Genomic DNA, 72,089 nt, shown 5'->3' with positions numbered 1-72,089 from the left:
GCTAGGTTTTAGGAAGATAATATTGCCAATCTACAAAGGATGGCTCAGAGGAGAAAAGAGAACTCAGCTGAGTTTAATAGTACAAGCAAGGAAAGATGATGTGAACTAGGGCAGCAGCAGTGGGAATTTAAAGAAGGAAATTAAAGGACCACAGCAGAGGTAAAAATTGCAGGGCCTAATGATAACTGCATGGGAAGCATAATGGACTTGGAATAGTCAAAGATAATACCAAAGCTCCAACCCTGGTAACATGTAGCAATAACATTGAGAATATAACTTTTCTATTCAAATGTTCACACCAATGAATAAATGTTTTGTGGGAACATTATAGCAATATATTCTGTACTTGTGAGTTCTATTGAAATAACTGTCTTGTCTTGTAAATATATATTTCTTAAGTGGCTTAAAAATTGTATGTTCAAACTCTTTTACCAGTTTATTTAAATCATCTAAGTTAGTTTGGAAGAGTGACACATGAACATGTATTTTCACAAGACTATTAAAAAGAATACTTCCCTCAAAAAAAAAAATAATTTCATTGGCTCCTAAAAAACATGTATCTACATGAAGAAGAGGTCATTGTCAGATGAAAATTCACTCATGTGAAATACAACAGCAGATAATTATCAATGCACAAAGTGTTAATAATCTGCTGACTTTCCCATTCTGTTATACATCTGAACCATCTCTTATGATTACAAATTGTTATCCAGGTAATGAAATAATCTCTACAAGGAACCCCCATGATACAAGTTTAACTATGTCAAAAAACTGCACTTGTACCCCTGAACTTAAACATTTAAAACATTATCATGTAAAACCATCACTAATCACTAATAATTTTGAAAGCAAATTTGCCATAAAACACTCATATGTTACAGCAGAAAATAAAAGAGATACTCAATAGTTACACTTGCCTACTTCCTATTGAGCTAAAACTGTTGAAACAAGACAAGGAAAAGACATCTAGAAAGGATTTAGGGACTTTCTGCTTTCCACTCTAGATTTATCGCTGATCTCTTAAAAGCTGATTGGTGAACATAAAATGTTAGTACATGATCAATTTTACACACAATATGTCTATTTCTAAATGAATTATCCAATTTACATTTTCCTATTCTAAATAATTCCCACAGAACCGTTAATGAATCCTAAAAATACAAATACATTTACCACTTACGGTAAATCTGGAACAATAAATTCAAAATGGAAATGATAATTAAACCAAAACATTTTTTCCATAAACTGGGAAGCAAGCAACCTGTCTTCTATTTTTATGTATGCATTGTATTTTATAAGAGTGTATTATGTTACTAAATTTAACAGACTTTTTCAAATTGCTCATGTAACAGTTTAATTTTTTTCAGTTTCTCTCTCTGGACAAGCCTAGCATGTAGATAAGCTTTTAGTTGCTCTTGAAGTATCTTCTAGAAATGTAAAACAAAAAAGTGACAAAAATTGGATAAATTTTAATATTTACAAAACATAATTCTACACTTTTAAAGGAATCCTCTTCAAATCAATACTTCTTAACCTTTTCTGTTTAACAACATCTATGACCAATGTTAAATAATTATTTTCACTATTCATATGCCAAAACAGTACAGTAATCCTTTTCTTCAGTCACTAAGTAAAGAATTTTCTTTCTCATAAATATTCAGCACGTATGTCCTAATTCTTGATTTCAAATTTCCAGATGACCCTTCCTAAAATTTGTTTACCACAGATAGGTAGTATCTATACAACAAGCCTACCTAACAGAAATTAAGTAAGAAATATTATTTCTTACTAATATTTTAAACTTGTATTACATCTCAATCATTTCACTATGCACAGAAATTAACCTTCCAATAATGCTGGCCTTTCTGCTCTTCTGCTCCTTGACCTAATACCCAACAACAGCATTCTCCCCTCTCTTACTTGCCACTCACATAGTCATCCCCTAGATTTTCTCATTCCTTCCCAGTAACTGCAACATCTACATAATGTTATTGATAGCAATGATAAATGGGAACCATAGGTCAGACAGGATCATGAAAATTTTTAATAAACTCATTTAAGAACTCTTTAATCCTCAAAACAACTCTGAGGTAGGTACTCTTACTCTTACTATGTCCCTTTCAAAGATAAGAAAACTGGGGCACAGAGATAATTTCCCCATGGTTTCAGAGCTAGCCAGGGTCAAACTGGAGTTGTATCCCAAGCAGTGTGGTTCCAGAGTCCAGGTCCTTGACCACTGCACTTGGCTGTTTCTGCATCTTTCCAACATACAACCACTATCTCCCTACCCTTGTAGGAAACTCACTTTAGTATACAGCTCAGTGGTCTATAAAGACCTAACACCCATGAAATGGAACACTTTTCGCGGCTCAGCACCACACCCCTATGTGCTCACTTTCCTCAGTGCCAGCCTAAATTCCATAGCCAGTCATCATAACTCCATCCTTGGGTATATTTCCTCCCCACTGCTCCCTCCTCACAGTGCTCTGATACACCCCAGCGGAGGAAATTCCAACTCTACTCTGCTCTTGCACAAATATGCCAACTGGGCTCACTTTAACTTCAAAATCACCATGACACCAACCTCAGTGGGACCTCTAATACTGCTTGGCAATGATATTCTTCTAGTCCATTAACAGGAACCCTCTCTGGGCTCACGTTCTCTACCTTCTTTGCTTTGAACTTCAGCATGAACTCTTACTACTTGAGGCATTGATACAATGGATTAATTATCAAGTTAATCCTGATACCAACAGGTAGTTTTTCTTCTAGTTTCTGAGTCTTCTTCATGTCTGTGTTCCAGCCTTGAAACAACTTCCAGAACTGCTTAAAATATTCATAATGAAGTTTCTGCCTGCAACACATAATAAGGAACATGGTCATACTTCATAAGGAGATGAAAAGTTAATCAAAAGCAAGACAAAACTGATTTCATAGAATTCATAGTACAAAATAAGAAGGACATAATAGCAGCTGAAAACTTCTCACTGGGAAAGGATGAAGTGAGTTTCTCTCATTCTAAAAGTATTTCTTCTGACTACTAGAGAAGCTATCTCACATTCTTTATCTCCTAAAACCAATGGAAGATGGACTATGCTATAAATTTCCCAGAAACATCCATTTTCACTAAAGGAGTTTACTTTTTATTTCCTCTTGTGGAATAACATAGGGGTTCTGCTAAGTAGATTCAATGATGATATCATAGCCATTCATCCCATAAGATTTCCCAAAAGGAATATTTCACTTAACTACTTCTACACTTTGGCACAACAATAATTTTGTAAAAGAAATAGTGAAAAAATATTAAACTAAACTATATATCTTATTTAAAACATAAGATTATCCCTTTCTATGTCATTGAATACTGTTAAGGATTAGAAGACAAAACATCAAAGACATTTACCATGTATTCAGCTAGCATATGTCTAGAAATGAATATAAATTAATTTTACAAGAAGACTCTACTCTTATATGAATGGCAAAAAGACATCATCTTCTTTGGCTTCTAGGTAATAGATTTCAATTCTGTCACACTGAGGTTATAAAATTAAAGAAACTTACCTGCTTGGAGAAAAATCAAGTAAAATATATTGTCCACTGGAAACTCCAATAATTATAAGATAGTGGTTGTCTGAAATTATTTGCAGCAACGAATACAAAGCAATGATACAAATATCATGGTTCAAAAAAGCCAACAGCCATACCTTTGCTCTCCGTGTGTTTTCCAAACATGTTCGATTTTTTTGATAGAGGCATTTGTATTCATTTCAAACTTTTTTTCTCTTTGCAAGAAGAGTCTGTTTAATGTCAGTGAGATAGTAAATGAAAATTAATTAAAAGGTAATGTTGAAAAGTAGTTTCTTCACATATATTCAAAACAATATGGGATATGATGTTTCAGCAACATTAAAGAACATTAAAAATTTATAATGCAAGCATCATTTCAAAAAGCAAGATTTGCTCACTTAATTTCTGTGGAAACATTCAGATATTGGTACTACAATTCTACATGGTATAACTGAAGATCACTTTTAATTAATGGATGGGGAAAAAAGGCTAATAATGAAAATAGTTTCTATTTTTTAAATGTGCATAAACGGTTACAAGCACAATCTTTTATTTTTAAATTTATAAATTGTCCTATAATTCATATGACATGTTTATATGAAATATTGTCACAGCCCATTACATAAAACACACAAAAGTAATTTATTTAGGCCAGGCGTGGTGGCTCACACCTGTAATACCAGCACTTTGGGAGGCCGAGGCAGGCGGATCACGAGGTCAGGAGTTCAACACCATCCTGGATAACACGGTGAAAACCCATCTCTACTAAAAATACAAAAAAATTCAGCTGGGCTTGGTGACAGGTGCCTGTAGTCCCAGCTACTCAGGAGGTTGAGGCAGGAGAATAGTGTGAACCCAGGAGGCGGAGGTTGCAGTGAGCTGAGATGGTGCCACTGCACTCCAGCTTGGGCGACCCAGCGAGACTCCGTCTCAAAAAAAAAAAAAAAAAAAAAAAAAAAGGAATTTATTTAATAAGACCATCAAAAGTGTAGAAATAATATAAAATAAGAAAATTATCTTTAAGCAACCTAATGACTGGTGCTTTTAACTGTATTTTACTAAAAGTAGCAATGTCCGTGGGTTTAAAAATTTAAGTAGATAAATAAATACATTCAAGGACACTTTTGAAATATTTTCTTGGAGATTTTTATATGATATTTTAATCTATAGTGTTGTGTTTCAGAAAATTGTAATACTACAAATCCTTTCCTACACATGGTTTCACATCAGACATCTACCATTAATTGCTAGTTTTCAGCAACCATAAAAGAACTGCATCATAATATGAATATTTTTACATATAGTATCCATCTACAATACTCAATTTATTAGGCCGCTCACAAAACCAACATTTGGTCACCAACATGCACAGCAAAGCTTGTCACATATACTGCCTGTGTGAATTATCTCTATAGAAGAGTCAAAAATTAAATCAGACTTTTTAAAAATAAGAGCATTGTCTCTACAGTCTTGACAGAAATTTACTGAGACTTTTTAAAGAATATGGTCCTATAACGTAGTCAGTGCAAGGATTATTTCACATGGCAATATAAAATTCATGAGTTTCTAGATCCAATTACATGTTTCTCACTTTGTAGAAAAGTTGTCTTTAGTTTTCCACTACCCAGTTTATTAATGGAATAATAGTGAAAAAGAACCATTTTAGAGAGTTCCATTTTGACTGGTGCTCCAAAGAAAACAAAATCAGAAAGCAATGAAAACAGAATTGCTAAATTAAGAACATGAAGAACTCTGATATTAAAAACTGAGGTATCACTTCATCTGTGTACACAAAGAAGAATCGAGCTAATTCTCATCTGATGTCCTCTAATGTCCCACAATCGGTTATATTTCCATGTGTACAAAACAAAAATGATCCCTCCTGCCTCACCATTACTACGAGCATTCTTACATCCTTATCAACAATGAAAAGGTAGGTAAGGACGTTTCTCAAGCAAATTACATTAAATACCTCTGTTAAATCCTATGATGAGGACAAAGCATTGAACACAGTCTTGTAGTCCACTAATTCACATAACCTGCTCTAACAGTTGTGTGGTCAAAGCCAATTTTCTTAAACTACAAATAGCTCCTAAAACATACCTCCAATTACTTGTAACATCTTCTATACACCATTCCTGTAAAATAAGTACATCAAAATTTTAACATAATGCTGCACAAAATACCAGGTTTGTTTAAGAAGAAATATCTCAGGCCAAATATTCAGCATAAAACGGTCAGTACATGAGCCAAAGCTGACTTTTTGTAAAATAGCTTATCTGACAGGCAAAAATGCTTTAAACATATTACCCCACATCTTCTTCATCTGTTTCTGTGAAAGGCTTTCTTTGCCCATGCTCATCAGTTACTGGATCTTTTTCTGCATTAAAATAAAAAAAGCCAACCTGCACATCCTGCATATGTACACAGAAATTAAAATAAAAGTTAAAACAAAAAAAATAGAATGGCAAAGCAGAGAGCCAAAACAAAGTAAAATCAAACAAATAAATAAAAAAGACAAATCTTTTTAGAGGAACGATGCTATTGTGGAAATTTTGCAGGGAGAAATGTACTATTTGTGGATTTTTAAGGCCCTCTGCCAATTAACGGTTTAAAGCAGAGCTACACACAGAGTCACTTGGACTCTGTCCATTTTACGGGGGCATTTTTGCAAGCCCCTTGGGGTTCAAGTCCTCATAAATGATGCATTGGACATCAAAACCTTTGGACCTCAGGACTGCACCTTTTGAGAAGAGCTGCTCTAAGAGTGTGTGTAACTGTGCTAAGAGGGGAGCCTCCCATGGGAAACTTAAAGCCCTTGAACCTGCTTTAGAAACCTAGAGCATCTTAAGGCATTCAAGGTGGACTCCAAATAAACAACTTGAGCTGTGGGCTGGGGGCAACTCATTTGCCCTCCATTTAATAGGACCCAACAGACCGTCCCCTTGAGTGGGCACCTGGTTCCCGGACCCTTGGGTCTGTTTTTACATCCATGCTCTATTTCCTGGGCTGCCATAAGCTGAACCTCCACCCGGGCCATGTTGGCCTTCGTGATGCACTTCCTGCTCGCAGACTCCATAGCTGGCCTTCCTGAGATGGTAGAGACGATTTCTGAACCTTGTGAGCGCAAAAGCACACTAAGTAAACTGAGCGTGTTAAATGAGAGTCATGGTGGGGAATTTCTCCGGTACAAGAAGAGTGGGGCTGGCGTGGCTGAGTCTCCTGTTGAAGCAGGAGGGGACGAGAAAGAAGTTGCCAGTTTTCCCCTCCATGTCATTGTGTCCTGCCCACCCCGTTCCCGGGGCTGCCTGTAGAACTCACACTTGCTCCACACACCTGAACTTCTGGCCCTCTGCTGAATTCTTGCCGTGCCCTTGGGACAAAGCTTGAAACTGGGCCCCTCTCCTGAGTCCCCAAGCGACCTTGTCTTGGTCAAGAGAGCCTTGGGAGTGACACAGGACATCCCCAGCCATCTCTATGAAAATAAACCTGTCTGCACCTGTGTTGAACAGTCAGGTGCCGACTCTGTCCACTCGCCAGTGTGGACGCCCAGGGGACCCGTGGTGATGAAGTGTCCAGTCCTAACAGGCAGCCTGGTAGGAGGGACACAAGCAGACTATCCCCTGAGCCTCCACACATCAACAAAGGCCCCTTTGATGTTCTCCATTCTTGGGGACCACTCGACCCTCTCAAGCTCCTGGCCCTGGCCCACCCCAGCCTGCCCTCAGGGGCCTCACCCTGACCCAGACCCTTTGCAATGCCACGGTTCTTTCTTCACAAGTCAGCCTGGGCCACCCAACTCCACACCCTCGTCCCCTGAGGACCTCTGACCCCTCTGTCCCTGTCTTCCCTCCAGCTGGTGCCTCACCTGAGGGATCCCAGAGCTCAACCTCTCACAGGACCTCCACGACCCATCACCGCAAGGCTTCTCTGAGGGCCTGGATCCTTGGTCCTCGCGAGAGCAGCTGGCCTGGCTGTGCATGCACGTAGCTGATTGGCCGGCTCAGTGCACATGCAGGAGGTGGGGCCATGTGGAGCCACGCCCCCTCCAGGCACACCTACCCCTGAGGGACGGCCCCTGGCTGCTGTGGACTGGAGGGTGGCTCTCCTGGACCTTCACCCCTACAGTCCTCCAACTCCTCATCCCGGGGAAGGACAGAAGGACCTGGGAGTGTAATGGGGAGCAGCCAGTGACCCTGCACTGAAGGGTGGAGGCCATGTGGCTGTGGCTTAGGACCTTGCATCTAGGCTCGTTCCAGCCATCTCTGCCCCTTTGGGAACAATGACCATAACCTGGGCTACCGAAACCTGACCCTCCACGGGTGTAGACAGACGGCAAGCACATCTACAATTTTTAATTTTCTATCCAAAACATTGTCTACTGTCTTATCCAAGAATGCATTTTTCCTCCAGGAACAGATTTTGACAATGCTCCCTTAAAAAACTGCAGTCTACGGACCACTGAGCTTTTTTTTTTTTTTAAACTCTTGAGCCTTTACGGTACAAGAACCAGTCATTGCATTCTCTGAAGTTGGCTATGACCAAGCCAGTTGGGGTGAAAGAATCAATCAAAGATAATGTGGTGTTGCTGCTGTTGCTGTTTTCATCCTGAATCATCTCATCATATATGTGAGGTGCCTGAAATATAGGAAACTCTCACTGAATATTGGATTGCCTTCTTGTGTACCTATTAAATGACAGCTGCTTTCTCCATTTATTCTTGATGGCATGTCACCCAATATGGGCTCCTATGCTACTAAATACAGGTCAAGCTACATGACAGCAGCATTTCATTTTCTTAAAACACAAAATCTTATTTATATAATTTAGTGAATGTCAACTCAGCTGATGTCAAACTATAAACTTAGCTAGAGGGTATTCACTGGAGCAAATAGTCTTTAGTTTCCTTTTCCAAACATAAAGTATGTTTCACTTTGATTACTGATGTTGGAGGATATATGTATAATTATCAGTTTGAAAATTCACCATTCTAAGGATTCAGAGTAAGACAGGTTATAAGATCACCTTGCATCTGTGAGACTGGATAGATTCACCAATTTCCTGGCAGCAGAGAAGTGGACTGCCTGGTGAACATTATGATCATAATGAAAAGAATACATAAAACTGAGCTTCCAATGTCTCTTTGTAACTCTTACATGAATTTAAGTATTACTTGAATTTAAGTATTACTTGTTTTCTTTTCTTGATCTCAAATCACATAATCTAAAATATGTTTATTAGACTTTTTTTTCCTCCAAACTACAAAAGTGAAGTGTGCGCTTAAAAAATAGATAATTGCCACCAGGCACTGTAGCTCAAGCCTGTAAACCCAGCACTTGGGGAGGCTGTAGCAGGAGGATCGCTTGAGCCCAGGAAATCAAGACCAGCCTGGGCAACGTAGCAAAACCCCAACTCTACAAACTTTTAAAAAAATTAGCCAGGTGCGGTGGCCCCTGCCTGTAGTCCCAGCTACTCAGGAGGCTGAGGCAGGAGGATCCCTTGAGCCCAGGAGGTCAAGACTGCAATGAGCTATGATCATGACACTGAACTCCAGCCTGAGTGACAGAGCGAGATCCTGTTTGAAAAAAAAATTTAAAAACACAACTGTTTATAACTGCAGAAGTTAATATCTTTAATGGTTCCCCTCATATCATGTCATTAATTCCCAATTAACCAGCAATGGGATATAGACTGCTATGTATATATGTATTTCTATACCGATGTAAAGAGGAGTTAACGATGGCACATTAAACTTTCCCATCATTAAATGCTATCAATACCACCTACCTCATAGAATTAGCTTGATAATTAGATGTGTTAATATCTGCCAATTTTACCAAATAGTGTCAAGAACATAATAAATAATCTGTAGTATTTGGTATAATAAATAATGATCACCAGATGAGCTTTTATTTTCAATGGAAGTGACTTTTATTTTAAATTTCAGAAATCAGAAAAATAATTCCCCTTTGCTTTTCTTTAAGATATAACAGCAAAAGTTGATGTCTGTAGGACATAATATACATATACACACACTCACACAGATACACACCGGTATGCACACATACACGCACACAAACACGACACACACACACAGATACACACACAGAGAGAGATACAAGCGCGCACACACACACACACACACACACACACACACACGCAGTATGAGCTATCCCAACCAAAACTTTCGGAGTAAAGGCAGTACAGCCTGCTTCTGGAGTCACTTTTTTTTTTTTTTTTTTTTTTTTGAGATTGGGTCTCACTCTGCTTCCCAGGCTGGGTGCAGTGGTGCCATCATACCTCACTGTGCCCTTGAAATCCTGGGCTCAAGCAATCCTCCCTCTTCAGGCTCCCATGTAGTGGGATTACAGGTGTGTGCCACCGCTCCTGGCTAGTTTTTAAAACTTGTAGGGCTGGGCGCCATGGCTCACGCCTGTAATCCCAACACTTTGGGAGGCTAAGGAGGGCAGATTACGAGGTCAGGAGATCAAGACCATCCTGGTTAACATGGTGAAACCCCGTCTCTACTAAAAATACAAAAAAAATTAGCCAGGCATGGTGGCGGGCACCTGTAGTCCCAGCTACTCGGGAGGTTGAGGCAGGAGAATGGCATGAACCCGGGAGGCAGAGCTTGCAGTAAGCCGAGAAGGTGCCACTGCACTCCAGCCTGGGCGACAGAGCGAGACTCCGTCTCAAAATAAATAAATAAAAAATAAATAAATAAATAAATAAATAAATAAATAAATAAATAAAACATGTTGTAGAGACAGATCTCACTATATTGCCCAGGCTTGTCTTGAACTCCCAGCCTCCAGCAATCCTACTGCCTCATCCTACTAAAGTGCTGGCATTACAAGCATAAGCCACCACCATGCATGGCAAAGAGTCACATAATTTAATAAACACACAAACAGTGATTGTACCAGGGTGGAAGTTGCAAAGGCTCTGGAGATGCTGATTAGAAAGTTTGCAAAGACCCATTCTACGTGTCAAAGCAAACGATCCCAGAAGTGAAGGGGTGGAGAAATAGACTCTACCTGTGCGTGAAAGACCTGCAAAGAATCTGAGGACATTTTTAATCCACTTCAGGGAATTAAAAATCGCTTACACCCCTGCCCAGCCCAATCCTCTCAGAACCCTGGACAAAACTGATGACTTTTGACAAGAGGACCTTGTCATCTTCCAGGACCTCAACGTCACCACCTTTAGATGGGATTTCCCAAATGCACTTTCCAAAGTGAAAGAGCAGAAGGAAATACAACAGACCCTTGCAGTTGCGACAAATGAAAGAACAGCTTAAAAGGCATATTTAGTTTGAGTAGGAGCCGCAGTCAGGCAAGCTATTTCTGTAGATCTTTAGATTTACAAAATGATCATTTCCAAAGTGTGTTGATTCCATACCGATATCTACTCAATTTAAAGACAACTATTTATTGCAGCCAACCTGAGAAACAGAGTAAAATGCCATCACTAAACAAAACAAACACACATACACACACACGCACGCACAGATACACACAGAAACACACACATGCACAGATACACACAGAAACACACACATGCACAGATATACACACGGCAAGTATGAGCTTCCCCACCAAAACTTTCAGAATAAAGGAGTTACAGACTGCTTTTGGAGTCACTGAATTTTTATTTACTTTTTTGAGATGAGGTCTCACTCTGTCTCCCAGGCTGGGTGCAGTGGGGCAATCATAGCTCACCGCAGCCTTGAACTCCTGAGCCCAAACAATCCTCCCTGCTCAGCCTCCTGTGTAGCTGGGATTACACCACCACACCTGGCTAATTAATTTTTTTTTTTTTTTTTTTTTTTTTTTGTAGAGAGGAGTCTCACTATGTTGCCCACGTTGGTCTTGAAATCCTGGCCTCAAGCCATCCTCCTGCATCAGACTCCTAAATTGCAGAGATTACAGGCATGAGTCATTGTGCCAGGCCAAGAGTCACTGAATTTTATAAGCACACACACAATGATTTTATCAAGTTCTGTTCTAAAGGGTTGATAGATATTAACCCATTTGATCCCCATGAAAAACTTACAAAGTGGGTACTTTCATTACCTACAAGGGAAAGTCTCCAGTAGTAAACAGAAGAGGTGTGACTCAAACCCAGTTAGTCTTGCCTTTACAATTCATGCTTTGGCCTCTCCTCTATGCTACCTGTCCACATTCTGGTTGGGAAATTCCTCCTTCAAACCACTACCTGGCTCTGTAGCTAGCCAGGTATGCCCTCTGTTAAACAAAAATCTCTTGAAAACTAATATACTAGAGAATGCTGTGTGTGGCTAGATCAACACTGATCTAAATACCAAAAACTTGGGGGTGGAAAATGATTACAAACAAGTATGAGACAATGCTGGGTGTTCAATTGTTCTACTGCAAAATGTGGTGTATCAGAAAGCCTCAGGGATAGGGTTGCAGTTGGAGGAGTTCAGTTGGGGTTCAGGATTATTAACTTCAAATTCATCTATCCTCAGACCCTAATTTGTCAAAGAAGGATAATGGATCATGTACTCATGTAATTGGCCAATTTTTGCTTCTGAACCCCAAATAGCTGGTGACATGAGGTGGTTCTCCGGGGATAGGTTTTCTCCCTTGTAAAATAAGAACAAAGAGAGAATAGATGAGTACAATTCCTCAGTTATTCTGAAAACAAAACATGCTTTGAAATGCTTATTAATGTTCCTCTGCAAAACATTGAGAAAAACGTAATGATCTAAACCCTGCTTTGGCCTAATTTGAAATTGAGCCGAATTACAGATGCTATGGCTTGCCAGGTCTCCTTTTCTGCGTCCTTCCATTTATTCTTCAATATGGCAAAATTACAAGTAAAGAAAAAAAACTCTTACAGCAAATGGAATTTATTCTCCATGAAGTTGAAAAGCACTGGACAACTCGGTGACAAATAATTGACCTTCACAGGAAAGAACCTCCTCAAAAGAGTTGTCATTTTGTGTTCAGAGTTCAGTCCACAATGATCAATTCAGACAATATCCAGTGAACTGAAGAGGGGTCCGTTTTCTTTCATTTTGTTATGAAATTCAGAAGTGAGTTTAATGTGGGAATCTGGCTGAATCGCCAGTGACCTCTAATCATGCCTCAATAGATTGATACAGGGTACATGATAGCTAAAAAATGAGCTTATGCCTTCATTGTAGTCCCAGTGGTACCTTCCAAAGAGTGGATGATTCTTTAAAAGCTTTATATTGTGATTAGATGATTAAGGCTTTAGGATTGAAGTGTTATGTTCCCTTCAACTGAAACCTGCAACATGGAGTGACTTTCCAACAACTACTGCCTAAAAGAAAAAAGCTTTAATTTCCCTAAGCATGATCCCAACCAAGGAATTCACTGATCCTTGACCAAATCAGCATTATATTCGGCTGCTTTCAGGTAGGTTGTCTCACTCGGGCAAGCAAATGAATTGGAAACACTTTTATCCAAACAAAAACAAAAACAAAAACAAAAATTTTCTTTCTACGGAAGCAAGCTTTGAGCACAAACAAATTGCTCAAAGTTCATTTAGAAATAATCAACCTTATGAGACTGTTAAAAGAGCCTCAAATTATGGAGGTATAATTTCAGGACATTCAATATCCCTGGAAAACAGCCCGGGCTCTTTGCTCACAATTTCTCATCAGGCCAGAGATCAGGTCCTGGAGTGAAGCCCATTATTTTCTCGTCCCAGTCCAAACTCTAAGCCATTTTGTTGCATGATTTCTTTGCCATTTCCTCATAAAGGAATTACTTGTATATGAAAAGATAATTAAGACATTTCCCCCATTTCATCTGAAGTTCTTTCATCAGTTTTAACAACCTTACCATTTAAACGTAATCACACATAAAATCTAGAGCTAACTACTGGCCCATTTGGAACAAATGAGCATCTTTTCTATATTTGTATTTATGACATCCCCTTATTTGAAAAATAAAAAAAAGGCAAACAGTTTTAGAGAAAGGACCCTACTGTTGTGGATGTTTTTCATAGAGACGTGTTCTATTGTGGAATTTTTTAGGCTCTTGGCCAATTAAAGTTTTAAAGCAGACATGTACATGAAAACCCCTGCCCCCTGACCATTTTACAGAGAAATTTTTGCATGTCTTTCTGTGTTCAAGTCCCAGAAAACCATGCACTGCGGATCAGACCCTTTGAAATTTAGGAATGCACCCATCTAGAAAAGCTGCTTTAAGAGCATATGTAACTCTGCTATGGGGCGGGAGCCTCCCATGGGAAACCTAAATCCCTTGAACTTGCTTCAAAAACCTAGGGCACCGTAGTACATGCAAGGTGGACTCCAAAGAAACAACAGGTGGCAGGAGCCACCGGCTGCCCATGTAACCCCCGTGCAAAGAGATGAGACTGACCACCCTTTGGGCATGCACCCGCTTCTGGGTCCCATTCGACTGTTTTTACCTTCATGCTCCTTTTCCTGCGCTGCCATTAGCTGAGTTTCCACCAGGGCCTTCCCAGCCCTCCCAATGGACTTCCTGCTCATGGACACCATGGCTGGCTATCCTGGAACAGTAGAGAAAAATCCTGGGACACATTAAGGAAATGGGACACGTGAAATGTGAACCACTGGGGAAGGTTTTGAGGTTCAAGAAGAGTGGGGCTGGCATCCCCTGAGCCTCCTGTTGAAGCAGGAGGAGGGGACAAGACAGAAGACATCAGCGTCCCCACCTGTCCCGTCATGTCCTGTACACCTTGTCCCTGAGTCTGACTGCAGAGCTTGCACACCTAAACTCCTGGCCCACTGCTGAATTCTCACTGCCACCTTGGTACAAAGTTTGGCCCTGGCCTTGGGTCCCCAAGCAACTCCCTGCTGGTCTGGAGGGGTTGGAGTGACACAGGACCTCCTCAGCCATGTCCATGGGAATGAACCAGTGTGAACCTGTCCTGGACAGTCAGTTGTGGGCACCACCCACTTGCCAGCGTGGATGCCCGGGGGACTCCCTGTGAACAAGTGTCCCATCCTTCCCCGAGCTCCACACCCTTGTCCCCAGAGGACCTCAGACCTCACGCTCCCCTCCTTCCCACCTGCTGGTACCTCACCTGAGGGATCCCTGACCTTGTTCCATCACAGGACCTCCAGGACCCCTGCATGGCCACGCTCCTCTGAGGACCTGTGTCTTCATCCTTGCTAGAGTAGCTGGCTTGGCTGCATAGGCACCTCCTTGATTGGCCGGCTCAGCAGGCATGAGGGAGGTGGGGCAGTATGGCGCCAGGCCTCTTGCAGCCACGCCCTCCAACTAAGGTACAGCCCATGGCTGCTGTGGGCTGGAGGGTGGCTCTCCCAGACCCTTTTCCCTACAGTCTTCCAGCTCCTTATTCTGGGGTAGTACACAAGGACCTGGGAGTGATGTGGGAAGCAGCCAGGGACCCTACCCTGAGGGATGGAGGCCAAGTAAGTGCCATGGCCTAAAACCTCGCCCCAGGGATCCTTGCAGCCACCCCTGCCCCTTTGGGAGGTATGGCTATCCCCCTGGAGGCGGGACCCAGGCTCCCTCCCATGCCCTGTGTGCTTCCAACACGCCCAGCTGCATCCTTTTTATCAACAGATTGTGCTTTTATGTTCTATTTAACAACACTGTTGACTATCTACTATAGACTAAATGCTTACATCTCAAAATCCATTTATTGACATCATAACCAATGTGAGAGTATTTTGGAGGGAGTTGTTTTAGGTTGTCTTAGATCATGAAGGGAGAGCCCTCATTAATGCACTTACTGCCCTTATGAGAGACATAGTAGAGTGCTGCCTTGGGACTTCCAACAAGTTTGGCCACATGACAAACACAGCTGTCTGTCAACCAGGGAGTGGTACGTGACAAGACACCAAATCTGCCAGGTTCTTGTTCTTGGACTCCTGACTTCCAGAACTATGGGAAATATAAATACGATATACAGTCTATGGTATTGCGTTAGGGGAGCATAAACACAATAAGACAAGAAATTGGTACCATGAAGTGGAGGTACTGTGCTGTTGTACCTCCATATTTAAGAAGTGTATAAAATGTGTAGGCTGCTTTGGAATTGATTCACTGGTTCAGGCTGCAAGAGTTCTGAGGTGCATACTAGGAAAAGACTACTAGGGAAGTTGTCATGAAGGAAATGCTAAAGGCGATTTTGGTCAGGGGTCAGAAATAAAATGTGAAAGATGTAGAGAAATCCTTAATCCACTTAGAGAATAACTCATCCTTTTGTTAAAAATGTGCATGATTAAGGCCATCTGATGAGGTCTCCTATGGAAAATGGGAGCATGTTATTAGAAACTGTAGAAATGGGGAACATCACACATCGGGGCTTATTGTGGGGAGGGGAAGGGATAGCATTGGGAGTTATACCTAATGTAAATGACGAGTTAATGGGTGCAGCACACCAACATGGCACATGTATACATATGTAACAAACCTGCATGTTGTGCACATGTACCCTAGAACTTGAAGTATAATAATAAAAAAGAAAGAAACTGTAGAAAAGTCCATTCTTGTTATAAAGTGGCTGAAGACATGGCTAAATGTGTTCGTGCCCCAGTATTGTGTGGAAGGTAGAATTTCTGAGTGATGATATTGAATATTTGGCTGACTAAATTTCTAAGCAAAGTGCGGAAGATGTGGCCCAGTTTTTCTGACTACTAGTAGCAAAATGCAATAAGAGAGAAATGATTTAAAGATAGAATTGTTAACCAAGATGGAATCAGCACTTAAAGGCTTGGAAAATTCTCAACCATTTCACATAAAAAAGAATGAGAAGGCCTGTTTTGAAGAGAGCACTAAGGGTGTGGCCATGGACTACTTGATAAGGAGATGAATATCCACCAGTGATCTCATCAGAAGCTAAGTGCCATAGGCCAGGACCATGGAAGAATTCAAAGGTGATGCCATTTTTGCCTGTGGGATCTCAGAAACCCCACTCGTCTCTGTCTCACATCACAGGATGTGAATCCCCTACATTGGAGTCTAGCTCCTTATAAGGCCCAGGTGCACCTCCATTGGGCCCTGTGAGGCTTGGACTGCACCCTTCAGAGCCTTGGGAACATGACCAAGATTTTAAAAAGTGGGGAGTCCCAGAAGAGCCACATATTTGGTATCGCAGCCCTGGAGATCCATGGAGCTCACACTTAGAGCCACTACATGGGTAAGAGCATGTGAAATTGGGACACTGGGGCTGCCAGGAGTCATGATGGCTCAACCCCTGTCCTGGAATGCTGTGAAGGCTGGGCTGCCTCCCCAGTGTGTACATCAAGGTGGACCTCTGCCTCAGTGGGCCTAGAAGGTAAAGCATGGATCCAAAAAGGATTATTCCTGAGCCTTCATGTCTAATGTGATTTACTCCATTGGATTTCAACTTGCTCCAAACCTGTGACCCCTTTCTTCTTTCCTATATCTTTCTTTTACATGGGCAATGTCTGTCCTATGTCTATTATGCCATTGTAATTTTGAAGCAAATAACATGTTTTCACAAATTCACAAAAGACAGCAAATTCCCTCAGGATGAATCACACCTTGAGGCACTTCAATAGCTGATTTAGAGGGTATTTAGATGAAATATCAGATTTTTTACTCTAGAAACAATTCTGGAATGAGTAAAGACATTGGGGGTAGAAGAGATGTAATGAATACATGATGAATGTGAGAAAGACATGAATTTGTGGGGCCAGATGTTGCAAAAAAGAAAAAAAGGAATTAAATGAAGACCCCCCTGTCTACTCCAATCCAGAGACACTGTCAAAGTCACTCTACCTGGGCTGCTCCTCTTCTTCCCCATTGACTTCCTTTTCACAAGACTTCTATGTCCTAACTTGGAACCCCACCACTCACTCCACACCCCTTCTTATAAAGCCCCTTTTTCCAGCCATTCTTCCATCCCTCTCCTCTGAACCAATGTTCTTCATCAGGTGATCAAGACAACCGTGAGGGTTAAAAGAACATTTCATGGGAGTTCACGAAAAAAACAGTCTGGAAAATCTTCTGCCCCTATGAGAAATGTTAAGAAAGCTAGAGGGTCAGCACTCTGCAGCCTTCCTCACAGGTTGAATGAAGAACTGAACCAAACGGGGAATGACAAGATGGACACATGAGAAATAACAAAGATGGCATTATAGCCAATCACACAGAAATACAAAAGATTCTCAGAGACTATTATGAACACTTCTGTGCACAAACAGTAGAAAATCTAAAGGAAATAATAAAATTCCTGAACAAACACAACCTCCCTAGATTGAACAAGGAAGAAATTGAAACACCAAACAGACTTACAATGAGTTCCAAAACTGAAGTAGTAATAAAAAAAAATCTACGCACCAGAAAAAAGCCCTGGACCAGATAGACTTCCACTTGAATTCAACCAGATGTACAAAGAAGAAATGATGCGAATTCTACCAAAATTATCCCAAAAAGTCAAGAAGGGGGTTCTCTGCCCTAATATTCTGTGAAGCAAGCATCATCATGATACCAAAATACAGCAAAGACAAAGAAAAAAGAAACCTACTGACCAATATCCTGGATGAACATACACACAAAAAACCTCAACAAAATATGGCAAACTGAATCCAGCAGCACATTGTTGTGGGAAGTCAGGGACTCCAAATGGAGGGCCCATCTGAAACTTTAATTTGGGAAGATTGTGTTAATTCACATGTAGTAGTATTAAAAAATGACCCATATGGTTTAGTAATAGACTGGACATTAAAGGGTTATTTAAAAAAACAATTGCTCCTCTGGGGGAAGGGAATGCCTGGAGGCTACTTATTTTATTTCTTAATAAATAAAAGACGAGAATCATCGTTCTACTTTGTGTAGGAGGTTCAGCTCATTCTTTCCCTTAAAATGGGAAGATAAGGGCATTACCCTCCTCCCGAGGCCTCGTATGATACTCCCCATTCTGAGCCCAGAACACCCAGAACTTTGGAAATTGGTTATTGCCATGCGAGTATGGGAAGGGGAAACTTTTCTGTCTGTTGTCCCCGCTACCGCCCATCGTGTCCGTGATTCTGAACCCCATGATAAATCCCCTTTCGACCCTTTTCCTCTTTCTGATGACAATCCTCCTTTATGGGACTCCAATTGGCATTATAATAATTCTTCTCAACCCTGGTATGCCCCTTTACCTCTTTGACATCCCTGGGCACCCCAGATTGCTTCTTTATGGCAGAGAACATCAGGCATGGCCACCGCCGCTCCCCTCCCTCAGTATCAACGTAGATTCAGACATTCTGCTTTGTTTACCTCCAACCTGACCATTCACATACAGAGTTGTGTTAAGCCTCTTTACATGCTGTTAGTGGGAAATATCAAAATTTGGACAAATAATCAAACTGTTCAATGCATTAATTGTCATTTATACGTTTGTATTAACTCCCATTTTGACTCCAGAAAGTGTAATGTTGGTCTGAGTTAAAGAAGGAATCTGGATACTGGTAACATTGCCCAGACCTTGGGAATCCTCCCCCTCAGTACATTTAATTGATGAAGTGTTCAAGCGAATTCTCAAAAGATCTAAGAGATTTGTTTTCACTTTAATTGCTATGATCATGGGCCTAATTACAGTCACTGCACTGGCCACCACTGCTGGAATGGCATTACATCAATCTATTCAAATGGCTCATTTTGCTAATGATTGGCAAGCCAATTCCACCCAAATGTGGAATTCTCAACAAGGCATTGATCAAAAATTGGCTAATCAAATTAATGATTTAAGACAGTCTGTTATTTGGTTTGGAGATCAGGTAGTAAGTCTCAAACATTGCATGCAAATGCAGTGCAACTGGAATACTTCTGATTTCTATATCACACTATATTCCTATAACGAGACTGATCATTCATGGGAAATGGTCAAAGGACAACTTCTGGGTAGGGAAGATAATTTATCCTGGTACATAACTAAATTAAAGAAACACATTTTTGAAGTCTCTCAAGCTCATTTATCCATTGTGCCTGGAGCTGAGGCATTAGATCAGGTGGCAGAAAGTCTTTCTGGACTAAACCCTATGACTTAGATTAAGGGGCTCCTTTCTGGACTAAACCCCATGACTTTCTATTAGGGGCTCCACTGTAGTAAATTTTGGAATTATGCTTCTCTGTTTAATTGGCCTGTTTTTAACTTTGGTGTAAAACTTTGGTTCTTAACTTTGATGCCAGACCAGTCAAAGAATCGAGAGAATGAACAAGACTTCATCTCCATGGCACATTTATATAAAAAGAAAGGGAGAGATGTTGCGGGAAGTCAGGGACCCCAAACGGAGGGACCAGCTGGAACCATGGCAGAAGAATATAAATTGTGAAGATTTCATAGACATTTATCAGTTCCCAAAATTAGTAGTTTTACAGTTCCCAAAATTAGTACTTTTACACTTTCTTATGCCTGTCTTTGCTGCAATCTCTGAACATAAATTGTGAAGATTTCACGGACATTTGTCACTTCCCTAATAATACTCTTACGATTTCTTATACCTGTCTTTAATCTCTTAATCCCAGTATCTTCGTAAGCTGAGAATGTATGTCACCTCAGGACCACTGTTGTACAAACTGATTTTAAAACGTATGTTTGAACAAAAAGAAATCAGTGCAACTTGAAAAAGAACAGAATAACAGCGATTTTCAGGGAACAAGGGAAGATAATCATAAGGTCTGACTGCCTGCAGGGTCGGGTGGAATAGAGCCATATTTTTCTTCTTGCAGAGAGCCTATAAATGGACGTGCAAGCAAGAGAGATATTGCTGAATTCTTTTTCCAGCAAGGAATACCCTGTGGAAGGAATGCATTCCTGGGGGGAGGTCTATAAATGGCCGCTCTGGGAGTGTCTGTCTTATGCCGTTGAGATAAGGACTGAAGTACGTCTGGTCTCCTGCAGTACCCTCAGGCTCACCTGGTGAAACTGAGGTCAGATTGGTTCTCTGCTCTCGAACCCTGCTTTCTGTTGTTTAAGATGTTTATCAAGACAATACATGCACAGCCGAACATAGACCCTCATCAGTAATTCTAATTTTGCCCTTGCCTTGTGATCTTGCTTTGCCCTTTGCCTTGTGATCTTTATTGCCCTCAGAAGCATGTGAACTTTGTGACCTACTCTCTGTTCATACACCCCCTCCCATTTAGAAATTCCTAATAAAAACTTGCTGGGTTTGTGGTCCAGGGGACATCACAGACCTACCAATATGTGATGTTACCCCCAGAGGCCCAGATGTAAAATTCCTCTCTTTGTACTCTTTCTCTTTATTTCTCAGACTGGCTGACACTTAGGGAAAATAGAAAGAACTTACTTTGAAATATTGGGGGCTAGCTCCCCCGATAGTACATGAAAAAGTTAATTCACCATCAAGTTAGGTTCTATTCTTGGGATGCAAGATTGGTTTAACACATGCAAATCATTAAGTGTGATTTACTACCATAAAAGCAAACACTATATGATAATCCCAATGGACACAGAAAAAGCTTTTGATAAAATACAGCACCCCTTCATGATAACAAACCCTCAACAAACAAGGTTTCAAGGAAACACACCTTAAACTAGTAAGATATGTATATGACAAACTCACAGCCAGCATCAATACCGAATGGGAAAAAGCTGGAAGCATTCTACTTAAGAACAAGAACAAGACAAGGATGGTCACTCTAACCTCTCCTAGTCAACATAGTACTGGAAGTCCTGGTTAGAGCCATCAAGCAAGAGAAAGAAAGAAACGGCATCCAGATAGGAAAAGAAGAAGTCAAACAATCTCTTATTGCTGTCAATATGATTCTATATGTAGAAAACCCTAATGACTCTATCAAAATGCTCCTAGAACTGATAAATGATGTCAGTAAAATTACAGGACACAAAATCAAGGTGTAAACATCAGTAACGTTTTGAGACACCAATGACACTTAAGATGAAAACCAAATGAAGAATGCAATCCCATTTACAATAGTCACAAAAAGATACTTAACAATATATCTAACCAAGGAAGTGCAAGATCTCTACAGGAAGAATTACAAAACACTGCTGAAAGAAATCATAGATCACACAAACAAATGGAAAAATATTTCATGCTCATAGAGTAGAAGAATCAATGCCATCAAAACGACCACACTGCCCAAAGCAATACACAGATTCAATGCCTTCCCAACAAACAATCATCATTTTATATAGAATTCAAAAAAAAATTTGTGAAATTCATATGGACCTCAAAAAGAGCCCAAATATTCCAAGCAATCTGAAACAAAAAGAATAAAACTGGAGACATCACACTGCCTGACTTCAAATTCTACTACAAGGCTACATTAACCAAAACACTATGGTACAGACACACAGACCAGTAGAACAGGACAGAGAACCCAGAAATAAAGCCACACATCTACAACCATCTGATCTTCAGCAAAGTCAACAAAAACAAGCAATGAGGAAAGGCCTTTCTATTCAATAAATCATGCTGGCATAACTGGCTAGCCATATGCAGAAGACTGAAACTGGGCCCCTTTCTTTCACTATATAAAAAAATCAACTCAAGATGAGTTAAAGACTTAAATGTAAAACTTAAAACTATAAAATCCCTAGGATTTTATAGGGAAATCTGGGAAACTTAGGGAAAATCTAGGAAATACCACTATGGACATGAGCATTGCCAAAGATTTCGGGATGAAGTCAGAAAAATCAATTACAACAAAAACAAGAATAATCAAGTGGAATCTAATTAAACTAAAGAGCCTCTGCACAGCAAAGGAACTACCAAGAGAGTAAATAGACAACCTACAGAAGAGGTGAAAATATTTGCAAACTTTGCATTCAACAAAGATCTAATATCCAGGATCTAGAAGGAGAACAAACAAATCAACGAGCATGAAACAAGTAACACCATAAAAAACGGAGCCAAAGACATGAATGGACACTTCTCAAAAGAAAACATACTTGCAGACAACAAACATGAAAAAATGCTCAGCATCACTAAGCATCAGAGAAATGCAAGTCAAAACCACAATGAGATAAAATTTCACACAAGTCAGAATGATTATTATTAAAGAGTCAAAAAATAACGGATATTGGCAGGGCATCAGAGAAAAGGGAATGCTTATACACTGATGGTGGGAATGGCAATGAGGGCAGCCACAGTGAAAAGCAGGTTGGAGATGTCTCAAAGAACTAAAAATAGAACTACTATTGGACCCAACAATCCCATTAATGGGTATATACCCAAAGGAAAATAAATCGTTCTACCCTAAAGACACCAGTACTAATATGTGCATCACGGCACTGTTCAAAGACATGGAATCAACTTAGGTGCCCATCAACAGTGAATTGGATAAATAAAATGTGGTGTATATATACACCATGGATTACTTCCCAGTCATAAAGAAATAAAATCATGTCCTTTGCAACAACATGGATATAGTTGGCAGACATTATCATAAGTGCAATTGCAAAAGAGAATACCACATACTGCATGTTCTCACTTAAAAGTGGAAGCTAAACATTATGTACACATGGACACAAAAATGGGACCAATAGGCACTGGGGCTACAAGATAGGAGAGGGAAGTTGGGGAAAGGGTTGAAAATCTACTTTTGGGTGCTAGTCTCACTATCTGGGTGATGATTTCAATTGTACCCCAAACCTCAGCATCACACAATATACCTTTGTAACAAACCTGTACATGTACTGGCTGACTCCAAAATAAGAGCTAAAGAAAAAATTAAAATGAGAATAACATAAATAGTATTACACAGTTCGTTAAAGCTTAATTATATACAACAAAGCTATAATTGATGTAAAGTGAGGTTTTTGTTATCCTTATAATTTCTCCTCACTAGAGACCCAGTAAAATCTCTTAACACAAAATGTTTAATAAAATGGCCTGGGTGTGGTGGCTGACACTTGTAATCCCTGCAATTTGGGATGTGGAAGCAGGAGATTAGCTTGAGCCCAAGAGTTTGAGACCAGCCTGGGCAACATAGTGAGACTTCCTCTCTGCAAATTAAAAGGAACAAAATTAGCTGGCCATGGTGGTGCATGGCTATGGTCCCAGTTACTAGGCTAGTTGAGTTGGGAGAATTACTTGAGCCCAGGTGGTCTAGGCTATAATGAGCCCTGATCACGCCACTGCACTACAGCCTGTGTAACAGAGCAAGACTCTGTCTCAAAATAAACAAAAACGATTCATTACTTTTGGAAAAAAAGAACAATTAAAATGAAGATGGCCTTCCCTACTTACAAATATAATTAATGCAAGAGGAAAATGTTACAGTAAAACCTATGTATTAGGGATTTTTTTCATATAACAACTTAGAAGAGAGATAGCACAATTCATATTCTCAAATGTTAAAAAGCATACAGCTCTTTATTGAATTATACAGAATCCTTTCTGTTTATGAAGTTAGGTGTTTATTATTGTTGAAGCATGTTTACAGGATAAATGAGGCCAGACATTGTTACCTTAGGGGAAATAAAATAGAATATCATCAGGATTCAGTTTATACTTAAAAACTAAATTGATACACTAATTTAGTGTAGAAGTTGTCACATTTTAATTTACTTGATTGCTCATTTTATAACGAATAATGGCAATCTATCATTTCAAGTAAGTAAAAATGTCCTGGAGTAAAATGTGGGAGATATTTGCTAGTATATATCTCTTCCTCATTGAAGTGAGGGAAAAGCATTTGTAAGCTTACTGTTTCCAGTTCCACACGTAAGGAGCTTGGAAATCCCCACTCTGTCCTAACAACAAGGAAAAGATGAAGAGACAGAAAAATCAACAACTTGTCTTTGATCCCAAAAAGAGGGAAGGACATAGTGCAATCTACCGCCCTCTAGAAGACATAGACAGGCAAATACAGGGAATCCTGTCTTACCTGAGCAGGGATCAGGAGTGGACACCACCACTGAAAGCTTTGCAGGGCCGGGAAAACCTGGCCTGTAATTGACAGCTGAGGCCTCAGTGTGGACAACTCAGTATTACAAAGTCCAGGGGAACAACTCATACGGGACCAAACAATATGTTGAGATTTACCTTTATCTGCTCAATCAGGTACCTACAGCAAACATCAGAGAAAAGTCTCATACTTCCATCATGGGGAGGAGGAAAGGAACCATTTTGAAATATATCAGAGCGCTCGGTTCTCTTAAAAAGTCTCCCTCGGGAGAAACTAAGTTATCCCCAACCTGCTGTAGTATAAACAGAGCCGACACAACCTGGGGGAAGGGAAGCACCCAACTCCAGTCTACTCTAGCCTTGCAGGTAAGAAGGGAAATAAACACCTCCACTCACTCTAGCAATCCTTTTCCACCTGCACTGGATGAAAAAAAATTGGCACACATTTGTGAAGTTCATAGTGAAAGGGCATAGACTCAATAAAAGCCTGAGACGTACTCATGTCCCTATACAACACGTACCTTCCCTCCACACTTCACCATCACATCACTGAAGGCCTGTGTGCATTAATCACTTTTACCTGGTACACCATGTCAGGCTATCAGGAAAACATTACAAGGCATACTGAAAGGCAGAGGCAGTATGAAGAGACGGAGCAAGCAGCAGAACCAGACATGGCAGGGATGAGGGAATCAGATTGGAAATTGAAAACAAGTATGATTAAAATGCTAAGGGCTCTAGTAGAAATGCTAGGGGCTTTAAAATAGAAAGCATCCAACAGCAGATGGACCATGTACATCCAGAGCTGGGAAAGTTACCCCCAAAATACTGGGGTACTTTTACCTGACATTTAACAAACAACTCTCCACAGAATGCAGGTTTTGATCAATAGGAGTTTTATCATTTGGTTCAAGTAAGGAGAACACTGGGAGCATTCTTCAAAGCAGTATCTCCCCGAGGGAAAGTGACAGGAGAGTTTTATTGGGCAATGGAGAGTTAAGAGAGTGTGTCATCACATGCAGAGGTAGGGTCCCCATTCCACAGACACAGTGATTCATCCTCCCTGCACATAGGTGGCATGTCACGGTATTGAAATGATAGCTCCTCTCAGGGAAGCGACTTTAGCATGGTAATGAGGAAAGTTTACTCAGGATCATCTATAGATTCCTAGGATCTATCAGGAGTTGGTTTTAACCATGTAGGTGACTGCATTCCTCACTGGGATTGGGAAGAAGCAAGCTGCAGGGCAGGACTCTAAAGCAGGCTAATTGCTCAAGTTGGTCAAATTCACGCAATCCCTGGAGACCCTCGATGTCTGCTTACACAAATTCTAAGAAACAATAAAAAAGAATTGCTATAAATTATAAGCACTGTAGCAGAAATTGAAGTGCCTTTCATGGGTTTATTAGTTGAATAGGTGTAGCTGAGGAAAGAATCTCTGAGCTTGAAGATATATCAATATAAACTTCAAAAACTGAAAAACAAATGGAACACAAAGACCGAAAAAAATGAAAACACTCTAGCTACAGAGTATAGGACAACTACAAAGGTGTAACTATGCGTAATGGAAATTCAAGGAGGTGAAGAATCGGAGAAATAATTAGAAGAAATTTTCGAAATATAGTAATCTAGAATGTCCCAAATTAATCTCAGTCACCAAACTACAAATCCAGGATGCTTAGAAAACACCAAGCAGGATAAATGCTAAAAATTGAAAAAAGACAAAAGCTACACCTAGGCCCATGATAGTCAAACTACAGAGAATTAAACATAAAGAAAGGATCCTAAAATAAGATCATGGAAAACACCTTACATATGGTGGAAGAAAGACAAGAATTACCTGCAACTACTTCTCAGAAGCCATATAAGTGAGAAGAGAATGGGGTGAAATATTTCAAGTGTTGAGAGAAAAAATCCCTAACTGATATGGTTTGGATCTATGTCCCCTCCCAAACCTTATGTCAAATTGTAATGTCCAGCGTTGGAGGGGGTGCCTAGTAGGAGGTGATTGAATCATAGGAGTGGTTCTCATAAATGGTTTGGCATCATCTCCTGGGTGCTGTCCTCATGATAGTGAGTGAGTCCTTGCGAGATCTCCTTGTTTAATAATGTATAGCACCGACCCCTCCCCGCCTTACTCTCTCTCTTCCTCCTGCTTTGGCCATGTGAAGTAGTGGGTCTCTCTTCATCTTCTGTCATGATTGTAAGTTTCCTAAGGCCTCCCCAGAAGCCAAGCAGATGCCACCATGCTTCCAGTATGGCCTGCAGAACCAAGATCCAATTAAACTTCTTTTCTTTATAAATTACTCAGTCTCGGGTGTTTCTTTATAGCAGTGCAAGAACAGACTAATACTCCAATATAGATTTCTATACCCTGTGCAATTATCCTTCAAATGGGAAGGAGAACCAAAGACTTTCTCAGACAAACAAAAATTAAGGGAATTTGCTGATGGTCCCCAGCTTTGAAACATGTTAGAAGAAGTTCCTTTTTCTATTTTTTAGAGATGGAGTTTCACTACATTGCCCAGGCTGGCCTCGAACTCTAGGGCTTAAGCGATTCTTCCCACCTCACCCTCCCAAGAAGCTAGGGCTACACGCATGTAACACTGAACTTGGCTAAGAAGTTCTTTAGAGAGGAGAAATACATAGGTCTGAAGCTCAGACCTACATAAAGATAGGAATACCATCAAAGAACGAATAGGGTATGGTAAAGCAGAAATATTTATGTTTCTTTTTCTTAACTGAACTAAGAGAAAACAATTTGTTCAAAATAATAATGTATCAATTATACATGCATTTATGTTTGTATATATACGCTTGTATATAAGTGAAGTGAATGACAGCAATGATGCAAAAGACAGGAAGGAGGAAATTGGATTTGTTTATTATAAGGTACTCACACAACCCAGGAAGTGATATACAGTTATATGAAAGTGAACTTGAATTCATTGTAAGTGTGGAGTGTAATCTCTTGGGAAATCACTAAAAAATCTAACAAATAAATATAACCGATATGCTAAGAAAGGAGAGAAAATAGAATCACACAAAATGCTCACTTAAAATCACAAAAGACACATTAATAGTGGGACACAAAACTAGGAACAAAGATCAAGGGCAACAAATAGAAAACAGTCACAAATATGGTTTAGGTTTATCCAGCTATATCAATAATCACTTTGAATATCAATGGACTAAATATACCAATTAAATACAGATTGTCAGACATGATCAAAAAACAAAATCCAACTATATTTTGTCTACAAGAAATAACGTTAAAGACACATACAGATTACAAGTAAATGAATGGAGAAATATATTCCGTGCAGACAGTAATAGAAAGTTAATTTCAGACAGAGCAGACTTCAAAGCAAGGAAAGTTATTATAGATAAATAAGGCATTATGTAATGATTAAGGGGTCAAATCTCCAAGAAGACTTGCAGGCCTTAACATGTAAGCGCCTCACAAGAGAACATAAAACTACAGGAGGCAAAGACCTTACTGATGTATGTGTATTGACAGAGAATAATCATATTTATTTCAGTTGTACAATTTGATGTTTTGATGGACATATGCGTTGTGAAATGATCACCACGATCAAGCTGATTAACATATTCATCATCTCACATAGTTACCATTTTCTTTTCTCCTGCTTTATTTTGTGGTGAGAACACTTAAGGTCTACCATCCTAGCAAATTTAATGTACGCACACAATAGAGTACTGTGAACTACACACAAGGGAAACAAAGTTTCAGTTACTTAAGATGAGTAAGTTCCGGAGATCTAACATACAGCATGTGATTATAGTTAACAATAACCATTCTTCCTCACTCAAAATTCCTACGTCCTGTTAAAAACATGACTTCTTACTCTGTATACATCCACTTTGCCCTAGTGAATAGTTAACTAGAGATAGCTAGGTGAAGCCAGTGAGTGGAAAATCGCATTCTTTTCAAAACTACTTTTTACTTCCTGCTGAAATAGTAGTCTAATATGCTGGATATTTAGTGGTTCCTAGGTAACTATTTGAATAGACACCACTGTGATTACTTGGAAAATGGGTGGAACAAAGGAAGTAAAAAATAAAACATATCCTGGTCCACTCTATATTCTTACATCTTCTAGAAATATTAAGTTAGTACTATTGATAACTAGCATTACCTAGGTAAGACTTAAATTAAAATACCTAGATAAAATTAGAATAACTAGTCAGAGTCAGGAAGCTGAAAATCAATTTCTTCACAACTCAAATTTCTCATTTCTTGTATGAAGAATGAGGTAGTTTTATAGATGGGTAATGGTACATAGCTAATTATATAACTAGAAATAAGAGATACCCATAATAAGTATTTGAGGCTAGAATGATGAAAAGTCATCCTTCTTAATTCAAAATTCTTATCTCTTGTAGGATTAATGAATTAGTAAGAGAGATAAGTATACGTAAGTATAGGTGCCTAGGTAACAATTTTACTTCAGATAACTAGAAACATAAAGAGAAATAATTGATACTGGGAAGTGAAAAATGAGTAATTCTAAGTCAGCATATGTTTACTTTTTGTATGTGAAGCATGAGTTAGATAGAGAGTGGTAGTGGCTAGTTATGTGGAAAAAGTAGCAGTAACCAGAATGAATATTTTATGTCAGGAGTCTGAAAAACATAATCTTCTAAAATCTAACATTTTATGTATTTTAGAAAATAAGTACTACAAATATTAGCTGCTGCTAAGGTAACACGTTTGCTAGACATAACTAGAGATGATGAGGACAACATGATGAATAAGAGTTTCAAACTATTTTTCCTAACTCTAAATTTTTATCTCTTGGAGAAATGTTGTGTTATTACAATATGTAATTAAAGGTACCTCAGTACCTAGTGAGTCAGAGTTAACTACTGCAAAGGAGGTAGTGAAAATCATATTGGTTTCAACACTAGCATGAAGTAATGTGATAGTGACAAACATAATCTGTGGTACCTAGATACCTATTTATTAGACATAATTTAAAAACATGTTATATTTAGTCTGTGGAAAGAAACAGATTTTCTTCTCTAATCTTAATTCTTGTATCTTTTTTCAATGTTGACTTAGTGCAATTGAGATCTATTTTTACTAAATTAAGATTTAATATAGATAAATGAATATAACTAAATGACTAGTTGGAGCCACAAAGCTGAAAATTACGTTCTTTTCAACATTAATTCTGATTTTTTGTTGAAGTAGTACTACGGATAAGTGTTACTGCTTCGAAACCTAGTTAACCAGAGACAAGTAGACACGAACGGGAAAAATAGGAGCAAAACGAAAATAGAAAACACATATTGGCTGTGTGCGATGGTGCACGCCTATAATCCCAGAATTTGGGGAGGTCCAGATCGGGGGATCAGAGCCCAGGAGTTTGAGGCTGCAGCGAGCTATGATCACCCCACTGAACTCCAGTCTGGACAACAAAGTGAGACCTTGTAGAACAGAAAGGAAAGAAAGGGAGGGAGATAGAGAGGGAGTCATAGAAAACACAAGTAATTACCTAGACATAACTGGAGACAATTAGAATAACTAGGTGAAGTTAAAAAACAGAAACGCTAGTATTTTCTCAAGTTGGAATCAGTAATTCTTATTTGATACTGTTAACCCTATCTATCTGTCTATCTGTCTACATATCTACCTACTAGATACCTTGGAGATGTTATGGATTTGGTTCCAGACCAACTTAATAAATATCTCATAAATAAATATCTCAGCAAAGGAAACCATAATAATTTTTTTTATTTCCTGTGCATATAAAAGTTATGTTCACATTATAATATAGTCTATTAAGTGTGCAATAGCATTTTTTAAAATGTACGGATGTTAAAAATACATTATTGCTAAAAAATGCTGATAACCATCTGAGCCTACAGTGTATAATAATCTTTTTGCTGGTGGAGGGTTTTGCCTTTGTGTTGTTGGCTGCTGACTTATCAGGTGGTGGTCCTGAAGGCTAGGTTGGCTATGGCAATTTCTTATAATAAAACAACAAGGGAGATGGCCACATCAATTGACTCATCCTTTCATGAAAGATGTCTCTGTAGCATGCGATGCTTCTTGATAGTGTTTTATGCAGAGTAGCACTTCTTTCAAAATCAGCATCAACCCACTCAAACCCTGCTGCTGTTTTATCATCTAAGTTTATGAAATATTCTAGGTCCTTCGCCTATTTGTTAATCCGACGTTTTGGGTTTTTGCTCTTGCGTTGTGTGAGTTTCTCGTGTATTTTGGATATTCACTTGTTATTAGATATATGTTTTGCAAATGGTTTCCCACAATCTATAGCCTGCCTTTTCATTTTGTTGATTGTTTCTTTGACTGTGCAGAAGCTTTTATTCAACATACTCTCATTTGTTTATTTTGCTTTTGTTGCCTGAGCTTTTGTTGTGATATCCAAGAACATCATTGCCAAGGCCAAAATCAAGAAGATTTTCCCTGTTTCCTTCACGGGGTTTTATGGTTTCAGGGCTCACATTTAGATCCTTTATTCATTTTGAAGGGGTTTTTGTACATGGTGTAAGACAGGGTCCAGTTTCATTCTGTTGTATGTGGATATCCAGTTTTGCCAACACCATTTATTGAAGACACAACCCTTTCATGTTGTGTCTTCTTTGGGAGCTTGTTGGAAATTAGTCAATGGTATATGACTGTGTTTATTTCTAGGGTATCCATTCTGTTCTATATGGTCTATATATCTTCTTGTATGCCAAACTAATCTGTACATTTCTATCTCAAGAATCAATGTTCAACAGCCATTTCCATTTCTGTCCTACTGGCCTGCTATATATATATTTGAAATTCAAGACTGCAACATCAACTCCTTCCTTAGTTTCCAGCCTGCCCGCCTGACTTACATATTTTAGCTTTCTGCCACCACCCACAATGTTTGAGCCAATTCCTTAGAGAAAACCATACCATACACATTGTTATTCATAAGTAAATACTATATGATGATAAACAGACCTTTATGATATATAATTTCACACACACACAAACTATACTTTTGATTTCTCTGAACTCAATCTGATACAGATAACCAGCTAAGCAAGTAAATTTGCTGATCTGAAACCAGTGCTTTAAAGCATGAGAATTAAAAATTGAGGGACAATATGTGGACACTGAGAAAAGGAAGTGACATGGAAAGGTTGTCTGGTAGCAACCCAGAAGTGAATGCTCTTCAAGGTGCATCAGAGGAATTTGTAGGAAAGACGGATTATTGACATCTTCATATAGTCTTAAATACTTCCAGGTTAGCATGAAGGGATTTTAGGTGGAACATACAAAAGCTGGGTAATGGTGGAAGGTGGGAGAGAATAGTACCACTGAATGGGGTGTCCCTGGGAAAAGTGCAGGTAACATCTTCCCCTGCGTTGTGATCTGCCAGAAGAGAAGATGGGGAAATTAAGAGGGGTGACATGTCATTTTCAGAACTGTCTTTTGAAGTGCTAAGATCTTCCTTTCTCAAACAGAGCATCCTGGCTTCCTCATCAGATGCCCCACCCCCATTGACAATGTCCTCATGGTGATATATGATGTATAAGCCTCTTCCCCCAGGGAAACCGTTGGCTGGGCAGTGGCTTGCTGACCAATCAAAGCTCAGGAGTCATGCCAACCGTTGTCCTGGGAGGGACATATATAGGGAGGCCAGGTGGCCTGGAGTAGACCCTTGAGAGATGCTGGTATGGTGAAGATGGCCAGGAAGTCCAGGCATGGTGGCTCATGCCTGTAATCCCAGCACTTTGAGAGGCCGAGGCTGGTGGATCATGAGGTCAGGAGTTTGAAACCAGCCTGGCCAACACAGTAAAACCCTGTCTCTACTAAAAATGCAAAAATTAACCAGACATGATGGAATGCACCTGTAATCCCAGCTACTCTGGAGGCTGAGGCAGGAGAATTGCTTGAAGCCGGGAGGTGGAGGTTGCAGTGAGTGATCACGCCTCTGCACCAGCCTGAACGACAGAGCAAGACTTCATCTCAAAAAAAAAAAAAAAAAAGGAGGGGGGGAGATGGCCAGGAAACCATGAGCCTCCTGCTCAATTGTTGAAGAACAACCACCCACCAACACCAAAGAGGAGAGGAAGAGGAAAGCCCCCTCTCATCCGAGGTCCAGAAGCCCTATCAAAGTGAGCGGCCCACCCAAGCTCCTCTTATTTTCGATTCTTCCCCTTGACCTTTCCCCTTGACTCTTCCCTCCTGAGAAACCTACCCTGTCTTCTCCTGGCATAACCCCCACCCCAGCCTGCACCCTTCTCATGAAACCCCTGTTCCCAGCCCTCCCCCACCCTCTTCCCCAAAACCAATGCCCTTCTGTGATCTCCTTGTTGTACTTGCAGATTCCCAAGACAACCCGGAAGGGAAAAGGGACCCTTTGAAGGAGTTCCAGGAAAAAAGTCACCCCCAAAAGACCATCGCTTCAAGAAAACCTGAGGAAGGGAGAGGGCCAACACTCTCCAGCCATTCTGACCAGCTGAATGAGGAACTCAATCAAAATAGGCCACAGCAGGACCAGGAAAGCAAGGAGACCTCTACCATTTCCAGAGCCTCCCTGGACAGCCAGTAATTTCAGGGGAAGTTCAGAGACCTAGATCTATCTGAGAGGTCTCCAGAAGTCTAACACCAAATATATATATAGCTGACAGGGTTTAGAGTACATTCTACGCTGCACAGGGCACACCTTATGGTGATGAAAATAAAATGAACCTGTTGTAAAATGATGTGTGTGTCTGTGCCTTCTCAGATGGTGGGGAAGGAGGAAGAAGGGAAAGCCTGGGAAGGGATGGAGGTGGGTGTTGCCAGGACTGGTAAATGAGCATTGGCTTCAACTTACTGTCACCAGCTGCATTAGCGGCCTAACAAAAGAGTCAGCCTGTCCTTTGAAAGTTTGAAGCCAGGCATTGACTTCTCTCTATCTATGAAGTCCTAGATGGTATCTTCTTCCAATAGAAGGCTGTTTCATCCTAGAAGGAAATTCTGTTGTGAGCATAGTCATCTTCACCCATGATCTCAGCTAGATCTTCTGGAGAACTTTCTGCAGTGCCTCCATCAGTATTTTATTCTCCACCTTGCACTTTTATGTGATGGAGATGGCCTCTTTCCTTACACCCCACGAACCAACATCTGCCAGCTACTCACGTTTTTTTTGTTTGTTTGTTTGTTTGTTTGTTTGTTTGTTTTTCATCTTCCTCATCTCTCTCAGCCTCAGAGAACTGAGGAAAGTTAGGGCTGTGCTCTGGATTAGGCCTTGGCTTAAGGGCATGTGGTGGTTGGTTTGACGGTCTAGCCACTAAAACTCTCTGCATATCAGCAGAAAAGCTGTTTTGCTTCCTTATCATTCATGTGTTTGCTGGAGTAGCACTTTTCATTTCTTTCACCACCTGGCTAAGTGTTTGATGCAGGAGGCCTAGTTTGGGGCCTATCTCAGCTCGCGACATGCCTTCCTCACTGAGCTTAATAATTTTTCACTTTTGATTTAAAGTGAGAGATCTGCAACTCCTCCTTTCACTCAGACCATTAGAGGCCATCGCAGGATTATTATTTGGCCTAATTTCAATACTGTCGTGTCACAGCGAGTAGGGAGACCAGAGCAGACTGAGAGAGATGGGGAAAGGCCAGTCAGTGGAGCAGTCAAAACACACACAATGTTGGTTGGTTAAGTTTGCTTCTTCTAGGGTGCTTCGCAATGTGATTACAATACCAACATCAAAGATCACTGATCACAGATCAACATAACAGATATAATCCTAGTGAAAATCTGAGATACTGTAAGAATTACCAAAATGTGACACAGACACACGAGGTGAGCACATGCTGTGAAAAATCGTGCCCACAGATTGTTCAAAGCAGGGTATTAGGAACCTTCCAAAACAAGCTGTATCCGCAAAGTGCAATAAAGCACAGTCAAACAAAGTATGCCAGTAGTTCTGTTTCTCCTGTGCAATATGTCTGAGTATCTATCTATGTATCTATCTATCCATCCATCTATCTTTCTGTCTATCCGTCTATCTATCTCTATGCCTATCTATCCAGTTATCTATTTTCCTGCCTACCTATCTAGCTGTCTGCGTACCTATTATGTATATAGACACACTATCTCTGCGTTTTTTATTCAATTAGCTACTGCTTTATCTGCCTCATTGATTTAAAAAGAGACACATAATTCCATCACTCAGATATAATATTCCATCCAAAATCCGGGGTATTATTTCCTTTCAGCCTTTTCTCTCTCTAGGTAGATAAAGGTGTAGGTATAGAGAAAGACATAACTATAGACTCAGATAGATATAGCTATAGATTGTCTTTACATCTTCTAAAGTTGTATTTAACTTTGGTACCTGTCTTTGTTTGCTACCAGCTCTGCAAGTTTCTTTCTGTTTTTAATCACGCATTTTCTTTCTTTCATCTACATTTAGCAAACAAAGTCTTCAAGATTGTATTCACTCTGATCGTGCTTTCCCACTGCCTGTACAAGTAACAGGTTAAAGGTAAGGCTACCGTGTGCCATTCCCTTTGAATTCACTTGCTTGTGACCATCAGCATTTCACTGCCTCATAGAAAGCCACCAATGCGTTCGGTGAGGAACAATGGGCAATGGCCACCAGAGCCCTTGCTGTACTACTGACCCTTCGTGAGATCATATAATAAAATGTGGTTTCCTATGGTAACTTTACTAAAAAATATCTCTCATTTCACTTATTCATGCTAAACATTGACTCAGTTTGATCTCTGTCACAATGGCATGTTACTACTGGAAAAGGCATAAACTAGTCTGAAAATATTTGGAGATTTCACTACGTGCTCCACGAAGTAATCCATAGATGTCTATATACCATAGATACATCAATGTTTCCTAACTCATCTGGGTGCTAATTCTAAGAACAGCACATTGCTAATACTTCTCCACCTTGATCACTGCCAATTTACTCCTTCTAATTACCTAGACTCGCGACAAAACATTTTCTCACTGTTTTAGGAGCCCGTGGTGCAGAACTTTGTCAAGACAATTTGACAGCCTAAATATCACGCTTTGTTATTTCATTCATAGTCTCAAAGAAATCAAGGTGAGAGTCTGGTTTTAGAGAAGTGCTCAGCAGATTAGATATTGCTGATGGATACTGAGATGAGATATGGGTAGGAGTATAACAGATGAATGAGGATGGAAAAGATGGCCCATGCAATACCCAAAATAGGATCCAGGCATGTGCAAGGGTATAGGGACAGAGAACATAGGCTCAACATCATTACTCTTAGGGAAATGCAAATCAAACCACCATCCTACCAGCTAACCACCCCCCAGGATGTTTAGTTTTAAAAGGAAGACAAAAATTGTTGTTGTTAAGATGTGGAGAAACTGCAAGCCTTATACACTGCTGGTGGGAATGTAAAATGGTGTGGCTACTATGAAAAACAGTTTGGTGGTTCCTCAAAAGGTTAAAAGTAATTAACATATGAAACCATCATTCCACTCCTAGATACATGCCGAAAAATTTAAAACGGACATTCAAGCAAATACACGTGTCTGAATGTTCATAACAGCACCATTGACGACAGCCCAACAGGAGCATCCCACATTACCACCGACAGATAAATGGATGAACACAACATGATGGATCCACCTAATGGGATATTCCATAGCTAGAAGAAAGAATGACGCTCTGATACATGGTACAACATGGATGAACTTGGAAACCGTGTTACGTGAAATAAGCCAGACACAAAAGTTCACGTACCCTATGATTCCATTTATACGGAATGTCCAGAAGAGGCAAATGTTAAGGATTAGCAATACTTAGAAATCAGGCAGTTATCATGTCATCTGATAACAAAGTGGATGAGTGGCTGCCAGGAATGGAGGGAGGTGGGAATCAGTAGTGACTGCCTAATGGGTACAGGGTTTCCCCTGGGACTGATGCAAATGTTGTGTAAATAGACAGAGGTGATGATTTTACAAAACTGTGAATATACTTTATGCCACCAAATGGTATGCTTAAAAAGCTAATTTTATGTTTTCTGAGTTTCACTTCAAGAAATATTTCTTTTAAAAATAACAATTCATGCCGGGCACGGTGGCTCACGCCTGTAATCCCAGCACTTTGGGAGGCCGAGACGGGTGGATCACGAGGTCAGGAGATCGAGACCATCCTGGCTAACACGGTGAAACCCCGTCTCTACTAAAAAATACAAAAAACTAGCCGGGCAAGGTGGCGGGCGCCTGTAGTCCCAGCTACTCGGGAGGCTGAGGCAGGAGAATGGCGTAAACCCGGGAGGCGGAGCTTGCAGTGAGCTGAGATCAGGCCACTGCACTCCAGCCTGGGCGACAGAGCGAGACTCCGTCTCAAAAAAAAAAAATAAATAAAAATAAAAATAAAAATAACAATTCTTAGACCCAGGCAATACATGTTCAAGTATTCCGGGAAAATCTAAGCGACCATTAAAAAGAAATTTTCGTTTAAAAATAATCTTCAGTTCATTCATGTTTACATACAAATGTGGTCCATGAAAAGAAGTCGGTTTTTGAAAACAAAACAAGTATCGAAAGAAATATGCAAAGAAATGATCAATAGAGTAACAAGGCAACCTGAAGAATGGAAGAAAATATTTGCAAAATGTGCTTGCTACAAAGAACTAATATGCAGAATCTACAAGGAACTCTACAAAATCAGCAAGGAGAAAGAACAAACAATCCCATTAAAACGTGGGCAAATGACGTGAACAGACATTTCTCAAAAGAAGGTATACAAATGGCCAAGACATTTTTGAAAAAATGTTCAACATTGCTCATCATCAAGGAAACACCAATGAACACCAGGGCGAGACAGCACCTTACCCCAGCCAGAATGGCCGTGATTAAAAAGTCAATAAACAATAGATGTTGGTGCAAGTGTTGGTGAAAAAGAATGCTTTTATGCTGCTGGTGGGAATGTAAATAAGTCCAACCCCTATGGACAGCAGAACTAATAGTCGATACACCATACGATCCAGCAATCCCCACGACTGGGTATCTGCTCAACGGAAATGAAGTCATTATGTGAAAAAGGCAGCTGCACATGTATGTTTATCGCAGCACAATTCACAATCGCCAACATGTGGCATCCACCTAAGTGCCCATCGACCGATGAGTGGAGGAAGAAAATGTGTTTATACACCGTGAAATACTAGTCAGGCATTAAAAAAAAAGAGAACAAAATCGTGTCTTTTGCGGCAACTTGGATGCAACTGCAGGCCATTACCCTAAGTGAGCTAAGTCAGGAATGGAAAACCGAATACCGCATGTTCTGGGTGTGAGCTAAGCTACAGGCACACAAAAGTACCTGGCCTCCTGTGTTCTGGCGGTGGGAAAGGTGGCCCCTCGCCGGACCTGGATCCTGTGTCCCTGTGCCTCAAGAGAGAACAAAACCTGTGACGCCTTCACTTGCCTCCCTCCACGACCCGTTCTGTGACACCTCCCCTGCCCCCAGCGCCTAGGCCAAGGAGAATTCCCAGCCATGTTGCGAATCCTTTCTTGGTTCCCGCGTGAGATGAGGCGGGATGTGACTGAGTGAGCTCCAGATCGACCCTGAGCCTCGGGGGTGTATTGGCGTTTCCTGCTCGCCGTAGCAAGTCGTCATCCAGGAGAACATCCGGACGACACTCTGGTTTCTATGACAACCAAGGTAAACGTTTCTTTCCCGGCGGCAGACACATATCACAAGGATATTTACAGAGCGGACAGCTGGAATAGCTGTAGGAACGTCAAGACTAGTAGGTGTCTGCTATCGATGTGACAGTGGGGAGGGAGGGGGGGGAGGGGAGGGTGTGTGTGTGAGGATGTCTGTGTGTGTGTGACAGCGTGTGAGGGTGTGTGGATGTGTGTTTGTGAGGATGTGTGTGGATACGTGTGTATGTGTGTGCGTGTGTGTGTGAGGACATGTGTGTGTTTGGGTGTGTGTGTGTGGATGTGTGTGTGTGTGGATGTGTGTGTGTGAGGATGTGTGTGGGTATGTGTGCAAGTGTGTGCGCGTGTTTGTGTGTGAGGATGTGTGTGTGTGAGGATGTGTGTGTGTGGGTGAGGGTGTGTGTGTGTGAGGATGTGTGTGTGAGGATGTGTGTGTGTGTGTGAGGGTGTGTGTGGGTGTGGCATTGAGTTGACTACTCAGGGCTCTCATCCCTCCTGTTCATAATGGAGGTTGGCAACTCCTGAGGAACCGGGGCTGAGGGGATTGAGTAGCGCGTCATCCTTAGACCTGACTCACTGTCCTGAGGTGACACGTGTTGAGCCAGAGCATTGTCACCAGAGTCAGTCCTTTAAAGCAGAGATCCCCAAGGATTTCTGACCTTAAAGGAATGTCGCAGGTCCCCGTCAGGATGGAAATTTACTCGCCTCCTCGTTGTAAGAACTTAGGACGCATACATTAGGAGAGGGAAATTTGATGCCGGCAAATGACGAGCTAGGATGGCTAGTACTGGAAGGCCTCCCGTCACTTTGAGCAAGCCGGGACTCATGCTATGCTCATTCTGGGTGGCTGACCCTTGAGACCCATGTTCTGTAAAAGGCAAAGTTCCTGGTCTCGCTCTGCTAACTACAAGGAGGTGAATTGAGTGAAAATCAGTGAGGGCCCCTTCTCCATGACAGAAGCGGAAAACACAGGCTCCTTCACCAGGGCGGACCATTGTGTTCCTATTGTCTACCAAAAGGCTCTGCTCTCCAGGTCGGAGAGCGGTGCAATTGTTCACTAACTGCATTCTCTATTCATGCTTGCAATTAGTGAACAGAATAACAGGAAAACTGGACTGATACCAATTCTCACCCAATGGTGCTACAAGTGCACTGCAAACCCTAGGGAAGCGTGAGACCTGTCTCTAAAGATAGGTTGAAAGTTGATGTGCAATTCACCTGCGCAAAGGGAAGGTGTAGGAATACACAAGAATGCACTTCCTTTAGAGAAACCATTTAATACACGGTGCCTTTATTGTAATAAAGGATGCCGCCAGCTCATCGTTTGAAGGAAATACCTGTTTTGGGGAGGGTCTAAAGTCACACACCTAGCAGCCGACAGGAGCTCCACAAAGCTCTGGTAATGCTAGGGAGGGGTGCTGGAGGGAGGATGCCTGCTTCTCAGTGGGAGGGGGACCACGTCAGGAAAGGGACCCCACTTTGAGAAGAGCTGCTGGGAACTGTGTTCTTTTACTTGTTCCTAAAAAGTAAATGAAGCCCTCACTTGAGAAAGGAATTAACAGAGGGCTTCCAAAACGATTGTCCCCCAAATCATGGCTGTCGATGGCAGAAATAAAAGCTCATGGTCTTCCAATTCTTTCACCCCTCAACTAAAGAGCAAATGGAATAGAACAAAAGTTATACACCAAAACTAGAAAATACTCTACTGATAATTTATTTAGGGACCTAAAATGGACTATGATGCTATAGATTGTAGACTTACTATTTATCCCATTTTCCTTTTATTTTCATCTGCTTAGTCGTATTGTGCAGGCAGAGTTTGATTTCATTTTGAAATAAAATATTAAACACATTGTCCTACTCATTCAATACTCTGAGAACTTGGGTTCATTCACAAAAATGAGTTGGGCTTAGTGAATGTTCCATTTGTATCTCGTGGATCCTGGTATGCGGAAGTAGATCAATATTTGCATATCATGATCCAGCTGGATCTGCAATATAGACAGATAAAGGTAAACCTAGACAGAGATAGATGTAGACCTATCTAGCTATCTTGCTCTATTTCTAACTAACATGTTGAAATCCCCCCTCTACTAAAAATACAAAAAATTAGCCAGGCATGGTGGTGGGCGCCTGTAGTCCCAGGTACTCGGGAGGCTGAGGCAGGAGAATGGCTTGAACCTGGGAGGTGGAGCTTGCAGTGAGCCAAGCTCGCGCTACTGCACTCCAGCCTGGGAGACAGAATGAGACTGCATCTCAAAAAATAATAATAATAATAATAAATAAAAATAAATAAAAAGAAAAGAAAAGAAATATACGTATATCAACAGGACAAAAATTCTGGAGTGTGTGGACTCATATAAGCATTTCTGGGTGATTGGATGGGTGATGCTTACAATATTTTCTATTTAGAAATTTTAGACATCCCTTTAGATGTTTTCCTGTCTATGTTTAAAATAAGGAACTAAACGAGGAAGAAAACAGCATTTGTACTGGAAGCAGAAACATTTACAGGAATGTGTAGAGGCAGTGAGCATGGATTCTATGCATCAATGCCAGGCTCCTTGAGTTTCCAACGTGTGTGTGTGTGTGTGTGCTTGTGTGTGTGTGTGTGTGCTTATGTGTGTGTGTGGAGACAGAGAGAGAGAGGAAGAGAGGAGAGACTGCATTTGGGGATGTGGTAGGCATTGACTTGGGCTTGAGGGTGCCCAATCACACCTGTTTTGTGACATGGGCTGGCAGTTTCAGTTAAGGGGAGATTGAAGTGCCAGGGTCATTGGTGATTTCCTTCTCACTTTTGTTCTGGGTCCACAGGTGACACCTGTGCTTGACAGCTCAGTACTCTGAGTTATCTAAAGAAGAGGGCATTAAACCCGTACGTTCACATACCCTCATCTAAGAAAGGTTTTGTGCAACTTTTCCCTAAAACATGTATATCTCATCATCATTACACATGTCATATTACATCTACCAGTGCCCGTGAACAAAGACACACACACATGCATTTGTTAGGGAAATAATTTTTGGCCCATGAAACCTGTAATTTGAAGTCCACAATGCATGAGCTAAAATATGTAAATGAGCTATGATACCCAATATTGCACGGTACCAAATATTGTACAGTGGCTATAGAAAACAACAACAGGCTAGCAGAGTATTTCTATGTGGAAGGTGGGAAGTGAAGGACTGACAAAAGAGTTGCATCTTCAGTGCACATTTCTATAATATGGGACATTTCATTAAATAAAGTTTGGAACTATCAGGGAAGCCTCACGGTACAGACGTTCACACAAATGAGGTAGGAACATGAGCATTCACAAGACAATGTGTCCAGTTATGCTCTTAAGTTAGGAGCTCCAGTTGTGTGTGTGCACATGGATGCATCGGCCATGCCTTGGAAGCAGGCACATTGTCATGTGGACTGAGCTTCTGTGACGTGGTGTCCTTTCATATGTCTGTCTACACATTTCATATTCCATGCTAACCCATTTCATGTTATTTGAGAATCAGAAAAACACAGTAAAATGACAAGAGTCACCTGTCATGTTTCCTCATTTTATCAATCTCATTGAGTACATTTCATTTCACAGAGACAGAGAGAGAGGCAGAGAGAGAGAGGCAGAGAGAGAGAGAGAGAGAGAGGAGAGAGAGAGACAGAGAGAAAGACTGCTGATATGGAATCCATGTGTCTTAGGGGGATGCTGTCAGGAAAGCAGTAGTTCCCAAGGTTCTGAAACAGAAAAAGACTAGCATACACTAAGTGGCGTAACAGGGAAATTTTTGGAGATGCAAATGAAGGAAGAAAACAAAGATGACATCCACATGATGCCTGAGATGAAGATGTCAGTTCTTTTTGAAAAGGGCATGCACTCGAGAGTTGAGGAGGGGAACAGGATAAATCACTTGATTGGCTTAGTTTCCTATCTGTATTTGGGTTTCCAGATTGACATTAGGAGTGCATAGGTCCTGAGCATCTGCACGTGGTGCCACTGGGTCGCCAGAAGAACAGCGCACTTCAGGGGCACGGAGTCGGGTTGAAGGGTCTGCACACCAGTGCTTGCAGTGTGAGCAGCAAGAGATCCAGCTCACAGAACCAAACCTGCCGCGATCCATGTGACACTGGGTAAGATTTCCCCATTTACTAAACATTCGCTTGCATTCACTTCATGCCGACATTTCACGGTGGAATTTTCCTTGCCCGTAGTTGTACAGACACTTGTTTTCAGGATAAGAGTCACGGATGGTGTCGGGAGGCAAAAGTTTAAAGCCACGGTAGAGAGGTGCAGATGGCAGCCAGTGACCGCTGCCTGCAGTGATCTTCACGACCGATGGTAGCCAGTAATCACCAGGATGAGCTCCACGCAGCTCTGGGTTACATGTTTGTGTTCTTGCACATGATATGGTGCCAACACCCAGCATCTGCATGTGGGAGACCTCCTCGGGCTTCCTGGGAAGCACAGGTCCATACTAGCACCCTAGAAATAAAAACATGAAGCGTTTCCCCAGGTTTCTGCCCAAGGAGCCCAAAGGCTCAGAATACTTAATAAGAAACGTGGGGTCCCTGCCAGGACACCCACCTCCCCATGCAGGTGTTCCTCAATATGGAATTGTTAAAATTAGCACAAGGCCTTGGGTTTGGTGTGTAATAAAGCTCCTGGGGACCTTCTGTATGATCCCAAATACTTACCATCTGTCGATCCCTCCGGTCTAAGACTCGCTTGTCATGCTTCCTTATTTTATCAACCTCACTGAGCAGGGTGCTTCGCGTTTCACAAAAGGATGCTTTTCTGATACATTTCCGTTCTCCCTTTACCACGTTGCAGCATACTGCAGTATTGTCCACTGGAAACACGAGTTCAAGTGCCTCAGGGAGATTCAGGAGGAGGAACCCAGCCCACCCACACTGCACATCCTTTGCAGTCCGAAGGCAAAGGATGCTCTGCAGAGCAGCTTGGTTTAGGAGTGACCTGCAGTAGCAGAGGGTGTGACAAGCAGACCCCTCGACCTCCTTCAGCTACCTGTTCACACACGACTCAGCTCATCATGGACTCTGAGTACGTCCTATGCTCTTGGAAAGGCCGCCTATGGCCAGCAAAGGTTTTGTGTACACGTGGGACTTCACCAAAAACGAAGCCCCAAAAGGCGATTTCTCTAGAAGTTCAAATCCTCGCCGTAGATGAAAAAATCAAGGTGAAAAGCACAGACGTGAAGACCCCAAGTAAGTCTGAAATGGAAGACATTGCCGCCTCTGCAGCGGCACAGACGAAGCTCAGTGCCCCACTCAGAGAGAAGATGGGGTACAGAGGAACCCTTCAGGTGGCCCTGGAGATTCTGAACGAGAGAACAAATCTGGGTGGAGGAAGGAAACCACATGAACTAGAGAACACCACGCCCTCTCAGCTTTCTCAGAAGGTGCCCGAAAAACCAGCCAGTTCCGTCCCTCATGAAGATGATTGGAGATGCAAAGGCGACTTAAGGAGGAGTCTTGGGAAGAGGGAAAACCCAAGATCACCGACGATCCCTTCAGAGAGTAAGCATGCTCTGCGGGATGAGAGGTCACAGGAGCCCACAGCCATTGCCCCTACTCCAGGCGCCCTGCGCGGGGACAGGTCAGGGGCTCCCAGGGCCATTGTCCCTACTCCAGGAGCCATGCGCGGTGGCAGGTCACGGACACACAGGGCCATTGCCCCTACTCCAAATGCCCTGCGAGGTTACGGGTCTTGGGCGCACAGGGCCATTGCCCCTACCCCAGGCTGCCTGTGCAGTGACAGGTCACGGGTGCACAGGGCCACTGCCCCTAAACCAGGCTCTCTGTGCGGGGACAGGTCACAGGTGAGCAGGGCCATTGCCCCTACTTTAGGTGCCAGGCGTGGTGGCAGGTCACAGGAACGCAGAGCCATTGCCCCTACTCCAGGCGCCCTGCGTGGTGTCAGGTGACGGATGCCAAAGAGCATTGCCCCTAATCCATGTGCCCTGCGAGGTTACACGTCATGGGTGCGCAGGGCCATTGTCCCTACTCCAGGTGCCCTGTGAGGTTACAGGTCATGGGCATGCAGGGCCATTGCCCCTACTCCATGCACACTGTGCTGGGACAGGTCACGGGTGGGCATGGGCGTTGCCCCTACTCCAGGTGCCCTACGTGGTGAAAGGTCACGCACGTCCATTGCTCCTACTCCATGCACCCTGCGTGGTGAAAATTCACGGGCGTACACCAGCCTTGCCCATACCCCAGGTGCTTTGTGCGGTGACAGTTCACCAGCACGCAGGGCCAGGGCCATTGCCCCTACTACATGCGCATTGTGCAAGATAGGGTCACGGGTGGGCACAGGCATTGCCCCTATTGCAGATGCCCTGCGTGGTGACAGGTCACTGGCGTGCGGGCCCGTTGCTCCTACTCCAGGCGCCCTGTGCTGTGACAGGTCACAAGAACTCACAGCCGCTGGTCCTACTCCCGGAGCTCTACGCACTGACAGGTCAGGGGCGAGCAGGGCCATTGCCCCTACTCCGGGCACTTTGTGCAGGGAAAGGTCCCGGGCGCGCAGGGCCATTGGCCCTACTCAATGTGCACTGTGTGGAGATGAGTCACAGGTGGGCATGGGCATTGCCCCTACTGCAGGTGACCTGCGCAGGGACAGGTCACGGGCAGGCGGGGCCATTGCACCTAGTCCATCCACACTGTTCGGGGTTGGGTCCCGGGTGGGCACAGGCGTTGCCCCTCCTGCAGGTGCCCTGCACAGTGACAGGTCACCGGCGTGCAGGGCCATTGCTCCTACTCTAGGCACGCTGTGCGGTGACAGGTCGCAAAAACGCACGGCCACTGGTCCTACTCCAGGAGCCCTGCCCGGTGACAGGTCAGGGGTGAGCAGGGCCACTGCCCCCGCTCCAGGCACCTTGTGCAGTGAAAGGCCCCGGGCATGCAGGAGCATTGCCCCTACTCCGTGTTCACTGGGCAGGGACAGGTCACGGGTGGGTATGGGCCTTGCACCTACTCCAGGCACCCTGCTCGGTGGCAAATCAAGGAAGCGCAGGGCCATCGCTATTACTCCCGGGGCCCTGCGTGGTGGCAGGTCACGGAAACGCAGGGCTATTGCTCCTACTCCAGGGGCCCTGCACGGTGACAGGTCACGGACTTATATGGCCATTGCTCCTACTCCAGGTGCCCTGCACGGTGACAGCTCACCAGCATGCCCGACCATTGCTCCTTCTTCAGGCACCCTGCATGGTGACAGCTCGGGAGAATGCACAGGGATTGCCCCTACTCCAGACGCCCTGCACGGCCACGATGGCTCTCAAGCACACATGGCCATTACTCCTACTCCAGGCACTATGTGCAGTGATAGTCCGCCGTCACACGCGGCCGTTGCCCCTACTCCAGGGGCCCTGCAAGATGACAGGAAACGCAACGCCATTGCTCCTACTCCCGACACCCTGCACGTTGACAAGACACCAGCATGCAGAGCCATTGCTCCTACTCCAGGCGCCCTGGACGGTAAGAGCTCACCAGCGCGCACGTCCATTATTCCTTCTCCAGGAGCCCTGCATGGTGACAGGTCACCAGTGCACACGGCCGTTGCTTCTACTCCAGGTGCCCTGAACGGGGACGGCTCTCAGGCGCACATGGCCATTGCTCCTACTCCAGGCACCATGCGCAGTGACAGCTCAACAGCATGCACGGCCATTGCCCCATCTGCAGGTTCCCTGCGAGGTGACAGGTCATGGAAACACAAGGCCATTGCTTCTACTCCAGGTGCCCTGCACCGTAGCGGGTCTGAGAGATCACGGAAATGCAAGGCCACTGCTCCTACTCCAGGTGCCCTGCGCCGACACAGGTCCGACAGGTCACGGAAATGCAAGGCCATTGCTCCTACTCCAGACACCCTGCACGTTGACAGGTCACCAGCATGCAGGGCCATTGCTCCTACTCCAGGCACCCTGTACATTGACAGGTCGCCAGCATGCAGGGCCTCTGCTCCTTCTCCAGGCGCCCTGCATGGTGACGGGTCACCAGTACACACGGCCATTGCTTCTCCTCCAGGAGCCCTGCATGGTGACGGCTCCCAGGTGCAAACGGCTATTGGTCCTCCTCCAGGTGTCCTGCGCGATGATAAGTCACGGAAACGCAAGGCCATTGCTCCCACTTCAGCTGCCCTGCGCGGTGGCAGGTCTGACAGGTCACGGAAATGCAAGGCCATTGCTTCTACTCCAGGCACCCTGCACGTTGACAGGTCGCCAGCATGCAGGGCCTCTGCTCCTACTCCAGGCACCCTGGGTGGTGACAGGTCACCAGCACACAGGGCCATTGCTTCTCCTGCAGGAGCCCTGCATGGTGACGGCTCTCAGGTGCAAACGGCTATTGCTCCTCCTCCAGGCGTCCTGCGCGATGACAAGTCATGGAAACGCAAGGCCATTGCTCCCACTGCAGGCACCCTGTGCAGTGACAGCTCACGAACGTGCACAGCCTTTGCTCCTACTGCAGGCTCCCTGCATGTGGACGGGTCACGAGCGCACCAGGCCATTACTCCTACTTCAGGCGCCCTGCACTGTGATGGCTCAGGAGAAAGCAGGGCCATTGCTCCTACTCCAGGCGCCCTACACGGTGACAGCTCTCAAGCACACAAGGCTATTGCTTCTACTCCAGGCGCTCTGCGCGGTGACAGCTCACCATTTCGCACAGCCATTGCATCTATGCCAGGGGTCCTGCGCAGTACCAGGTCACGGAAACGCAAGGCCATTTCTCAGACTCCAGGCACCCTGCGTGGTGATGGCTCAGGAGAACGCACGGCCGTTGCTCCTACTCCAGGCACCCTGCACGGTGACAGGTCACAGGCACATATGGCCATCGATCCTACTCCAGGCATCCTGCGCAGTGACAGCTCACCAGCGTGCATGGCCATTGATCTGACTCCAGGTGCCCTGGGCAGGGACAGGTCACGGGTGCTCATGGCCATTGCTCCTACTCCAGGTAGAATGCAAGCACAGGTGTTGCAAAGCTCCCAAGCCTGCCAGGATTCCCTGACACTTTCGTGGCATGGTTGTGAGAAAAAGGGCAAGAAAAGGGCAAAGGCCTCAACTCTTATGTCCCTGCCTCCCACAGTAACGGAGGAGGGTGCATCTCGGCCGCCAGGTCTCACCAGCCCTGCGCCCCCTGCTCTGAAGGAAGAGACAAGGGATAGCCGCCCAAAGAAAACCCTGATTGCTTCCCCAGAATGTTCTCCCTTCTCGGGGTACGTTCAGGACCCAGGAGAGGGTGCCTGGAAGCCAGGCTGGGCAGGCATGGCCACATCCTCTGGGTCCCATCAGCACAGGCTGCCTTCTTCACTCTGGCTTGCCAATAGAAAAAGGAAACCTCCGGGTACAGATTTTCAGAGGCGACCTCAAGGACCTCAGACCCCTGCTGACGCTAAGCTTGCTAATCCCGTCACCATGGTTCAAAGGGCTGGCGGTAAACAGGATGGGCAGCCCGCCAGCCTTGCTTTTCCACAGGAGCCATGTCCCATTGAAAGGGGAACGATGGTCTGGTTCAAATTTCAAGATCATCCGTTTTGGCCAGCAGTGGTCAAGAGTGTCAGCAACACAGACAAGACTGCAAGGGTGCTCCTGCTTGAGGCCAACCTGCACCATGGAAAGCGGGGCATTCAAGTTCCTCTTCGAAGGCTGAAGCACCTGGATTGTAAGGAGAAAGAGACGCTGCTCAAGAGAGCCCAGAAGACCTACAAGCAAAGTGTCAACTGGTGCTTCTCACTGATTTCCCACTACAGAGAAGGACTGGTCCGGGGTTCTTTCCGGGGCTCTTTCCTGGACTATTACGCCGCAGACGTCAGCTACCCAATCAGGAGAGCCATCCAAGAGGGAGACCTGCAGGTTGACTTTCCAAAGGTGAATTATGGAGACCTGGAAGACTGGGAGGAGGAGACCTCCCTGGGCGGGAAGAGGCCTTGCAAGAAAATCCTCCCAGACCGGATGAGGGCCGCTCGGGACCGAGACAACCAGAAGCTGGTGGACTTCATCGTGACGAGAAAGGGGGCCGACCCCCACCTTCTGGACATCTTGCAAGGCAGGAAGCAGTCCAGGTGGCTGACCGCGTTTCTGACCCCACACAGGGATGTGCTCTGCGTTGAAACATACCTGGAGGATGACGATCAGTTGGAAGTCGTGGCCAAGCATTTGCAAGAAATCTACAAGCAAGTTGACAAGACCATGCTGACTCTGATAAGGGATGACAAAGTCAGTTTTGTTCTGGAAGTTCTTCTCCCGGAAGCCATGATTTGTGCCATCGCCGCACTTGATGGGCTGGATTACAAGGCAGCAGAGGAGAAGTACCTGCGAGGGCCACCTGTGCATTACCGGGAGAAAGAGCTGTTTGACAGAAATATCTTAAAGAAGGCAAGAAGGGAACCAGCAACCACCCGTAAAGCTAATTAGCTCTCCCCCTGCACCCATACCTTTGCAGGGAGCCGCCTCCTTTCTAGAATTAATGAGAAAGCCTCCTCCCTTCCCCAACGCGTGTAAGTATGTTCTGGATATTCGAGACTTTGGGAATGTGCACAATTCATCTGGGGCCCATCTCTCGCGTCTGGTGGTGGCACATTCATCACCATGTCTTCATCGCAAACTCGTGAAGCGCTATTTTCTTAAACGATTGCAAACCCTTGCATTTCCCTCAACGTCTTTGGATGTGTAGTTGTCCTGATAGGTTTGAAGGACAAGAACATTGATTTCCACAACATGTCTTTTGACTGGACTTGGTACTTTCATTCAGGACCTATATTCTTTTACACAAAAAGCCACTGGTATCAGCTTTTAAGCAACAATAATTTTTAAAGCCTAATGTGTATTTTTATGGAAACATCGGTGAGACTTTTCATTCTTTTGGCGACACGTGGATAGAAACTGTCGGATTCCTTTTTCAGATAATTCCTGCCTTTTCCCTGCTACGCTTGTTTATTTTTTGAGAAGTAGCCCCCAGAGTTGAATCCCATGAGAGAGACATTTTCTCCTATGTTAACACGACCTTCCGATATGTCTTCAAAAATCAAGCTGCAGGCCAAACATGAAGTTACCGAATGGCTTGCACATAGTCCAGATGTGCATGAGTGAAATCTCAGTGTGCAGTGAGCGTCTTGTCAGCCTCATGTAAGATTGTCGCTCTGCATTTCCCTGAAATTCCACACCCTCTTTCAACGGCTGAACCGTGTCCTAGAACAGGCTTCCAGCTGTCTTCATAACTGGCAGTGATGGATCTTCTCCCTCTAGCTGTCGGTCCCCTGTGGAGGGCAGTTACAGACATCTCGTTCTCAGGCTGGCTACTCTCCACCTATGTGACTGGCCCGACTGCTTAGGAGCCCATCTACCTGCCCATAAATTGGAGGAAAGCCAGCTCCTTGTTCTGGATCCAGCATCCCCCAAGACTTGGCCATTTGTCTCAAAGCCAGCAAATTTCATCTTCTGACTTATTCACGGGCTAGCTCCAACAGGTCCCAACAATCTAGACGCAGGCCGGTAAGCCATTCCGGGCTGCTAGAGAAGGAGAGGCGCCAGGGCTGGGAGTTGGAAAAATGGGTCTCAGAGGCAGCCTTCATTCTGCTAAGCGGGACCGGCCCTTGGCAGAATAATATTAAACAGATGCAGTTCAGACCTAAGTTGTGAAGGCCACAGGTTGCTAGGCTAACTTGAAACAAGATGGTTTTTGAGGATAAATGTTATGGAAAAGCCAGTTTGTTGTTCAAACTTGATGTTAAAATAAACGTGAAGGCCTTAACATGAACCCGAGTCCTCTTTTCGTTCTTAGAGGAAGTCACCTGTGCTCATGAGACCATGTTATGTGTTCACATGGCCATGTGTTTGGGCAACATTGGCAGAGGAGCTGTTTGGAGTCACCTTAAAACCATTGTGTCTCTCACCTTGAGCTACGGCTGTGTCATGCTTGAGATTGTCCAACTCCATAGGTGGAGTGTCTAGGAAATATATAAACACACTTCCAGAGCAATAATAGCTTGGAAATTCTGACAAAATTTTAGAAGAGAGCCTTCCAAGTGGTGTATACATCAGGCCCAATGGAACCCTCTCTACACTCTGCCTGAGTGTGACCAAGACTCCTGGACACACTGCCTGGACAGTCCATGTGACATCCTCATGGCCCTGGCAATTATTTGGAAACAGACCACCTCCGTGCTCTGTGTGGACCTCACCCACCGAGACAACACACTTTAGTTACTCCACAACACTGTGTCTCCAAGTCCTACATATCACCCGAGTTCAGCTTTCTCGTGGAGCCATGTTTATCTGTAGGTTCTAACATTGCTTTACTACCCCGTTCATTCATTCCTGACCTCATGTTAGGTCGGGAGAGCAAGTGAGGTGTGGTTGGAGGCTCTGCTCTGAAGACGGACTTCAGGTGCCATAGAAACAGATGGAAATGTGGTGACTCAGGTGACAACCTAATCTCTAAGGTAACAAGCATGCACTGCTTCCTCCTGTCAGTGAGAAATACTCACCAACGTCATGGGCCAACTGACTGTTTTTGAGAGCAGAGCCCCAGGTTCACCCAACTATGTGAGATCATAGGTGTCTGTTGGCTTGGGGTGATGGGAGGGGACCAGGTCTCTCTTGGATGTCACTGACACTTGGAGCATCTATTGAAGAGAGGCAGACACGCCTCGGACATGCATCTATTCTCCTCCTCCTTGAATCAGGGTCACTAAAAGGCATCCGGGGCCTGTGGGTGGGTTGAGGGATGTGTAGACTCTGAGATCCTTTCCAGCCTGAGCAGATGCTGCGGCCCCTCCATGATTGCCCTGAGCTGGATCTCCATCACAGGTGCCTGTGTGTCCGATGACAGAGCCCAGCCTGTCACCCACCCTGACCCGCTAGGTTAAGGTGACCTCCTCCTCTCCAGTCAGAAGGCAGACTGCTGCACATCAGGCCCTGATCTTAACTGTTGCTTGGCAGAGCTGCACACACAGAGACGGCTCACACCACATTCATAGGTCTCTATATTCAAGTAAGCAACTGATGGGGAAAGAGGGGAACCCTCAGATTTGTAAGTGTGATGACCATGAGAATTTTGAATACCTAGAATCTCCTGAACCCTCACCCTGGCATTATCAACCACCTAACCCTTTCTAATTAGGGAGCAATCCCCTTATCCATGGAGGCTCTGTAAAGACCTCGTCCAAGGGAGCTGCCGTAAAAGATGTTGCCTTGTTCAAGCCTGTAATTCCAGTGCATTGAGAGGCTGAAGCAGGAGTATCGCTTGAGTCTAGGAGTTGGAGACCAGTCTGGGCAACATAGTGAGACTCTGTCTCTACAGTAATAAATATTTAAAAGCTAGCTGGGTGTGGTGGTACATGCCTATAGTCCCATCTACTCGGGAGCCTGAGGTGGGAGGATTGCTTGAGTTCCGGAGGTCGAGGCTGCAGTGAGGTATGATGGCACCCTTGCACTCCAGCCTGGGAGACAGAGCAATACCCAGTCTCTAAGAAAAAAAAAAAAAAAATTGCTTGTCTTACCTAACATTCCTCCCACTAACTTTCATCATTATGACAAGTGCAAAGTATGAATAGGAAAGATCACAGCACAGAAGAGAAATGCGGTTTCTGTTTGGGTGGGAAATACCTCATATTCAGATAACCTGCAGAAGCTGGCTAGGATGCCCTGGCATGACCTGAGACAGCATAGCTGGGAATGGATTTTGAGCATGCGGGACCAGCAAGACAGCGGACAGAATACAGTTCAATAGAGGGGAGAGTGTATTTACATGGGAGCACGAAGCTACAAGGTGGGGTTCCCCGTCCTGGGGCTGGCCTCAGATCCTGCTGGGCTGGCTGCTTCACGTTTGGACAACAACAGCCTGCGGTAAATTATGTGGAGTTATGGGAACTGCCTTGGCAGATTATTGACCAATTGGTGAGAGGGTTGAGGGGAGAGCAGTATTAGATCTGATTCATTATTTGAGACCAGAGGCCCTACCTGTGAACGTTGTTCCCTTTGAGGAATCTGCTAGTGTGGGGTGGCCCCAGCATCTTTGAGAAGCTCTGCTTTGACTCTCCTCTCAAAACAATGGTTGGAAGCAAGCGACGCCGCCATGGAACTGGCAGACAATGAGAGGATTCTCAAATGGCGGGGTCCAGACGGTGACACAAAATTATCAGGGCTCAGGTGGGCACCATTGCCGTACTGGGCAGCACAATCAGGGTGGGGTCAGGCTCATTTGACGAACAGGGACCTGTGGCAACGTCACAGACTGTAGTATCTCAGGGTCTGGATGTAGGGACAGCTGACTGGCCTATGACTTGATTTTTATTAAAAGACAAACATGAGCTGGCAAGCAGAAGGCTGATGTTAGCAGCTGCAGTGGAAAACGGTGGTCCCCCACCAAAGGTCCAGATCTGTCAGTTCATGGGCCCAGAGCCCACTGATGGAAGTGGAGGTCAGAAACACTCAGCCACACATTCTCCCAGAGAACCTGTAGTTATTTACCAAGGTAAATAATGCAGTTCTGTCTAAAGTTCTTCTAACCGGGGATCCAATAGTTCTTTGGATCCATCCCAAGTTTGTTTCCCTCAGGACCTAGTTGCCAATGATGTACTTTGCATGTTGCATCATCTTCATGTTGGTTCAAGCAACATTACATAGAAAGGTACCTATGGGAGCCTACTAAGCTGCTCCCTCTTTACAATATAGGAACATAGACGTGATACCGCTTCTATAGTAAAAACAAAGAGAAGACCCAAATTTCTAAATCAGAAATGAAAGCAAGGACATTACTACTTACCTTACAGGGATTACCAAAAAGACTCTAAGAGTATATCATGAACAATTTTACATTAAGAATGAATCTAGAGGAAATAAGCAAATTATTAGAAGCACATAACTAGCAAACTGGCTCGTAAAGAAATAGAAATTCTCTATAGACCTACAACAACTAAAGAGATTGGTTTTGTTACCAAAAATCTCGGAACAAATAAAAGCCCAGCACCAAATGGCTTCACCAGTAAACTGTACCACACCTTTAAAGAAGAATTAATATAACTCCTTCTCAAACTCTCCCAAAAAATAGAAGAGGGGGGGAGTCTTCCCAACTCATTCTATGAGGCCAGCATTACCATGACACCAAAGGAAGACAGAGACACCGTAAGAAAACTACAAACAATAATCCCTATGAAAACAAAGTTTAAAAATCCTCAAAAAAAATTAAAAAACGCTAGCAAATACAAGAGGCTGAGGCAGGGGGATCTCTTGAGCCCAGGAGTTTAAGACTGCAGTAAGCTATGATGGTACCAGTGCAGTCCAGCCTGGGTGACAGAGTTAAACACAATCTCTAAAGAGAAAAAAAAAAAAAAAACTAGTAGCAAACAGAATTTGGCAGCATAGTCACACGGTTATGCACCATGACCAAGTGAGATTTATTGCAAGTGAGATTTGTGTGAGGGTGGTCCAACATGAAAATTAGACAATGTAATACACCACATTAATAAAATGAAGGAAACAAACCATGTGATTATCTCAAATGATGCGGAAAAAGCATCTGAGAAAATCAAACACTGTTTCATGATAAGGACACTCGGAAAACTAAGAAGAGAATTTCCTAAACATGAAAAGGGTCATTCATGAAAAATCCACAGCTAACATCACACCTGATGGTGAAAGAATAAAAGCTTTCTCCCTAAGATCATGACCAAGACAAGATGTTCACTTTCACCACTTCTAGTCAACATTTTACTTGAAGTTGTAGCCAAAGCAATTAGGAAAAAAAAAAGAAAAAAGAAAAGAAAAAGAAACAAACGACATCCAACTTGGAAAAGAAGAAATAGAGTGACCCAGACTCATAGATGGCATGATCTTATATATAGAAACTCCTAAAGAATCCACCAAAAAAAGTCATCAGAGCTAATGACAAAGTCAGCAAAGTTATAGGATACCAGATCAACATGCAAGATCCATTTGCATTTCCACACATTATAAACAATTTGAATAGGAAATTAAGAAAACACTTCTATTTACCATAACCTTAAAGAGAATAAAATACTCAGGAATAAATTTAGCCAAGGAGGTGTACACTGAAAACCACAAAACACTATTGAAAGAAGTAAAAGACCTAAACAAATGGAAAGCCGTACTGTGTCCATGGATTGGAAGATGTAATGTTGCTATAATACAGCCTCTTGGGCAGAGGGCAATTCCTCTCCCCGCATGACTCATGCCCTGCCCATACCCTGTGGAATGGGTGCCTCCCAGCTTCCAAGCCCCACACCTGCCTCGGAGCACCTGCCGACACCTGCCGGGACCTGAAGACGCAGGACTCCTGCCCCACTGTAGTCAGTCACCCGCACACCTCCCTGTCATCTCCCATGCCTGGTCTTCACCACCCTTTCTGTCTTGGCTCCTCAGGCCTCTGGAATCCTCATTGAACTCCCTGCTCTCTCCATCCTTTGCATTTCTCAACTCCTAGAGTCTTTTCAGCCATGCGACCTCAGCCACTGTCACATCCTCTGCTTCCTACCAGCAACACCTGATGCCAAGGATCCCACCCTCTGACCACCCCTTTTATCTGTCCTACACACTCACTCGATTCCCCAGCAATCACTTAGCCCTACTACTACATCTCCCACCTTCTCCTTGTCTCCATCCCGGAAGGCATTATGATCACTCCTCACGCCACTCTCCTCACGTCACACTCACGCCGCCAGACCCCAGCGCAACCCTGCCAACTGGTTTCCTTTTAACTGCGTCACCGCTCCTCTCACGTTGCTCCTTAGAGCCACCCAGTAATCCTACTCCATTTTCCTGGTCAGTTCACTCTCCCGCTCCACCGATTCTCATGGTGTCCCCTCTTCTAGCCCAGCACTTTCTTCTCCCCGTCACCTCAGTTGATCTTCCCAGTATGCACTAATATCACGCACCTCCAAAGAGCAGGAGCCTCTCGTGCTCCCACGTCCCACTCCCGCCATTTTCCTCTCTCCCCTTGCACAGAATTGCTCTTTGGGAGGGCTTTTCCGTCTCCCTCCCTGTCTGCACCTCCTCCCCTCCAGATTCCTCTTGAGCTCACTTGTCTTACGGCTTCTTCTACACATACCACTTGTATTACAGCTTCTATACGTACCTTGCACTATCGTGGCTCTGGCCAAAATCCCCAGTGACTTTTCTCTCGCTGAATCCAACATCGTCCTCTGCTCTCAAACCCTTCATTAACATTCGATGTAATTGAGCACGCCTGCTTTTTCAAGCTGTCTCCACCTGGCTTCTGGGACATCACATTTTCTGAGGCTGTGTGACCAGAAGTGCAAGCCATAAACAAAGAGGAAGACAGTATTGTTTTCCACTCTCTTTGACTCTAGTCGGGCCACACCTACAGTGCTGCATCTCTGGTCACCACAACACTTTAAAGGGGAACACGGACAAAAGCCAGCCCCTACACGAGAGTAACCGGAGTGAAAAAGGAAATCCAAATTGTGTCCCCAGAAAAGCCAAAGGAATGTGGAACACTTCTCTTGAAAGAGAAGACACGGACACGCCTTTGGCCAATTGGGTGTGACTCACAAGAGAACTGGACTTCTGCCCCCACCGCACTAGCACCAGAAGCCAGGACCAGAGAGGAAGAGACAGTTTCCCCACTAGAGAACTGGCAGCCAGAACGGCAGCCGTCAGAGAAGGGAAGCTGCCGCGTGGGTCCCAAGATCACTGCGACCCGCTGCCTGAGAAGCAGAGCAGAGTCCAGAGCAGCTGCAGTGTCTGGACTCTGCTGGCCGGGGTGGGGCACTTGAGGAGGGACTTGTGCAGGGTCAGGGGGTCCATGAGTCCCCGGCCCAAGGCAGGGCTGCACATGCACCAGGCAAGAGCCGGGCAGAGGGCCTGGAGGCCCAGGCCAGCCTGGGTGCAGACAGTGCCTGGACCCCACATCAAAGACAGACGTCTGGCGGGACACCAAGCAGGTCACCCCTCGGCAATGAGGACCACGCCCTGAAGGAAGGACTAGTACTGTAGTCCTGCCCAGGCAAAGCCCAGAACTGCCCTTGGGGAAGAAGCAAGGCTAAGACAGATTGGGGGCGGGGGCTGAGCCCTGACCAATAAGAGGGACAGAGGGACTGTCAATCAATGGAGCATCCCTCTTCTGTCTTTCAAGTGCATCACCCTCTTCGAAGCCTTCCTGAGGACTCATGGGAAAACGTTCTGGGAAATTCCAGGGGTGCAGTCACAGTGCTCCAGAGCCACGTCCAGAACTGCTGTGAGGCCCTGCAAAACCGGGAGCTGCCCCCGGGGTTGAGACGGCGGGGCACACAAGAAGGCTGGGCCTGAAGCGCTCCCTCCACCGCCTGCAGGCTCCCGCCCTGGGGGCGGTGGGCTGAAACAGGCGTGTTCTTTCGTGTTTCTGCATCCCCGGGTCTGACTCACAGGGAGACCAGCCGGAGTGGGGGCCCCAGGGCCAGGGTGGGGGGGTCTCACACTGTGAGTCCCCGTGCCCACCTTCTCCAGCAGCAGAACCCTGGCAGAGGGCCTCCCCACAGGCCCGGGGGCCCATCCCACCACGGGAGGGCGGGAGGGCGGGAGGGCGGGAGGGCGCTCCTCAGCAGGTGTCAGCTGCCCTAGGGCTGCACGCACAAGGCAGAGGCAGCCCAGCTGCAATGAGAGGTGAGCATCCGGCCGCCCCAGGGAGGAGCTACAATGCTGGGGGAAAGGCCTCAGGCACAGGGACAGGGAAGCAGCCTGGCCATGTGGCTGTGCGAGAGGGGTGAGTGCTTCTCTCTTCCACCCCACCCTCTGCCTCCCTCCCGAGGTGGTGGGGGGCGGTCTGTCAACGGAGGCAGGCAGGCCAATCCCCTGGCCCAGCTGCAGCACAGAGGCCCGCTAAAGGCTAGAGCGGCCCAAGTGGCTTCTGAAGGGGAGGGGAATGCTGGGAGGCGGGTGGGGGCTGAAGTGGCTTCTGAAGGGGAGGGGAATGCTGGGAGGCAGTGGGGGCTGCAACGTGAAGCTGCAGAGGTCAGAAGGGCCTGGGGGCAGAGAGGGAGAGAGAGGGCGGGAAGGAGAAGCAAGTGCCACACTCCCCTGCCTGCAGGTGGGCCCCATGGTGACTTGGGCCCCCAGCAGGCCTGGTGACAAAAGGCCTCCCAGGGCTCTTGGATAAACCTGCTCAGGGGTCGGGGGGCGGGGGGTCAAGGAGACCTCGGGGAGGTGGGGGAGGCCTGCTTCTCTCCTTTGTTACCAAGGAGGGGCCCCAGGCTTGAACGAGCCCTTGCCCCAGGAGACAGGCACGTGGTGAGCGGGGCTGGTGGGCCAGTGTCTTCACAGACATCTCAGGGTGGGGTCAGCCCCGGTGCCAGCCACTGGGCACACAGAGAGGTAGGGGCCAATGCCCACACTATCCGGGAGCCCACAGTCTCCCAGAGGAGATGCAAGGGAGGGCTCACCATCACCCTGAAGGTCTAAAGGGGCTGAAACAGACTGGACCCAATTAACTCTCAAATCTTCCCTCCAGAACAAAGGCCCCACTGAGCAGAAAGTTCTGGGAATAGAAGACAAGTAAAGCAAGACAGGCACAATAGGGGCAAAGAAAAGAGAAAGTCCAAATCACAGTGGAGAGGGAGAACAAACGGAGAACGTATAATAGAAAGTAAGCAGACAGATGCTCACAGTTCTCACAGTCACCAGAAGAGAGTGCCCTTCATACGTGAAATCAGAAAACCTAGCCTCTCCCACCCTTCCACAAGTGCAGAAGGACGAATCTCATGGGAAAACCAGTTGACAAGAGGATCAAAGACAAATCCCGTACAAAGTTACTAAAAGAAAGAAGAGAATAAGGAGCGGAATAACATCCCTCCAGGTGAAAAAAGCATCCCAGAAAGACGTGCACAGAACAGGTGAAACTGTAATCCTTTATTTTAAAGCAAGCTAAGGACCTTAAGAAAATGATTCAACACATGAAAGAGAAACGTAAATCAGAATGTTAAAAAGCAACTCAGAAATGAGGCGATAGGCTCGGGAAAGCATGGTAAATTTGAAAAGGCCTGGGAAAGAATTATAAATAAAAGATTCTCTAAATGTTCACACATTAAGACCCTTTCATAAAAGGCCCCCAAGAATGAATACCTATGGCATATAATGCCCTAAGATAAATAGAAAAAGAAAAGAAGGTCATATGTTTAAATAAAAAGATGAATGAATAAAGAGATGAAGAAGATTTGAGAGAAAAGGACAAATACACAAGGCAGGCAACGTAAATCTAGCATGCATGTGATAGGAGTCCCCAAAGATAAAAACCAAAGCAACGGAAAAGAGGAAGGGCTAAAGTGTGTAATTCAAAATAAATGAATGAATAAATAAAAACACCTTCCTGGGAAAAATAAGGATGAAACCCCAAATTGAAGGAGCACACCATGTACGTGGGGAAACCAGCCCAGAACAAGCAAAACCAAAACATGTTCTCGCACAATGATTGAAATGTAAAGAAAAAAAAGTCTCTGGACAGTCAGCCACAGAGAATATGTGTATAATAGAAAGAAAGTTAGATTATCCTCAAAGTGGTCATCAGAAAGCCTTCTGCTAGAAGAAAATGTAAGATAATAAAGAAAAAAATCTGAGCAAAGGATTTTGTACCCAACCAAGCTGACCTTCAAAGTGTAAGTTCCGCAAGTTCTCACCGACATGCAAAAACTTGAAGAACAGTGCTGCAATGACTCCATTCTTAGGAATCTACTAGAGCAAAATGACTGGAGGGGCATCAGTGAAAGCTGGCGGTGAGTATGAAATACGTGTTTCCATGCAGGATTAAAGAGGACCGAAGGCCACAAGGGGGCGAGGGGAAACTTTAGCGGCGATCCATACCTCAGCCAGGCTCCATACAGTGCAGCTGGACAATGAAAGGGGATAGGGAAAGAACAGATGCACCTTTTTCATTTTTTTTTTTTTCAATCTCTCCTCTGTAATCACATTCGTGAAAGGCTGGTTTTGTTACTTTTTTAAATTGACGCATCATAATTGAACATTATTATGGGGCACAGAGTGATGTTTCAATACATATAACTTATAGTAGTGATTAGATCAGGGTCATTAGCATACCGGTCATCTCAAGCATGTATCATTTCTTTGTGTTGGGAACATTCCATGTCCTCCTTCTAACTATTTGAAACTCTCCATCACTGTTGACTACAGTCATCCTACAGTCCTGTAGAGCACTAGAACTTTTTCATCCTATCTGGCTATAATTTTGTATTCTTTAACGAATGTCTCCCTATCTCCCACTTCCCTCTACCCTTCCCAGCCCCTAGTACTCTCTGTTCTACTCTTTACTTCTAGGACATCAACTTTTTTAGCTTCCACAAATGAGTGAGCACATGTGGGGTGTATTCTTTCTGCTCCCGGCTTATTTCACGTAACATAGTGTCCTCCAGGTCTGTTGACAAGTTGCCACAGATGATAGGATCTCTTTCTTTTCATGGTGGGATAGTACTCCATTGTGTGTAAGTACCACATTTTCTTCAGCCCTTCATCTGACCTTGGCTATTGGGAACGGTGCTGCAACCAACATGGGAGTGCAGATATCTCTTCAATATATTGATTTCCATTCCTTTGGATATATACTCAGTGGCGGGATTGCTGGTCATTCTATTTTTAGTTTTTGGTTTTTTGAGGAACCTCCGTACTGTTCTCCATAGCAGCCATACTAATTTACATTCCACCAACAGTGTACCAAGGTTCCCCTTTCTCAACATCCTCGCCAGCGTCTGTTATTGCCTGTCTTTTTGATACAAGCCATTTTAGCCGGGATGAGATATCACCGTGTGGTTTTGATTCACATTTCCCCGATGATTAGTGATGCTGGGCATTTTTCCATATATTTGTGGGCCATCTGTGTGTCTTCTTTTGAGAAATGTATGTTCAGATCATTCGCCTGTTGTTAAATCGGATTGTTTTGTTGTTTTGTTGTTGTTTTTCGCTGTTGAAATATTTGCGTTATTCATATAGTCTGGATATGAATCCCCTGTCAGATGAGTAGTTTACAAATATTTTCTCCCATTTTGTGGGTTGTCTCTTCATTCTGTTGATTATTTCCTTTGCTGTGCAGAAGCTTTTTAGTTTGATACGCTCCCAATTGTTTATTTTCGCTTTGGTGGCCTGTGCTTTTGTGTTTTCATTCATAAAATCTTTACCCAGAGCAAAGTCCTGAAGCATTTACCCTATGTTTTCTCCTAAGAGTTTTAGAGTTTCAGGTCTTACATTTTGTTGTTCTGAGAATGCTTTGTGTATAGTGTGGGGTACCGCAAATGAGTATGTTGTATTCTGATGCATATATAAGCATATGTAAAATAGATAAACTCACCCTGTAGTCTTGAACATTGTTGGAATTATCATCTCTATAGATTAGGAGACATTTTATCTTTAATGTGCACGCGTGCATGGGTGTGTGTCTGTGTATAATTCCCAGCACTGAACCCTGAAGAGGTCTAGAAATAATGATCAAATCAGCAGCAGTCAGCCTCCATGGCATCCAGATTGTCCCTGAAATTCCACACACTGTGTGTGTGTCTGTGTGTGTGCATGCGTGTGTCTGTGTGCATGTGTGTGTGTCTGTCTGTCTCTGAGTCTGTGTGCATGTGTGTGTCTGTGTGCATGTGTGTGTGTGTGCGCGCGTTGTGTGTGTGCATGTGTGTCTGTGTGTGTGTGTGTGTACATGTGTGTGTGTCGAAATCACCAGGAATTAGAATAGGAGTAGCACAGAGATAGCAAGCAGGAGCTAAGATCATCAAGAAACCATGGCGAGTAACCCAGGCTTCGTTACTCAACATTAACATCACTGGGAGTGGCCGATGCCGTGGGAAGACTTTCAAAACTGGGCTTTGTGTTTTCATTTCGGGGAGGAGGAAGGGAGAACCATCTGGAGCCTGCAATGAGGAGCATGGACAGGACCCACCCCACCTCCGGGACCTGTCAGAATAAGTTACATGAAAAGTTTGCACTTGTTTGTAGGTGCAAAGTGATCCCAAGCTTGAAACTATTTTTTTTTTTTTTTCACAAAGCATCGGTCCACAATCATCTTTCCTTCCAGCGAGGCAGCAGCCTAACCGATCGCCTCAGCACTACTCCATGCCCTTTTCTTGTCTTCAGCCTTAACGTTAGCCTATGGGGTCGAGTTTGGTACGTGACCAGGGCAATCCTCCACTTCCTGACATGACTGATGTAAAGGTCGAATGCTGGGTTTCACTTCATTTCAACTGGAAAACCACCACCTTTGCCCAAAAGCCATCCTTGATGCTGCCGCCCAAAGGTGGACTGAAATCGTGTGATCCGTGAGAGTATGGCGAGTTTCCCATCGTTTCCTTCAAGAAACACAAAGATCATTCAGGGTCCCGAAAGTGTCGTAGGGGTGGTCGGTAGAATAATGTTCCCCACCCACCCTCAAAAGTGTCTATGTCCGATGCCTGTTACCTGATGTAGCAAAAGAGGCTTTGCAGGTGTGATTAAATTAAAGATCTCGAGATGGTGCTTCTCCTGGAGCATCCAGGTGGGCCCAGAATCATCACGAGGGTCCTCAAATGGTGAAGAGGGAGGCAGAAAGCTCAGAGGCAGATATGTGACCACAAAAGCACAGGTTGGAATGACGAGGCCATGGGCCAAGGACTACAGCAGGAATCTAGAAACTGGGAAAGGCAAGGAACAGAGTCTCCTCCAGGGCCTCCAGAAGGAACGCAGCCCTACCCAGAACTTGATGGTGGCCCAGTGAGACCCATGCGGGACTCCGGCCTCGAGAACTCTAAGATTTTACGTTGGTGTCATCTTAAGACACTCTATCTGTGGCAATTTGTGACAGCAGTGACAGAAAACTAATACAGAGTCTGTTCAGAGAAGTGATTATTGATCTTCTACTTATCTCAAGATGTATCAGGGGATTCTGAGGGCAGAACCAAATCCATGGTCCTGGCCTCTCCCTGGCACCCGGCACAGGGTCTTCCACATTACCAGCCTGGATCAAGTGCTGAGAGTATTCTAATCAAGGTAAGTGGAGATTACATTAGAATAAAGCGCTGGGTATCAATGGGAAACATTCCTCTATTTTCCCTAGATGTGTTGTATTGTCATTATGATGATGATTATTATATACTGCCTTGTGGACTTACCTCTCATATCACAACTTACCTTTGATAATGTGATTTAATTTCCTTTATGTCCATCTTACATCCCCAGTGAATTGCTCGCTACTCCCTGGGTGGGGAAAGAATTCTTAGCTGGACTTCTCAGCACCTCGCAGTACAGACACATCTTGCTCCGTAAGCTCCTATACAGGCTTCCCGGGGCTGCCATAACAAAGTACCAAAAACTGGGGGACCCCACAGAAACAGATGGTCTCGCCATTGTGGACGCCGGAAGCCTGAGGTCCAGATGATGGCAGGGTGGATTCCTTCCGGGGGAATGTGAGGGCGGTATGTGCCCCAGGCCTCTCTCCTTGGCTGGTAGGTGGCCATCTTCTCCCTGTGTCTCTTCGCATCATCGTCCCTCTTTCTGTGTCTGTGTCCAAATGTCCACTTTTTCTCAGGACACCAGTCATATTGGATCGGGGCCCATCCTAACGGCTTCGTCTTAATTAGTTACACTGGCAGTGACCCTATTTCCAAATAAGGCCACATTCTGAGATCCTGGGGATTAGGACTCCAGCATATTTTTTGCAGGGGAGGGTGTGTGTGTGTGTGTAGGGGGGTTGCACAATTACACTCACAACAGCCTCCAAACAGTTGTTGATTGCAGTCACTACATCAGCCGTGCAGGGCTATAATTATTGCCTCCCATATTAGAAATCCAGTCTAATTCCCAAACAATGCATTTCCTTTTCCTGGAACATGGGTCATGTTGAGGGAAAAAGGGAATCCTCACCAAATCCCACCCCCCGCCCACACACACACACATATACACATATTGTGCAGGGGCTCAAGGAGTGGCTGGCAAATAAATGAATGAAGTCTGTCACGTTCAAACAGTGGTGACTGCACACCCAGGGTCACTGAGGGGCTGAGATGTGAGAAGCTTATCAGGATGTCGGGCCCTGAGAGTTGAGCAGCTGTGGCTCTGACACAAGGCCAGGCCTTGGGGCAGATGAGAGGGACCCCAAGCCCGGGCCTGACGGAGGCGTCCCTTAGCCCAGCACGTCCTCAGCCTTGGGGATCATGAACCCCTTTGAGAACCGGAAGGGGGCAAGGGCCCTTCCGTGGAAACAGACATGTATGCACAAGACCCCCAGAAGGGTGCCTTCTCTGGCCGGGCAGTCACAGGCACCCTGGCCCCATCTGTGGTCCCAGCTGGCGCCTGACTTCCGAAGGTAAGCTCTATGTTATTTCCATGATGATACTTCGTCATTGTACTAGGACCTGGGGAAGAATCGGAGCAAAACAATCAATGACTTTGTCTAGTAAAATAATTTTATTTTCTATTTCAAAGTTGGGGAGAGATTTGGTTTGTTTTTTGGTTTTTGGGTTTTTTTTTTTTTTTTTTTTTTTTTGAAGCAAGCAAATATTGTGATGGTTCTTCAAAAAATGAAACATAAAATTACCCAGCAACCCCACTTCTGGGTAATACCCCCCAAAATTGAAAGCAGAGTCAATGGGGTATTCGAACATCCATACTGACAGCATTAATTATTTTTATTATTATTATTTGAGACAAGCTCTCACTCTGTTGCCCAGGCCCAAGTGCAGTGGTGTGGTCCTGGCTCATTGCAGCCTCCACCTCCTGGGCTCAGGCGATCCTCCTGCCTCAGCCTCTCAAGTAGCTGGGACTACAAGCATGCGTCACCACACCCAGCTACCCTTTTTGTTTTTTGTAGAGAGGACGTCTCAGTATGTTGCCCAGGCTGGTCTCGAACTCCTGGGCTCAAGGGATCCTCCCACCTCAGCCTCCCAAGGTGCTGGGATGAGAGGCGTGAGCCACCACACCTGGCTGATAGCAGCACTATCCACAGCAGCCAAAAGGTGAAAGCAGCCCAAGCGCCCATCCATGGATGGATATGCAGACGCGGTCCACGCGTGCCACAGAATACGATTCAGCCTTCGAAAGGGAGGAAATTCTGAGCCGAGCTACAAGATGGATGACCCTTGAGGACATTATGCCAAGTGAAGTCGGCCAGATACAAAAAGACAAATACTGTGAGATTCCACTTCCATGAGGCCCTTAGAGTAGTCAAATTCATAGAGACAGGAAGTAGAATGGTGGTTGCCTTGGGCTGAGGAGTGCGGGCAGTTGGTGCTGAACGGAGACAGGGCTTTAGTTTGGGAGGACAAAGGTCTCCGGTGACAGACGGTGGTGATGGCTGCACAACACCGTGAATGTGCTGAATGCCTCCTAGCTATCCACTTCAAAACGGTTAAAGTGGTATTTTAAAGTGGAATATTTTGTGTGATGTGTATTTTACCACAATTAAAATTGTAGAAAGGAAAAGAAAAGCTGGCCAAGCATTTTAGTTTCGGCCCACTGACACTCCATGGCACAGTCAGAACGAGGGACTTCCACCACCGGGATTTGAGAACCTGAAGACGCTGGCCACCAGAGAGAGTCGCCAGACGCCAATGTCTGTGGCCCACAGCCCATCCTGGAGGCGAGACTCTCGGTATCCAGGGCCGGCTCCACCAGTGGCCCGAAGCCAGCCTCCTGCAACCACAGGGAGGAACCGAGAGAGGCGAGAGGGCCTCCGGAAATAGTCACCTCACTGACCCGCTAGAAGTTACTTGAGCACATCCATTCCTCAGCAATCACGGAAAAGCAAGTATTTTCTTCTAGCGTACCCAGAATGCTCAGCTGAGCGATCTGACCTGACCTGGCCCGGCTCACGGCCCCAGCGTGTGGATTTGAAACCTGCAAGCACACTGGCTCTGTTGGCAGCCCCAACTCGCACACCCAGTCTAGTCTCCCCAGCAGGGATCACCGCTGCTGCGTGGGCCTGTGGGGACTCCTCTCTGCTCTCCCACTGGCTGCAGCGTTAATAAATCCCCCTTTCCCCAACACGGCGCTTGGTGCTGAGTGAAAATACACACACGCACGTGGAGTCCAAAACCATATTTGTCCTAGGGATTGGCTCATGCTAGATGGGAAGAATAATTGGAGTGTACACAAGCAGGAGCATTTGCTATTTCTTTTCCAGTCTATGATGAAGCAGGAACGTAAACTGAGTTACTCTAGTCGGCCACAACGTGGAGTTCTGGTGTTTATCTAGCTGAAAGCCTATGTAATGTGAGCACAGAGACACATTCATTCATTCAAGAAGCACTTTAGGAGCACCCACGCTATGCCAATAAGAGGGCTGGGAGCCAGGATTACAAAACACCCCCAGTCAATGTGTGCCACAAACGACGACAGCCTCCCAGAGGGTGTCCCGAAAGCAGCAACTGGAAGTCAGTGGGATGCATGCTAAGATCCCAGACGGGGGAAGCCACGGGACTACGGGAGGCAACAGCAAGGGCGCCTGCCCCTACTGAGTGGGCAGGGACGGCGTCCCGTGGGAACCATTTAAGCGAGAAAGGCACTACGAGTAGGAGTTACCCAGGCCGAGGACAGGGGTGGGCAGGGAATACCAGGCAGGGACAAGCACTTCCAGACAGAACGGAGCAGAGCCAGTGGAAGGCGGGGGATGGCGAACATTTTCCAGGAAGGGCCAGAGGGTCAATATTTTCAGCTTTGCGACCTCAACTCGGCCGCTGTGGCCCAAAAGCTGCCCCACAGGCACAACGCAGAGATGAAGGATCATGGCAACTTGATTCCTGGACAGTGGCGTCTGCATTTCCCATCACTGTTGCCTGTCCTGAGATAATATCACTCTCCCTTTGGTCATTTAACTAGTCTCCCCGGGCTGGACACTTGGAACTTTCCCAGTCTTATGCTATCACTAGCTATGCTGCACTGAAGAAGATCTTAAACATATTTCTTTCGTCTATGAGAGGGCTTATCTGTCGGCTCGATATTCCTCCCACACAGTGGAGGGATCAAAGGTTCTGTGCATCTGAATCTTTAATGGGTCTTGCCAAACTGCCCTCCGTGGGAGTTGTGCCAATGTCTACTCCTGCCAACAACCAGTGGGGGCATCTATGTCCCATCGGGCTCACCAACACTGTGTAATCTGACATTTAGAATTTAGCCCATTAAATCAGTAAAAACAAACAAACCCACAAACAAAAAGTGATTATCTCAGCGTCTTTTGATGTGCATGTCTGGGGATGTGCATCTGTTCATGGGTTCAAGAGCCTCTTTTATTTCCTTTCTTGTTAACGGTCTGTTCACATCCTTTACCCATTGTTCCCACTGGGTGGTTCATCCTTTTCTCTGTAAGAGTTCATTGCATATTGAGATAGGAGTTGGAGATATCCCCAGTGTGGCATTTGTCCTTTGACTTTGCTGATTGTATTAGTCTGTCCTCACATTGCTATAAAGAAATACCTGAGACTGGGTAATTTATAGAGAAAAGAGGTTTGATTGGCTCACCATTCCACAGGCTGTACAGGAAGCGTGGTGTTGGCATCTACTCTGCTTCTGGGGAGGCCTCAGGAAACTTGCAATCATGGCAGAAGGCAAAGGGGGAGCAGGCACATCACCTGGCCAGAGCGGGAGCAAGAGAGAGAGTGTGAGGTGCCACACACTTTAAAACAGCCCGATCTCACAAGAGCTCCTCACTATCACGAGGACAGCACCAGGTGGGATGGTGTTAAACCATTCATGGAAAATCCACGCCCAGGATCCAATCACCTCCCACCAGGCCCCACCTCCAATATTGCAGATGATAATTCAATATGAGATTTGGGAGGGGACACAGATCCAAACGACATCACTGATGGTGGTTCGCTTTGCCACTCACAAGGTTTGGCTTGGCTTTGTACCTTTCTGTTACAGAAGAGACTTTCTAAATCTCTGAAGGAACAGGTGTTAGCGGTGGCAGAGATCCAAGTTGCCCCGAGTTACTGGTGGCGAATCTGTACGCGTCTGCAGCAATTGCAATTCTTGCCTCCTCAGAAGACAGCATTCAACTGAGGGGTATAAGGCAGAAAAGGGGACCAAGGTGAGTTCCAGAGCAGGAGTGTAAGTTTATTAAAAAGGTTTTAGAACAGGAAAGAGAGGAAAGAACCCTTGGAAGAGATCCAAGTGGGCACCTGAAGGTCAAAGAGACAGAGAGAAAAGGACCTTTCCCCGTGACCCTGGGACTTTATAGGCTCATGTCTTTCCCATGATTCTTCCCTTAGGGTGGGCTTTCTGCATGCACGGTGTCCTCCTTACCCTTGAGAACTGCGCCCACCCAGTGTGTTTAGGGATTTGTGCGCATGCCTACCTCAGGCTTTTTCCCTTTATCCAGTGGAGTGTATCTGGAAGATCATAAAATACGTCGGCATTTTTGTCTCTTAATGTGCGTGCCCAGAATGTTGCTTCTCCCTTGGGGCCTGCCTTTAATCAACACTTTAATGTTAACAGGTGCGGACCGTCGGGAACTGGCCTCTCCCTGACGCCGGCACCACTTTTAGAGAGGCGATGCGATAACTGCTGCACCATCACCCGACATTTCCAGTGGGTAGGGGGAGGAACCCTCGCCTGGCCCACTCGTGGCTAACTACACCTGTATAACACAGGGACTTGATCCTAAATGCAATGGAGGGCTGACACGGAGGTGTTTTCAGCAAGGAAGTGACCTGGTCATAGGTCCATGTTATTTATGAAGCTCATTCTGGCTACAGGGTGGTGGAGAGACTGGAAAGGGACTGAAATGGCCCCAAAGAGACCAGCTTGTGGCCAGGACCAGGGTGTGGAAGTTGGGGCGGGCCAAGAAGCATTTCTGAGTGGAGCTATGTGATGGGGAGAGGGTGCGGTCCAGGAGCAGGCCAGGTTTTTGGCTTGTCCAGCTGGGTCACTGTATGGATGGCCATGGTAAGCCATGGAATGTAGAAGGAAGAGCACAGCTTCCTTTCCTTCCTTCTTTAATTGGGGTGCAAGGGAGACAATGAGTTCTGCATCCCACAGGGATCCTTCTCTTAAATCCCACAAGGCGCTGAGTACCGCACCTCTGTGCTCCAGGGCAATGGCCTGTGCAGTGCCTGTTTCCCTCGAGAGCCTCCCCCGGGGGCAAGGACGATGCTTTAGCCGTATATGGATCCCTAGTGCCTAGCACAGTGCCAGGCACTGAAAAAATACTAAAAAATAATGCTTACACCAGAGGAAGAGAGCTCCCCAGGGGAGGATAAATCTAGGTCATTAACAACAGCTCAGAGGACAGGATACATGCTCTGGAGTTGGCACCACAGGCCCACAGGCGGGGCTGGGCCCGGAGAATGAATGAACAGATAAGTGAGTGAATGAGGTGCCAGGCAGAGAGGAGCCCTTTCTCCACCCCCTGCCAGTGTCTCTCGGGCTTCTGTCCTTCCTTGGCCCTGCTCTTCTCAACAGGCCACATCCCACCCTCAACTCCAAAGGCCACTTGCTCGTTCTGTGTTCAAACTTCAAGGTCAGTGGTCCACAGAAAGGAATGGTGGGCGATGCATGGGTGGGGGGCAGGAGAAGAAGGGCCATAGAACATCCCTTATTCCAATATCACTTTCTGAGTGTCTACTTTGTGGATGTTTCATAGGATAGTAAGTACCATATTACAGCAGTGACGTGTGTGATTTAGACATATCTAAGTGTGCACTTCTTTGGGGGAGGAGGTGTCTGTTGGGTCCTCTGGGGATGCCAAAAGAGCCTTAGGAGTGCCAGTGTCTGCCAGCCCAGAGCGGGAGATGGAAGCAAAGGCGGCCCCTTGGAGGGGCTCCCTGGTGAGCAGAGGTAAGAGGTGCAGGTAGACAGGAGGAGTTTGGCTGGGTTGGGGGGATGTTTTGTGGCAGGCAGCATCATTGATATATGATGAGCTCGGAAAGGAGGAGCTAGGCCATCTCCTTCCTCCCGGGGAGGAAGAAAGGGCAACCATCATGCAAGTGTGAGAGAGACTTAGTACTAACCAGGCCTGCGGTTAGATTGGGCGAGGGTGGGAGTGCGGGGAGGAAGGATGGCATCTGAGGAACTGCAAGGGCCTATCGACAGATGTCACTTGGCTTGCCACCACACAGAAGCCATTACAAATCCGTAAGCTCTGCCTCAAGCAGCAGTAGACTCAGCGCCCGTTTCCTGAGTGAGCACGATGTGGCCAGCAGAGTTCAAGAAGGAGAGTGGCATGGCCCCTGCCCCCAGGAGGCTTGCAGCAGGGGATACCCCTCTAAATACATTTGCCTCTGTGTGCTTCCCACGGCTGCCATAAGAAAGCACCACAAACCAGTTGACTGTAATCACGCCACAGAAAGTTATTCTCTCCCAGTTCTGGAGGCCAGAAGCCTGAAACCAAGCTGTCTGCAGGGCCATGCTCCCTGGGGAGGCTCCAGGGGGTGATCCTTCCTCGTCTCTCCCAGCTTCCAGTGGCCCCAGGTGTCCCTTGGCCTGTGGCCTCCCGGCCCTAATCTCCACCTCCTTCTTCATGTGGCTTTCTCCCCTGGGTCTCCATGTCTGCGTTTCTCCTCTGTTTGTTTCCTATAAGGACATTTGTGATTGGATTTAAGGCCCACGCGGGTAATGTAGGATCATCTCCTCTCAAAATGCTCAACTTCATGATCTCTGCAAAGACCCCTTTCCCAAATAAGGTCATATTTGCAAGATTGGAAGGTGAGGATGAGGCCATGTGTGGTTTGTTTGTTTTTTAGGGGAGGGGAATGGAGGGCACCATTCAGCCATGACACTGGTCCTGCCTCAGCTTGTGCATGGCTGTGCTTCTCGGGAGTTGCCCTCTGCCTTGGAGTCCAGCCCGAGTGGCGGCAGGAGGCTTTGCCACACTTGTTGCATCTGGAGGATTTCCCTCGGCTAGAAAGAATGTGATGGGGACGAAGAGCTGACTGCCTGGAAGTCTTTGCATGATTAGTGTCCTCGTGGGCACCTCCTGGTTCTGAAGTCTCTGATGTCCCTGCCCTGCCTTACAGTTCTGGAGGTCAGAAGTCCAAAATGGGAAGTTCTAGGGGAAGAATCCTTTTCCTTGCCCCTGCAGGGCCAGTGAGCACAGAAGTCAGGGAGAGCAGAGACAAGAGCTCTTGACCCAGATTAGCAGAGCCTGGCCTTTGCCTAGGGGCCCCCAGAATCAAACAGGGAGCCATAAGGATGCCAGAAGTATCTCCTCACCTCATCTGCAGGACCCAGCCCTTGAGCAGGGTGTACAAGACTCAGCTCATTACCGCCTGTGCTGGCACAGTAACAGCCCCCAAAGATGTTCGTGGCCTAACCCCTGGAAGCTACACATATGTTACCTTGCATGACAATAGCGATCTGGCAGATGTGAGATGGGTGAGGAGATTATCCTGGATTGGCCAGGTCCTTACACTTGAAGAAAAAGGGTCCTTAAGTGAGGGAGAGGTAGGAAGAAGAGTCAGTGTCAGAATGATGCCGCCAGACAAGGACTCAACCGGACATTGCTGGCTTTGAAGACGGAAGGAGCCATGAGCCAAGGAATTCAGGCAGCCTCAAGATGACAGGAAAGGCAAGGAAAAGGATTCTTACCCTAGAACTTCCCATTTTGGACTTCTGACCTCCAGAACTACAAGACGATAGATCTGTGTTGCTTGAAGCAGGCGGGCTTGTGATTATTTGTTACGGCAGCAACGGGGAACGAAAACACCACCTGCCTGCAGATGCACATCGGCACCACACTGCAGGGGTGGGGGTTGCTTTCACTGTGGTAAAATAGACATAACATTAAATTTACTATTTTAACCACTCTAAAGTGTACAGCTCGGTGTCATTAAGGACATTTGTAATGTTGTACAACCACCATCTCTACCCGGTTCCAAAAAGAATTTCATCATCCTCAGAAAGACTCCTCTTCCCATTAGCAGTCACGCCCCATTTACTCCTCCACCCAGCCCCTGGAAACCACGAATCCACTTTCTGTCTCTATGGATTTCCCTCTCTGGGCATTTCATAGAAATGGCTTCCTATAATATGTGAACCTTTGTGACTGACTCCCTTGACTTTTTTTTTTTTTAATTGTAGTGAAATATGCATAACACATGATTTACTGTTTTAACCATGTGCACACACACATACAGACACAATTCTAGTGAACAGCTGTTAGCCACAAGTGTCATTTCTTGCTTCTTCATATCTTAGAAGGTTTCATATACTGCTTCACTTTAAGTACCTGCCTGCATGTCACTTACCTATAAGGTAAGTATTATTGTTCCTGTTTTACAAATCAAAAGAGAGAGAGAGAGACTTAGAAAGGTTAAGTGGCCCAGGGAACCAGTTACTGAGAGATTCTTCAAGATTGTACTTTGCCTCCCTGGGCCACTTAACCCCTGACCTCAAATCATTCACCTGCCTCGGCCTTCCAAAGTGCTGGGATTACAGGCATGAGCCAGTGTGCCTGGCCTGTAGTTCTATCTTGAGAGAGATGACCCTCTTTCATGAATCACGACAGGTGCAGGCGGCATGTGGCAACATGGAAAAAGAGAAATAGAATAGCCAAGAAACTGATACTCAGAAGATCATAGAAGAGGGCTCCAGTTTCATGGTTCCAAAGACTCCCTGAGTAGCCCCAGGACAATTCAACACCAACAGGATGAAAATCAACTCATCCCCCCACCGTGTGGTTTCTCCCATACTCCCTGTCTCTGTTTGTGGCACCTTCCAACCCAAGTGCCAAGCTAGAAACAGTAGAGTCATCTGTAACTTTTTCCTTTGCACTGCCAACCACATCCTGTCATCCTCACTGTCTCTAGTGAAGTGAGAGGCTGCCATGACGACCTCTGACATGCACTGGAGGCATATTCCCCCTTGTCTTGGGGGTTAACATTTGGCTTCTTGTTACTTATGCAAATTTCTGCAGCCAGCTTGAATTTCTCCTCAGAAAATGTGTTTTTCTTTCCTATTGCATCATCAGGCTGCAAATTTTCCAAACTTCTATGCTGTGTTTCCCTTTTAAAGCTGAATGCTTTTAACAGCACCCAAGTCACCCATTGAATGCTTTGCTG

At 44.8% G+C, this 72,089-nt stretch overlaps 1 protein-coding gene across 1 annotated transcript; it reads left to right on the top strand.

Moving 5' to 3' along the window:
- The first annotated feature begins 38,106 nt into the window (after positions 1-38,106).
- On the top strand, positions 38,107-49,864 carry LOC144338612 (uncharacterized). The gene is made up of 4 exons (XM_077988775.1): positions 38,107-38,186; positions 42,043-42,223; positions 42,924-43,630; positions 45,257-49,864. The coding sequence occupies exons 3-4, from the start codon at positions 43,144-43,146 to the stop codon at positions 48,520-48,522; spliced, it is 3,753 nt and encodes a 1,250-aa protein (XP_077844901.1). The 5' UTR covers positions 38,107-38,186; positions 42,043-42,223; positions 42,924-43,143; the 3' UTR covers positions 48,523-49,864.
- The last annotated feature ends 22,225 nt before the right edge of the window (positions 49,865-72,089 follow it).

The sequence above is a fragment of the Macaca mulatta genome, chromosome X (assembly GCF_049350105.2).
Source record: "Macaca mulatta isolate MMU2019108-1 chromosome X, T2T-MMU8v2.0, whole genome shotgun sequence".
Lineage (NCBI taxonomy): Eukaryota > Metazoa > Chordata > Mammalia > Primates > Cercopithecidae > Macaca > Macaca mulatta.
The sequence above is the reverse complement of the archived record's forward strand: the minus strand, read 5'-3'. Positions and strand labels throughout refer to the sequence as shown.

Bases quoted from the DNA above. Each gene is read 5' to 3' on its own strand.
- LOC144338612 (XM_077988775.1), top strand. From the start codon at position 43,144: ATGGACTCTGAGTACGTCCTATGCTCTTGGAAAGGCCGCCTATGGCCA. The intron at 43,631-45,256 runs GTAAGCATGCTC...CTCCTACTCCAG, and splicing joins ACCGACGATCCCTTCAGAGA to GTGCCCTGCACGGTGACAGC.